The sequence below is a fragment of the Neovison vison genome, chromosome 11, assembly GCF_020171115.1.
Source record: "Neovison vison isolate M4711 chromosome 11, ASM_NN_V1, whole genome shotgun sequence".
NCBI classification, from domain to species: domain Eukaryota; kingdom Metazoa; phylum Chordata; class Mammalia; order Carnivora; family Mustelidae; genus Neogale; species Neogale vison.
In genome coordinates, this window is record NC_058101.1 from 205,575,921 (window position 1) to 205,645,967 (window position 70,047).

General features: G+C 45.1%; 6 protein-coding genes across 6 annotated transcripts; 3 read left to right on the top strand and 3 right to left on the bottom strand.

The window, feature by feature from the left end:
• The first annotated feature begins 8,682 nt into the window (after positions 1 to 8,682).
• Positions 8,683 to 11,549, top strand: LOC122890407 (putative protein FAM90A14P). The gene is made up of 4 exons (XM_044226013.1): positions 8,683 to 8,826; positions 9,213 to 9,412; positions 9,861 to 9,966; positions 10,611 to 11,549. Exons 1-4 carry the CDS (start codon positions 8,683 to 8,685, stop codon positions 11,547 to 11,549), a joined length of 1,389 nt encoding a protein of 462 aa, XP_044081948.1.
• A 7,627-nt stretch (positions 11,550 to 19,176) lies between these two features.
• On the bottom strand, positions 19,177 to 20,751 carry LOC122890408 (ubiquitin carboxyl-terminal hydrolase 17-like protein 6). Its single transcript, XM_044226014.1, has one exon. The coding sequence runs from the start codon at positions 20,749 to 20,751 to the stop codon at positions 19,177 to 19,179; it is 1,575 nt and encodes a 524-aa protein (XP_044081949.1).
• A 7,443-nt stretch (positions 20,752 to 28,194) lies between these two features.
• Positions 28,195 to 32,069, bottom strand: DEFB107B (defensin beta 107B). The gene is made up of 2 exons (XM_044224095.1): positions 32,000 to 32,069; positions 28,195 to 28,337 (listed from the first exon to the last, which is right to left on the bottom strand). Exons 1-2 carry the CDS (start codon positions 32,067 to 32,069, stop codon positions 28,195 to 28,197), a joined length of 213 nt encoding a protein of 70 aa, XP_044080030.1.
• Positions 32,070 to 41,064: 8,995 nt separating this feature from the next.
• On the bottom strand, positions 41,065 to 45,015 carry DEFB105B (defensin beta 105B). Its single transcript, XM_044224096.1, has 3 exons — positions 44,894 to 45,015; positions 44,508 to 44,549; positions 41,065 to 41,458 (listed from the first exon to the last, which is right to left on the bottom strand). The coding sequence occupies exons 1-3, from the start codon at positions 44,958 to 44,960 to the stop codon at positions 41,331 to 41,333; spliced, it is 237 nt and encodes a 78-aa protein (XP_044080031.1). The 5' UTR covers positions 44,961 to 45,015; the 3' UTR covers positions 41,065 to 41,330.
• Positions 45,016 to 49,445: 4,430 nt separating this feature from the next.
• Positions 49,446 to 52,191, top strand: DEFB106B (defensin beta 106B). Its single transcript, XM_044224097.1, has 2 exons — positions 49,446 to 49,494; positions 52,040 to 52,191. Exons 1-2 carry the CDS (start codon positions 49,446 to 49,448, stop codon positions 52,189 to 52,191), a joined length of 201 nt encoding a protein of 66 aa, XP_044080032.1.
• Positions 52,192 to 54,541: 2,350 nt separating this feature from the next.
• On the top strand, positions 54,542 to 55,470 carry DEFB104B (defensin beta 104B). Its single transcript, XM_044226016.1, has 2 exons — positions 54,542 to 54,607; positions 55,249 to 55,470. Exons 1-2 carry the CDS (start codon positions 54,542 to 54,544, stop codon positions 55,468 to 55,470), a joined length of 288 nt encoding a protein of 95 aa, XP_044081951.1.
• Positions 55,471 to 70,047: the final 14,577 nt, after the last annotated feature.

The window sequence follows — 70,047 nt, forward strand, 5'->3', positions numbered from 1 at the left end:
AAACCATTGTGAACACCTACAAATCCAACAGGAGTTCAAAGAGAAGAAGAGCAACAATTCTAGAAACAGAAAATCGACCACTTTCTGAAAGGTAGGACAGGTGGAGAAGTGAATCCAAAGTGACTGGAAGATAGACCACGGGGCGAGGGGCCAGCTCCTGGCAAGCAGCGGAGAAACGGCACACAAAATCAGGACTTTTAAAAGTCTGCTCCACTGAGGGACATCGCTCCAGAGGCTAAATCGGGCTGAAGCCCATGCGGGGTCAGTGTGGCCCCAGGTCCCGCAGGGTCACAGAAGGATCGGGGGTGTCTAAGTGTCGCAGAGCTCACAGGTATTAGAGTGGAGAAACTGCTCACTTGGATCTAAACTCCTTTTATACCCAAGGACACCTCCAGATTTAAAGTGAGGGAGTGGAAAACAATTTACCATGCTAATGAAGATCCAAAGAAAGCTGGGGTGGCAATCCTTATATCAGATCAATTAGATTTTAAGCCAAAGACTATAATAAGAGGTGAGGAAGGACACTATATCATACTCCAAGGGTCTGTCCAACAAGAAGATCTAACAATTTTAAATATCTATGCCCCTAACATGGGAGCAGCCAACTATATAAACCAATTAATAACAAAATCGAAGAAACACTTTGACAATAATACAATAATAGTAGGGGACTTTAACACTCCCCTCACTGAAATGGACAGATCATCCGAGCAAAGGATCAACCAGGAAATAAAGGCCTTAAATGACACACTGGACCAGATGGACATCACAGATATATTCAGAACATTCCGTCCCAAAGCAACAGAATACACATTCTTCTCTAGTGCACATGGAACATTCTCCAGAATAGATCATACCCTGGGTCATAGATCAGGTCTCAACTGGTATCAAAAGATTGGGATCATTCCCTGCATATTTTCAGACCACAATGCTCTAAAGCTAGAACTCAATCACAAGAGGAAATTTAGAAAGAACCCAAGACATGGAGACTAAACAGCATCCTTTTAAAGAAGGAATGGGTCAACCAGGAGATTAAAGAAGAAATGAAAAAGTTCCTGGAAAAAATGATAATGAAAATACAATGGTTCAAAATCTGTGGGACACAGCAAAGGCAGTCCTCAGAGGAAAATATATAGTGGTACAAGCCTTTCTCAAAATCAAGAAAGTTCTCAAATACACAACGTAACCCTACACCTAAAGGAGCTGGAGAAAGAACAACAAAGAAAGCCTAAACCCAGCAGGAGAAGAGAAATCATAAAGATCAGAGCAGAAATCAATGAAACAGAAACCAAAAAAATAATAGAAAAAATCAATGAAACTAAGAGCTGGTTCTTTGAAAGAATTAATTAATAAGATTGATAAACCCCTGGCCAGACTAATCAAAAAGAAAAGAGAAAAAAACCCAAATAAATAAAATCATGAATGAAAGGGGAGAGATCACAACCAACACCAAAGGAATACAAACAATTCTAAGAACACATTATGAGCAACTCTATGCCAACAAATTTGACAAACTGGAAGAAATGGATGCATTCCTAGAGACATAGAAACTACCACACATGAACCAGGAAGAAATACAAAATCTGAACAGGCCCATGACCAGTAAGGAGTTAAAATAATCTCCTCAATAATCTCCAAACAAACAAAAGCCCAGGGCCAAATGGCTTCCCAGGGAAATTCTACCAAACATTTAAAGAAGAATTTGGTAGCAACATGGACGGGACTGGAAGAGATTATGCTGAGTGAAATAAGTCAAGCAGAGAGAGTCAATTATCATATGGTTTCACTTATTTGTGGAGCATAACAAATAGCATGGAGGACAAGGGGCGTTAGAGAGTAGTAGGGAATTTGGGTAAATTGGAAGGGGAGGTGAACCATGAGAGACTATGGACTCTGAAAAACAGTCTGAGGGGTTTGAAGTGGCGGGGGGTGGGAGGTTGGGGTACCAGGTGGTGGGTATTAAAGAGGGCACGGCTTGCATGGAGCACTGGGTGTGGTGAAAAAATAATGAATAATGTTTTTCTGAAAATAAATAAATTGGAAAAAAAAAAGAAGAATTAATTCCTATTCTCCTGAAACTGTTCCAAGAAATAGAAATGGAAGGAAGACTTCCAAACTCATTTTATGAGGCCAGCATCACTTTGATCCCAAAACAAGACAAGGATCCCATCAAAAAAGAGAATTACAGACCAATATCTTGATGAACACAGATGTGAAATTCTCACCAAAATACTAGCCAATAGGATCCAACAGTCCATTAAAAGGATTATTCACCAGCACCATCTTCCTAGGAACATTGCCAAAGGCAAGGGAAACAAGGGCAAAAATGAACTATTGGGATTTCATCAAGATCAAAAGCTTTAGCACAGCAAGGGAACGGTTAACAAAATCAAAAGACAACTGACAGAATGGGAGAAGATATTTGCAAACGACATATCAGATAAAGGACTAGTGTCCAAAATCTATAAAGAACTTAGCAAACTCAACACCCAAAGAACAAATAATCCAATCAAGAAATGGGCAGAGGGGGCACCTGGGTGGCTCAGTGAGTTACAGCCTCTGCTTTCAGCTCAGGTCATGATCCCAGGGTCCTGGGATTGAGCCCTGCATTGGGGTCTCTGCTCAGAGGGGAGCCTGCTTTCTCCTCTCTCTGTCTCTGCCTGCCTCTCTGCCTACTTGTATGTCAAATAAGTAAATAAAATCTTTTTTTTTTAAGATTTTTATTTATTTATTTGACAGAAGAGATCACAAGTAGGCAGAGAGGCAGGCAGAGAGAGAGGGGGAAGCAGGCTCTCCGCTGAGCAGAGAGCCCGATGTGGGGCTCGATCCCAGGACCCTGAGATCATGACCTAAGCTGAAGGCAGAGGCTTAAACCACTGAGCCACCCAGGCGCCCAAGTAAATAAAATCTTTAAAAAAAAAAGAAATGGGGAGGGCATGAATAGACATTTCTGCAAAGAAGACATCCAGGTGGCCAACAGACACATGAAAAACTGCTCCACATCACTCGGCACAAGGGAAGTACAACTTGAAACCACAATGAGATACCAACTCACAACCCTCAGAATGGCTAATTTTAACCAGTCAGGAAATGACAGATGCTGGTGAGGATTCGGAGAAAAGGGAACTCTCCTACACTGTTGGTGGGAATGCGAGCTGGTGCAACCACTCTGGAAAACAGCATGGAGATTCCTCAAAAAGTTGAAAATATAGCTACCCTATGACCCAGCAATTGCACTACTGGGTATTTACCCTAAAGATACAAACACAGTGATCCGAAGGGGCACGTGCACCCAAATGTTTATAGCAGCAATGTCCACAATAGCCAAACTATGGGAAGAACCTAGATGTCCATCAACAGATGAATGGATAAAGAAGAGGTGGTATATTTATACAATGGAATACTATGCAGTCATCAATAGAAATAAAATCTTGCCATTTGCGACGATGTGGCTGGAACTAGAGGGTATCGTGCTTAGCGAAATAAGTCAATCAGAGAAAGACAACTATCATATGATCTCCCTGATATGAGGAAGTGGAGATGCTACGTGGGGGGTTTGGAGGGTAGGAAAAGAATAAATGAAACGAGATGGGATTGGGAGGGAAGCAAACCATGAGAGACTTTTAATCTCACAAAACAAACTGAGGGTTCCTGGGGGGAGGGGGGTCGGGAGAGGGGGGTGGGGTTATGGACATTGGGGAGGGTATGTGCTATGGTGAGTGCTGTGAAGTGTGTAAACCTGGCGATTCACAGACCTGTACCCCTGGGGCTAATAATACATTATATATTTATAAAAAAATTAAAAAATTAAGAAAAGAATCAAAAAGGATGAGATAAAAAGACTTAGAGCTACACAGGTCCACATGGGGACTGGCCAGCGCCCACGATTTGGGTCCCAACACAAAAGGCCAAAGAAGCCAGTTCCAAAAAGACATGGAGCAAAGGATGGCATTGCTCTGAATATCCAAGCACAGGCAAAACCCCAAGGACAGAAAGGAGAACTGGGAGGGCAACAGGTACAGTGAAGGGACCCTGGAAATATGTACTGGATCCAGAGTTTCAGTTGGGAAAGTGAGACGCTTGGACATGGAGGACACTGATGGGTCCACAACAGCGTTAATGTACTTGATGCCAGGAGAAAAGATGCCTCATAGGATCGGAACAGGAAATTCTAGTTGAGGAGAGGAATAGGCATCCAGGGGCATGTGGGTGGTCAGTCCCTTAAGCACTGGACTCTTGATTTCAGCTCAGGACATGATCAGGCCCTGATCTGGAGCTGCACTGGACCTGGAGCCTATCTAAGATTTTCTCTCTGCCTCTGTCCCTCCTCCCCCAACCCGTGCTTTCATTCTTCCTCTCTCTTTTTCTCTCTCTTTCTGGCTCTAAAAAAAAGAAAAGAAAAGAATACAAAAAGACGGGGTCCCTGATAAAAGGAACGAGACTGATACAAAGAGAAGGTTAAGCAAAGCTTTATTTTTACACCTGGCATCAGAAATCAGATTGACTGGTCAGGGCTGCCTCGGAAGAGAGCGACCCCGCCCTGATCTTACAAGCTAGTTTTAGAGGGCATAACCGCAGACCTCAAGGTATGTGGCTTCTATTGTTAGGGGTTTATTCCCAGAATCGATTCCCAGAATCAATACGGAACCCATACCAGGAACTCTGGGCTGTTTATTCCCGGAATGAAGTCCGTGGATGTAAACAACAATATGGCTACCTAGGCAATATGGAGTCGCTCTGGCTAAGCAGGCCCTAATAGTTAAACAGGTTGTAACATTAAATCGGCCCTAACAGAGAAAAAAAGAAACAGGCATACATTCAAAGCTTTGTTATTTGTACAAAATGTATGTATTCTGAAAAGCATATCCACACATACATATGGAATATAATGCATGAAAATGCTGGACAAGAAGGGATATTTCACTGGGTCCCGCCTACTGACAGGAAAGAGGATTGGATTGGTGGGTGTCAAGTGCCTGAAATGTCACGTGACGTTGGGTCAGTAGAAAAGTCAGGGAGGGAGGGAAGTGGCCATTTCTGACCATTCCTCGGGCACGCTGGACACAGGCTCCTCCAGCAGAGTCCCTCTGCAACCTTTTAAGCCTCTACTGAGAGACAGGAGGAGCACCGCTGCATTTCAGGTGGGTTTTGGGACAACTGGGTCCTCAGTTCAGCTGTCAGAGAAATGAGACAGGGAGGAAATTATGGAGGGATGTAGCTTACTTCATTGGGTTAAGCACTCTTTCATTGGAAAGCATTTTCTGAGAGGAAAGCCTGCTCAAAAGCAGTCCTCGTGACTCCCTGAGGTTGTAATTCTAAGGGAAATTTGCCCCACAGTCTGATGGGTGTGGGATCGTGGAAGTGCTGTGACAAAATCCTGTTCCATTTGGCTGTGGGCACTGAAAGCCTAAAGAAGGGACTTGTTCCCAAGATGTGGAAAGATCCTCAGTTCCAATGGATTAGAAGTTAGTTAAGAAAGGGACTCTGAGAAGAGAATATTAAAAAAGAGATTAGAGGGGTGCCTGGGGGCTCAGTTGTTAAGCTTCTGCCCTTGGCTCAGGTCATGATCCCAGGGCTCTGGGATCGAGCCTTGCATCAGGCTTTCTTCTTCTCCCTCTCTCTCTGCTTGTGTTCCCTCTCTCGCTGTGTCTCTCAAGAAGAGATTACAGAAACCCAGATGGGCAGCTTCCAATCTAGTAGAGGAGAAAGTAGGCTTTGTAAAATGACTTTGTAGTTGAAAATGGCTTCCTGGTGTGTCAAATGCGAAATACAGATTTTGAGAGGAAAGCATAGTTTCTTTCCCATTTTTAACTCTGGGTATGGCAATATGTCGTATTGCCATAGCATCTGGGTATGGCAATATGTCGTATTGCCATAGCATGGATTCTTGTGTGTTCATTGGGGCAGTGGCTGGTGCCACTGGGTATGAGTTGAGGCAGCTGGAGCATGAGAGGATATGGAAGGCATGGGAGTCTGGGTGGGGCAGGGTAAGGATGAAGAAGAGCATACAGGTGGGGCAGTGGCAGGGGTCCCATGAGACTGGGTGTGGCCAGGAGGAGGCTGGAGGAAGCTCTGGTAGGACTAGAAGGTGCCAGGCTGGGACTGGACCATGGCCTTAGAAAGGTCCATTCAAAATCCATTCTCTGTGCAAGACACACCAATCTTAGAGATGGGATCCGTGATCAAAGGAGCAAGACTGATACAAAGTGAAGGTTAAGCAGAGTTTTATTTTGCACCAAGTATCGAGAATCAAACCGACCGGACAGGGCCGTCTCTTAAGGAGACAGCGACCTCTTCCCAGCTTCACAGACTAACTTTGATAGAGCACAGGTGGCCAAGGAGATCGTAACACACACAGAAAGTTGCGTAGTCGTGTTAGGCCACACACAGGTGGCCAATTGAATTACAATTGACCCTATAGCAGCTCTTTGAACTGGTCTAGCATTCTGGTCAGAACTGGCGCTCAAGTTTGGTGACCAAAGGGCAGGGTTTACATTCTTTGGTAGTTAGGGAGGTTGAGTTTCAGTTGAGTGCCCCTTATTGATGTTCCGGGAACTCTGAGTCATTAATTTTTCTTTGGTAAACCACAAAATGGCCGCTCAACCAATATGGAGTCTCTTAGGCCAAGCGGGCCCCAACACTTAGAGTGGGAAACTGCCCAGAAGGCCAAAAGGGTTGGAAATGTAGGCCCTCCCCTTGGCTAGTGGTGGTGGTACTTGTTGGACTGTTTTGGAAGAAAGATGCTCTCTTGCATTCCAGTCAGGAAGGCCCAGGTGATAGGAATCCAGCCTTCTATCCTCCATTCTCTTTGAAGAATCCCTAGGACAGGGGCACCTACGTGGCTCATTTTCTTAAGTGGCTGACAATTCATTTCAGATCACATCTTGATCTCAGGGTTCTGGGATCTAGCCGCACACTGGGCTCCAGGCTCAGGGAGGATTCTTCTTAGAGATTCTCTTTCTCCCTCTCCCTCTTCCCTTAATCCCTTCCCACCTGGCCCCTTCTCTCTCTCTCTCTCTCTCATTCAAAACAAAACAAAACAAAACAAAATGAAGCAGTTGTGGCCTCCAGTGTGTAGTCTTAGAGAAAAGAACTATTCTGAAAAGATGATATGTGTATGACATGATATTACCGTGCCTGAAAATGCTCCACAAGAAGGCATTGTTGATTGGGTCTGCCCTATTAACAAGAAAGATGACCTCGGGGCTATAGGAAAGTCAGGGACGGAAGGAAGTGGCCCTTTCTGACCATTCCTTTGGCATGCCAGACACGCAGTCTCCTCCAGTGGAGTCTGTCCAGTACCTTCCTGAGCCTCTACTGAGAGACAGGAGGAGCACCATTGTATTTCAGGTGGGTTTTTGGACAACTGCGTCCTTATCTTAGCAGCTAGAGAAATAGGACAGTGAGGAAATTATGGGGTGATGTGCCTTTTCCCAATGCGCTAAAGACTGGTTCCATATTCTGGAATAGTCAGAATATGAAACCATATTCTGAGAAGAGAGACTGATCAAAGGCATGACTGCCACTGTTCTCGACTCCCTGAGGTTCCACTTCCAAAAAAACTGACCCCAATAGTCTGATTGGAGTGGGCTCATGGAGGTGTTGTGACGGAATCTTGGTCCATTTCACTGTGGGACTGGGAGCCTAAACAAGTCACAGGTTCAGGGCACCTGGCTGGCTGAGTTGGTTGTCTGACTTTGTCTCAGGTCATGATTCCAGGGTCCTGTAATGGAGCCCCTCATTTGACTGCCTGCTCAGCAGGTAGTCTCTTGTCCTTCTGCCCTTACCCCACCTTGAGCTTTCTCTCTCTCTCTGTCTTAATAAAAAAAATATTAAAAATGAAAAAGAAGTCCCTGTTTCACGTGAAGTTAAAAGCTATTCATTTCCCAAGGATTAGACGAGAGTTAAGAATGGGGCAGTGATGGGGCGCCTGGGTGGCTCAGTGGATTAAGCCCCTGCCTTCGGCTCAGGTCCTGATCTCAGGGTCCAGGGATGGAGCCCTGCATCGGGCCCTCTGCTCAGCAGGGAGCCTGCTTCCCCCTCTGTCTCTGCCTGCCTCTCTGCCTACTTGTGATCTCTCTGTCAAATAAAATAAATAAAATCTTTTAAAAAAAAAAAGAATGGGGCACTGAAAAGAAAACATGAAATCAAAGAGTTGAGACCCTTAGATGGGCTACTTCCCTCATTCCATCAAGAGAAGTGATGTTTTTCCAAGGGATCTTATAGTTGAAAATGGCTTTCTCTGGTGTCAGTGGGGAAATGGAGAGTTTGGAGAGGAAAGGATACCTGCTTTTCCATTTTCAACTCTGAGTTTCCCATAGAGTATTGTCATAGCTTTGATTCTTGTGTAAATCAGGGGCAGTCCTGTCCCTGGTTTTGCTTCCAGAGTGCATTGTGAGAGAATTCACAAGCACCTCTCTGGTAAGTCATTCAAGGCAACTTCACCTGCGTTTCCTAAGGGCACCATCCTAGGGGTGGGTAGGCAGGAGAGTATGGAGGGCAGGAAGGGATGAGAGGTCACAGGGTGACGACTATGTTTGATCTGGTGGTCCTGAGGCCCCCTCATACCTACTTGGAGAAGAAGGGATAGGAAAGAGGCTTGCAATGTGTGAATACGACTGTCCTTTTTTTTTGACTCAGGAAATCCAGACACCCATCCCCGAGGCAGGCCGGCCAACTGCCATGTCCCTCAAGGAAGTAGGACAGATGGCGGGCAGTCAGACCCAGCTTGAGCCCTACAGACAGTTGAAAGCCCAGAAAGGGAAGAGGCCACCGAGGGCACCCCTAGCACCCAGGGCTCCTGGGCCAGAGGAGGAGGATCCCAGGGTAAGCAGAGGCCGGCATGTGCTGTGAGCAGGGGGTCTGCCATGACTCTGGAGACAGGCTTGGCACACGGAGAGCTCTGTGTCCATAACTCAGTTGTCCTTTCCTGGGCCAACGCCACCTGCCCTGGAATCTCGTCCCCAGACATAGTGGAGCATTCAGACACAGCGAGGGTCTACTTCAGGAGTGTACGGGCTCCGGTCCAGGCTGGTGTTTGTCCACGTCTCCCCAGAGGGCTCTGTCAGTTCAGCCTGACTCTTGCAATCCCTCCTCCATGTCCCTCCTGGAGAGGCCGGGGAAGCATCCCATGGTCTTCGGAAGGCTGGCACCTCACAAGCCGAGGTGATGCCCCCGTCCAAAACCACTGATCCTTCTTTCTTCCTCCCCAGGTGAAGTGCAGGGACTGTGGAGCTTTTGGGCACAAGACATCCAGCAGCAGGTGCCCCATGAAGCACTGGGGCAGGGCCCTCGACCTCCAGGCCTTGGGCTCCAGGAAGCTGAAGGAGAACATAGAACCATGCAGTCAGCAGGACCAGCAGAACCCTGGGCCCTTGAAGCAGGCTGAGAGGGTGAAGGGAGAGGGACCAAGGTGAGGAGTGGTGCTTGCTACTGTCCCCAGACCCAGAGCTGTCCCCAATCCCATGTCTAAGGACATCAGCCCCTGGACACTGTGTGCTGTGCTGTCCTCACACACAGACAGGGGTCGGGAGCCCGACAAAGGAGCTCTCCATCCTCCAGGGTCCACACTTAGGCTACTGAGCTGCCCTTGCTGAATCGGCGAGCGTGTGTGAGTGGTGGGGTGGGTGCCCCTTACCAGGGGACATATGGGAACCTGGCTAATGCCAAGCAGACTTGCCAGAGCCCCCAAATGCTAGTAGTTCCTAGGCAAACCTGGAGTGCTCCCTGGAGGGCTCCCTGGAGTAGGGGGAAGAATGGCAGGGGAGGGAAAGGACGCTGCTGTCTGAGGCCTCAGGCTTGTATCCCAGTTTGAAGACATGAAACTGAGTTCCTTCCACTTCCCACGCTTTGTTGTGCAGGCAAACCCGGCAGAGGGAGGCCCTGCTCCAGAGATTCCCCAGGCGACTCCAAGGTGGGCAGAAGCAAACCTGGAAGGATTGCACAGAATCCTGCAGCTACGTGAGGGTGAGTGTCCCCTGCTTCCTGGCTCCTGTTCTGTCTGGTGGACCCTGATGGGCTTCGTTGCCTTCCTGGGTGACGATTGACCCAACTTCCGTTCTGAGCCGTGTGAGTTCAGGGGGCATCCTCCTCCCCCATTTTCCCTTGCTGTCCATCATGGTGCCTTATTCCTGGGATGTGTGTACACAGTGGGTGGGTGGGTGGGAGGGAACGCACTGGAGGACACTCTTCTCACACATAGAACCCTCGATGGAAGAGCAGGGAACTTTGCTTTGGGACACATTCTCCCACATTGCCCATCAAATCTCGGTAGCCTCTGAAGTGACTCCACAGCGGCAGGATTCCTGTGCTCTCCGGAGCGCAGTAGATGGTCCGCTGGAGGAACCGTAGATGTTTTTGCAGAAGCTTTCTCTGTTCCTCCCCGAGAGAAAAAGGGTATCCAGGAGATCCCGTCGAGTAGTTATTCCTGACCACCCCTGAGCTGTGGTCCTACCTCCTGTGTACACAGAACCCTTTCCTGTCTTCCACTGCTGAACTGAACATACTAAGGTCTTGGGGTTTTGTGAGTTTCTTGGTTTTCCTTCAGGGCAATGTTGTCTTGGTGGTGAGGAAAAACTAATGCGCATTTCCGCGTGTTCCTTTTCCCACAGCGCCCACACATGCCGATGCCCGTCTATACCACCAAGAGAGTGTCTGTCCTGGAGCCCCCCCTCCCATGGGAGCCACCTACCCAGCCCGCTGACATGAGAGTTGGGTGTCACTCAGCGGATCCTCTCAGAAGCCCTTCAGGGAGCGTCTTCCCCCCTGGTGCACGACATGAGGCACAGCGAGTGGTGACGCCCGACAGACCCCTGGCATGCCAACCCTATGCCAAGGAGGGTGGCCTGGTTGTCCATCTGTCAGGAAACAGGCCCCGAGGAGACTCCCTTGAAGTTCCCCAGGCTGTGTCCAAGGTAGATGGCGTGCACCATGTCCAGGCACCAGCCAAGTTTCCTGAGGAGAATGCACGTCCTAACGCAAGCCACGGTATGGTTCAGACTTTCCAAAACCACCTCAAGACAGCAGGCAAGAGAGGTGTCCAGATCTCTCTAGAGACGGGCCTGAACCCCCGAAAGAGAGCACGCTGGAGCCCCTTCCAGCACCACCACAAGAGCATACAGGAAAGCCATCTGGGGGCTTCGGAGAGTCTGTGTCCTCCTGCAAAGAGAAGTGCATGTGGACCCCCAGCGGCACCCCTACTGACTGGGAAGACACCTGCCCCAGTGCAAGTCATCGACCTGCAGCCTGCACACCCCCGACCTCTCCTGGAAACGGTCCAGGCATGCATCGAAACCCCACGTCCACTTTCCAAGCCCGCCCCTGGCAAGTCCCTGAGAATGGTCTTCACGAGATTGGACAAAGCCTGCTGGAGCTCCAGGTTCCTAGCACCTCCCTTGCTCCATCCCGCTGAGAAGTCAGCCCCTCCTGGTCAGGGCCCTCCTGTCATTCAGAAATCCGAGGGATTCTTTGGTCACGGTCACGTCCCTGTGAGTGTCCTCCATGAGGACCTGCAGGTGTCCTCGTCCTCTGAAGACAGTGAGAGAGAGTGAGACAGCGCATGGCCTCAGAGACTTGTCCTCCAGCCCAGGGGAACCCGAGGAGGTGTCTGTTGAATGGAGGACAAGTCACAGTCCTGGGCTGATGTGTGGAATCAGCACTTCCTCAGCTGCAGTGGATGGAAACGGTGGAGTCCTCATCATGCTGGGTGTCCTGCTTTTGGGGAGCATGCACGTGCAACCCGAACACACACTCATCATGTAAATAGATGTGACCTTTCAAAAGGTACTTACCCACTGGGATGTCAAGCTTGCTTTACTTAAAGACATTCTCTATGAAATTGAGTGAAATGATGCTGATAAATGGTAAATACAAATGTAAATTTAACCTAGGACCTAAACCTGTATTTGGTTTACAAATATCTGAATTGGGAGATTCTGGGTGAAGGCCCCACCTGCAAAGAGTGACTCAGTGTTTTCTCCGGAGATGAGATTTTCTTAACTCTGTGATGTGATTTTTGTGGAAATTGTCCTGGGGAATATTTTACCTGGTTTGCTTCTTTTTGTGATTAAATGTTATTCCAAAATTGTGTGTAGCTGATGTACCCTTAATAAATTTTCCCCAGCTATGACTTAATGTGCATGTTTTTTTTTTCCCTTAGCATTTCAGATCCTTTCTGTAACGATTTTAATTCCTCTAAGCTTGATTACCTAAGAGGAAAGTTATCGAGTTTTAATATACCTGTATGCAGGAATTCTACTTGAAGAAATGGACATTTTGTTGTCTTTCTGAGACATGAACATTTGGATGTACTGCCCTGCAGGTGACTTTGTAGGATCTAGGGCTTCTTAGACAGTGAGGATCGCAGGCACACCCTGCTCTCCTGCATGAATGGATGCCTAGACCACATAGTTTCCCTTGCTCCCTGTGTACGTGCCACATGCACTGCATGAGGCCTCAGTCCCACTTTAGTGTCTCATGGGATCAGGTGGTCAGTTTTCCTGTGTTCATATTCTGGAATCCCCCTTGCGGTAATGGATACTATTGCTGCCTTTCTGAAGCCTGGACATTGGGATTTACTGCCCTCCAGATGATTTCCCAAGGCAACAACATTTGACACTCTGGTAGGTGGTGGTCCAAATATCACACCAGTCCCAGGCTCTGTTTCCTCTCTCCCTCAGGAGAATCTCTGATGAGGAACAAGGGAAAAAACCCTCATATATGTAGAGAGATTTCTTTCTTGGGAAGAGCCACTGAGTGCTCCTGCCTCCCCACAGAGCACCTGTTTGGGGAATGCTCCCCCCCTCTCTGCAGATCTCTGCAGCTAGAATGCAGGGAACTACTGGTTGAGCACACAAGGTCATTGAACCTCAGAGGGAAGTACAGAAGCCATAGTGTGGGACACCCCAAACCCTCCACACCTGTTATCCACACCTGTGATGCAGTCTTTGTGCAACCCGGGCCAGAGTCTGGTTGCTTTAGCGTGAGGCTCCTGTCTCATGCCCTGTCTCATGGACTCTGACGAAAACATAGCATCATGGCTTTTGATTTCTGGCAACTCAAGGAGTATAGGAACAAAACAAATCATTTTCTACTTTCTGGAATCCTGTGGGGATCACAGACGTCAAAGATTAGAAGGGCCTGTGATCGATGGGACTCTGGGACTGAAACTATGGAGGTAGACTACATGTTCTTGGCTCTGCCAAGGCAGGGCATAGGGGCGAGGAGGTAGACAGCCTGGACCAGGGGCATGGATGCCGAGTTCTCTGGCTGGACAATGATGCCATTGGCAGTGATGCAAAAGCTCCGTTGAACAAGTCTGGCTGAGGGCTGTCCTCTTCTCTCTAATAGCCTCTGGTGACTTTCTGCTTCCCTTGTGTCAACCAACCAGACAAAACCCATCTTCTCAAATGTCAATCCAGTCTAGTCCAGATATAAAAACTAAGAAACAGTTAAATGTTCGACACACTGGTATGGAATTTGGAAATACGAGCAGGGTGCCCTCACGCGAAGTCATCCTGGAGTCATTTTGGTGGCAGGGATAGTAGGATTGTTATTAAGGCAATTGAAAGGCAGTGTATCCTTTTTTTGACATTAAATAGAATTTTTGCCTATACGACATCATGTGCATGGGTTTTATTTCTCAGCATTGAAGATGCTTTAAATATTTATTTTATTTCCTTACAGATTAATTATCTCAGAGGAGAATGATAGGACCTAGCAGTTCTTAGACATTCAGAATCTCAGGCATTATCGGTTCTCGTGCCTGAATACATAATAAATTGCATATTAAAATGCATATTAAAAATATTCCCATGAACACCCTGTATGTCTCACTGTGTAAGGCATGCAGCTTGCATTTCACTTTGGCCCATATTGGGATTAGTTATCGAGTTTTAATATACCTGTATGCTGGAATTCTACTTCAAGTAATGGACATTTTGTTGTCTTTCTGAGACATGAGCATTTGGATGTACTGCCCTGCAGGTGACTTTATAAAGCAAAAATGTTTGACAGTCTGGACAAGTGGTGGTCAAAATACGACCTTAGTCCCAAGTTATGGTTCTTTTCTCACCAGGTAATACCCGAAGCTCATAGAGGGAATTTCTTAAGAAGAACAAATGAGTGCTCCTTACTCCCTACAGAGCATCTGTTTGGGAATGCTTCCTTCTCTCTCTGGAGCTCCCTGTAGTTGGAGTTCCGGGGGTACTGGTTGAGCACACAAAGTCATTAAAAGTAAGAGAGAAGAACAGAAGCCATGCGGTGGGACACCCCCACACCCTCTGTAACTCCCATCCATGCATTCTTTGTATGGGAGGCTGCTCCCTTCTCCCCTAGGTTCCTGAAAGGTGTCTTGCTCACTGCCCCATTAGTGTCTTATGCCTTCTGACAAAAACACAGTAAAAGAGTTCTTTATGTAATATTGATTTTATATGTCATTTTGTCACTGTTTATTTTTTGTTTTATTTTTCTTGTTTTATGCCTATGTTTTACAAAGTTAACCTCACTGACATTTTATAATGTACTTATTCTGTATTTATAATGTATTTATTATTAACCATAATCAATTTTATAAGTTTCCTCAAAGGGACTGATATATACACAATGCCTAATATCTTCTGTAAGACACTATGAAAGATCAACGATTATGACAAAGATATTTTGAGTTTATGATGCTCATAGAAACTGTTAGACAATATTAATATCTTATTTAATATCATACACTAGACAAGGAAACATTAAGGGGAGCAAGAAATCTCATTGCACTCCTAATTTCTGTCCAACTCGGGGAGTCATATTTGGAATGATGAAATTGAATGTAGAAAACTCTTCTGCTTGAATTTTATGAAGACAAAATGATGCATTATATGATAACTGAAACTTTTGTTTTTTGAAACAAGGATGTTCTAGCATAGCTGGTCATTTTGTTATCCGGAGTAATCCACACATGTTAAAGAAACTAATCTCACATCAAAAACCTATGAAGTACTGAGACACCTGAGTGGCTCAGTGGGTTAAAACCTCTGCCTCAGCTCAGGTCATGATTCCAGGGTCCTGGGCTCGAGCCCCGCATCGGGCTCTCCGCTCAGTGGGGAGCTTGCTTCGCCTGCCACACCCCCCGCCCTCAACCTGCCTCTCTGCCTGCTTGTGATCTCTGTCTGTCAAATAAATAAATAAAATCTAAAAAAAAAAAAAACTTACGTAGTACTACATGCTGACTAACTGAACATATTTTATTTTTTTTAAATTAAAAAAATTTTTTTTATTTCTTTTCAGCATAACAGTATTCATTGTTTTTGCACCGCACCCAGTGCTCCATGAAATCTGTGCCCTCTCTAACACTCACCACCTGGTTCCCCCAACCTCCCACCCCCCACCTCTTCAAAACCCTCAGATTGTTTTTCAGAGTCCATAGTCTCTCATGGTTCACCTCCCCTTCCAATTTCCCTCAACTCACTTCTCCTCTCCATCTCCCCTTGTCCTCCATGCTATTTGTTATGCTCTACAAATAAGTGAAACCATGTGATAATTGACTCTCTCTGTTTGACTTATTTCACTCAGCATAATCTCTTCCAGTCCTGTCCATGTTGCTACAAAAGTTGGGTATTCATCCTTTCTGATGGAGGCATAATACTCCATAATGTATATGGGCCACATCTTCCTTATCCATTCGTCTGTTGAAGGATATCTTGGTTCTTTCCACAGTTTGGCGACCATAGCCATTGCTCCTATAAACATTGGGGTGCAGATGGCCCTTCTTTTCACGGCATCTGTATCTTTGGGGTAAATACCCAGGAGTGCAATGGCAGGGTCATAGGGAAGTTCTATTTTTAATTTCTTGAGGAATCTCCAGACTGTTTTCCAAAGTGGCTGCACCAACTTGCATTCCCACCACCAGTGGAAGAGGGTTCCCCTTTCTCCACATTCTCTTCAACACATGTTGTTTCCCGACTTGCTAATTTTGGCCATTCTAACTGGTGTAAGGTGGAATCTCAATGTGGTTTTAATTTGAATCTCTCTGATGGCTAGTGATGATGAACATTTTTTCATGTGTCTGATAGCCATTTGTATGTCTTCATTGGAGAAGTGTCTGTTCATATCGTCTGCCCATTTTTTTTATATGATTGTCTGTTCTGTGTGTATTGAGTTTCAGGAGTTCTTTATAGATCCTGGATATCACATTTTTTAAAAAAAGAAATTAACCTCTTGTCCTTTTCTTTAAATGTAAATGAAATATGTATTATTGGCTACAAAATTGATGGAGTAGGAAAAAATTCTGGAAAACCATTTGTCTTTTTTTTTAAGATTTTAAAGATTTTTAAAAAGATTTAAAGGCCTGGACAGTCAGCAGATGAATTCTCTGGTGGGGTGGGTGGAGGTCAATGCTCAGTCTCTGACCAGGGATCCTCTGGGCACTTGGTATGTTTGTCATGAGGACAGACTGAAGACTTTGTGTAACTTCCCATAACAGGGCCCTGAGGGCTTTCCTGGGAGTCTGACTATGCCAACCCAGGATGGAGTTCTATGTAGACCTCATTTCTGGTGACAAGATACAGAATTAGGATTCCGGGCTCTATTATGTATGGCAGGATGTGAGCTTGGCATTGATTTCACAATAGGGTACTTGGCTTGAACCTCGGGGCTGGGGGCAGCACCAAGGCAAGATCCCATGGTGGCATCTGGAGGTTTATCCTGTGATGCACCTGTGATCAGATCTGTGGTCAGATCCTGTGATCAGATTTGTGGTGAGCTTTACAATGAGCATACATCCTTGCCACAGTCCGTGAACATAGGCTGAGGGATTCCCCGACTTCCCTTCCCTGGCTTGTGTTTTGTCTGACAGGTGAAAACAAGGTCAGTACTTTTCAGAGGGAATAGTCCAGGGCACGTGTATCTCATGGCAGTTTGGAACCCAGGCAGAACAGTTGTGGAAACAGCTTCTAGGACAGCTTTCATCCTGTGAGGTTCATCTTATCCCCATGCTAGGTGCTGTAAGAGAAGATACCACACATGGAATATACGTTAGTGCTGCTAAGATATATCCCAGCTTCATGGTAATCAACCACATTAAAAGGCATGGAGCATAGAAACTTTAATTCAACAGTAAAATGATTATAACTGCTCATTTTAATGTGCAAAGAAACCCAACCTAGTGGCAATAAGGTTAAATAAATCGCATTATCAAGCTATCACCAGATGGGGGCAATCAGAAGGTTTAAATACAGTCTTTTTTTTTTTTTAATTTATTTTCAGCATAACAGTATTCATTATTTTTGCACCACACCCAGTGCTCCATGCAATCCGTGCCCTCTATAATACCCACCACCTGGTTCCCCCGACCTCCCACACCCCCGCCCCTTCAAAACCCTCCGATTATTTTTCAGAGTCCATAGTCTCTCATGGTTCACCTACCCTCCCCTACAGTCTTTTAGTTAAGTTAGAAGAAGCAACTTCATTGTCTTTTCTGGGAGTGAACAGAGCTAATGCTGTCCTCAGATAGTTTTATGGTTAGTGTGTGAGATGCACACTTTGTGAAAGGCATCTTTGTGAAATAATAGATATTGTTGCATGATGGCATCTCCCTTTTGGAGACATCTAAGTAAATCACTTCCATGTGGTCCTTCTAGCATCTTTTGGCTCAGACTCCAGTGATCGTACACAAGCAAAGAACTGAAGGAAAAGTGGTTCCTGAAGGGTACACATAAAGGCAGGAAGCTCATGGACAGAATGGAATTTTAAGAAATTCCTCACACTGTAAGAGCATAGGAGTGAAGACACTCAGGGTTAAGAAAGAGCAGTGAATGAGGAAAAGATTCACCCTCAGAGAGGAACCAAATTCTGCTAGGTCCTTCCAATGTTGCTGCTCTCTCACTTGGAGTGTCCCAGATCGTGTCTAGATGACAGCCTCGCTGTGCCGTTCTTCTTGACTGCATAAAAGTAAAGAAAACCAACTAAAACATGTTGATCTCAGGGTTGTGGGGTGGGGCCCTGTGTTTGACCCTCACTCACCATGGGGTCTGCTTGAGATCCTCTCCCTGTTCCCCTGTCCTTCTCCCCCACTCCCATGTGTGCTCTCTCTCTCTCAAACACATAAATAAGTCTTAAAACTTGTTCACTGAAGACACCAATTCTCCCACATCTACATGGATTACAATTTTTGGAGCCCAGTGTTATTGTGTTTTAGGTTGTGGGGAGTATTCAAGTCCTATGGACTTTGTTTGGGTGACCCTGTCTGTCATACGAGGTCATCCTCCAACTCCAGGTCAGGAGATTGTCACATAAGGTGATCGTAGCAAAGTATTCTGGACCAGGATGCTAAGCAATTCCCCGTGGGAGAAGGGTCCTTGCCAGCCATCTTTCCTGTCTCAATCTGATGGGAACCTAATTTAATCAGCATGATCCAATCAATCTGGATGCAGTTATCTCCTGAAAAATAAGCGTTTAATTGCCTTTTACCATTTCCAACCATCCGCCAAATGTTCATGTACATATGTGTTGACTTTTCACAGTATATATTTTGCGTATCTAAAGTCTCTGCACATTAATCAATTATTGTTTGCATTCTGCTCATTACCTTGCAACAACAATAACTTCCTGAAGTCTGTCTGCTGCCATGTGTAGCTGTAGTCATCCATTTCACGGTCGTTTGTCATTTCTTTGTGTAGATGTACTGGGGTTGCGTGGCGCATTTCATATATTTCCACACATATATGTACCTAGCCTCCGCCCATGCAAATGTGTAGGCATACATTCTCTCAATATAAAAAGAAAATAAGCAATGAGATGATGGGGCCATGACAGACAAGCATGGTCACACCAACTCCAGGCCCTCGGCACTTTTTCCACCATCATACCTGACTGCTCACACTTCAGTCTTCGAGGTGCTCCCGTGTCTTCCTAAGGCTGATGGAGCAGAGGGTTCAACCAGACGCAGTAATAAACCCAAACCTCTCTAATGATATCCTCATAACAAGCTAGGTTTAAGGCTCAGTATCCTCCCGTTCAAGCTGAAAGCCATATCCCATGAATACACCCAGATATGGTCTCTCCACATGTGCAGAACACACACACCTACACCACACAGCATACTTTCTTTACAGGACTGTGTTCAAGGTAGGTGACTGAGTGAATGAGTGTGTGTAAGTGTGTGTGGGGGGGAAGGGGGTATGTGTATCCAAGTTAGTATTGAGACCCCTGGACTTCTTCCCTATACCTCCGCCCTTTCCTGCTCTTCTTCTTAGGAGCCCTGGCTCTCCCTGCCAGACAAGGGACTTTGCCCATGTCCCCTGCCCTCTGATGAGCGATGTTCTTAGTTAAAGTATTGAGTGGGTTGATGTTTTGTTCAGGATCATTCTTTATCATCTCGTATTTGGACTGGTGAATTATGACTGCGTGCTCAGGAAGAGCAAATTCTACTTTCCTGACATTGAATTCAGCCTTAGATCGGCTGTGCTCTTGGAGGACTCTCCACTGGTCTAATGTGATTTGTGGCACTGGTGTCTCTTCCACATGATCCTCTAATTCAGGAGCTTTGATGCTGGAGTCTGCTTCCGGTTCCCTTTGGAACGAAACCAAGCCTGTGGGGTCAGCCTCAGGGGACGTGGCTCCCTCCCCTAGTGACTCCCTCACAAGTTCTCTTTCCAGGTCAGTCTTCCGGATGTAAAAGAGGACATAGGCATGTTGGCTCAGTGCACAAGTCACATCACAGGCGGTGACCTTAGCATCATCCATTTTATACCACTGGCCATTTCCAGTTTTTATGAAACAGAAGTAATGTCCACTGTGACAACTCCACCCAGCATGCACCAGCACGGCATAGAGGACGTAAACCAGCGGTCCTGCCCTCTGCTCACACAGGTAGGGTTGCAAGTCAAGGCACTCAGGATACTGTACTTCCTTAGCCATTTTGGTGCCTGTGAAATGTGAGAATCGTTTCAACACCAGGATAAGGACCTTCGAGGGAGTGTGCAAAGTCAATGTCTTGGAAGCAGGCACCTTCCCTAGGCAAGTACTGCAATGATAAGCATTTTCACCCTCCAACTTTTGGGGTTTCACCCACTGCTCCAAAGCTTGTTTCACAGTCTGAGCGGCCACAATGTCCAGGCTAATGTCCAGGTAAGGGTCCAAAGTGCTTGAGATGCCTTGGCAGTGAAGACACTGGATTTGAGACCTCCAGTATCCCCCAAAGATTTGACGGATGAGCGTGGTGTCCTCAGAGTGACGGTCTGAAGACTTGTCCTCAAGCAAGCATGCTTGCTGCATTGCACCCAGAGTGAACATCAGAAATTCATGGGCGTCTTCCTGCTTGTGTGTGTGGAAGGCAGCGAACAGTGCTGGCAGGGGACGGATCACATCTCCAGGATGGCCAAGGGCCCGCGTCACATGAGTCTGCAGAGCACACAGCATGCAGAATGTCCGCTTCCCACAGGTTTTCTTGTGCTGCTGGGACAACACAGAGCTGGCAAGGGGCGGTACGTATGTGAGACACTGCAGGACCGCGTTCACATAGCAGGTGTTCCCCAGGTTCTGAAGCCCAGCCCCGACCACAGAAGGTCCCTTCCAACTGACGAGTTTCTTTGTGGGAGCCAAACCATTAGTCAGGTAGCAGAGTCTGTGAGATGATGGTGATGGCTTCTCAGGCAGAAGGGGTCCCCCCTGGACTTCAGCACCACCTACATTTGACCGGCACGATTTGAGTTTTGGAAAGACCTTGAACTGAGAGTCTTCTTGGCGGTGGAGAGCAGCAGCTTCCATGTCCCCAGAAACAGTGCTCACGAGATCCCCCGTGTGGAGCCTCTGGTGCAGAAGGATGCTTCTCTCACTGAGCCACTCTCCGAATGACAAGTATGGCCCTCTCCTCAGCCTTTTAAGTCTCTCTCCACCACATGATTAGATTAGGTAAAAGATTATCCAATCACTTGGCTGGAATAAGGGATTTAGGGTGTGGTCACTCTCCTTAGGCAGAGAAATGCATCAGGCCAGCCCACCTCCTTCCCCTCCCTCCCGCAAAGGACAGATACACGTTTCAGCCCTTTCTCAACCTCCCTACCTTCCATCACAACCTTCTGGGCAGATTTTCTTGAGAGTTTCCAAGTTCAGAGGAAACCCTTTATGAATACATACTTTGCTTTCCCAGTAATATCAAGTGAGCTGAGAAGTGTGAGACATTAGTTTTCTAAGATAGGGAGCATCATTTTCCCAAAGGAGCTCAGGGATTGCACAGGAAGACAGTCCTCCCCACCAGCCAGAATATATGTAGAATCATCCTGTTTTTAGAATGTTTACTGGCAGATGCTTTGCCTCTAAATTCCATCACACTCTCTAATATGATTCACGCATTCAAGTATCATGGAGACCTTTATACATGTGTTAGTCTGTCTAGATGTGTTAGTCTGTCTAGATGTGGTCCAGAAAGTGTAACGATAGATCCCGTGGCTGGCCTCATGCTTCTTTGGAAAACGAGCTTTTTTTTCTTCCCTTAAGCTCCAACCCTATATGAGTATCTATCAAATATCCAGTGCTCATTTTACGAACTATTATGCTTTACCTCTGGGAATTACATAAGGGATAAAGCCACAGGAAAATCAATAAATATAGCTCAACCTGAAGGAATCTTGGTATCCAACCTTTTCTCTCTGGATTTACATAAGCATTCACACAGATACACACACACTAACAGACATAGATACATTTGTACACACACATACACAATTTGAAATGGATCTTGTGAAAGCATCCAGAAGCATCCATTCAGCAACCTACAAGACAGTGGCAAACACCTCCTGGATGACTTTCTGCTGTGTGGTCCACACCCACCTGAGGAAGTCCACACACCTGGCTTTGCAATCCACAGGGGAGGTCAGAAGAGGGAGTCTTGCATGGCGTTCTCCAATCAACAGGGGGCGACGCTGGTCAATAGAAGCTTTTCCGAGGCTCCCAAGGAGACTTGACATTGTGCAGGTGCTCAGGCTGGCTGGTCTGCATCGCCATGCCTTGCAGCTGCAGCCCAGGCATTTCCTAGGGCCCTAAGGGGGACAATGAATAATCACAGAAGGTCCTGGGACCTAGGATACCCTCCCTGTGACTCTAATGTTAGTACTCCTGGACCCTGAGCTCTGAGCTATGAGAGAATTTTGAGGTTGCTCAGGCAATCGGTAATATGTTTTCCAGGATTTTAGGATGGCAAGAGCCGTTCCAGGGCACCCAAGTGGCATTAGAAAGATTGTCCTAGCTCTAGTGAGCCAAGGAGGCTTGCCTGGTTCTTCCAGCTGTACAGGATATGGGTCTGATATCTGCAGGGAACATGTATATGTTTCCAGGCTCGGCCAACCTGGGGACACTATCCACATGGCTTCCCTGCCAGCATGGGTGTGTATGTGCCCCAGGAAGTGGACATGAACATGTCAAGAGGAACATGAGAAGAGATCAAGCAGTGGGGCAGGAGAACTGTAGCCTCAGTGTGTGAAGTTCTTTCCTAACCATCAGAAATGGTCTCCCCAATCCAGACACCCCTCATGTATGGGACCTGTACTCAATGGTTTGTAACAACGACCTGTGAACAATCCATAATAAGAAACCTAACAATCAAAGTAATAATCAACAGCAATGTAATGATCAGAGGATGATCACAACAACCTGAATGCTATTAAAACTACTAGGACTGTCACTATGACTACTACAAACCTAAGGAGGTGGGAGATTCAGGTACAGAGTCCTCAAATTCCTTGTCAAATGACAAGGTACCAGGACCATCTTCCTCAGTATCTCAGACTCTGAGCCCTAGGTTTTCACTGAGAAAACTATCCCATAAGGCCAAAACAGGCAGCCTATGATCTAGAAAGCTGAGCCAATAAGGTCAGGTCATGCATGAACTAAGGAACTTGCATACACTTCCCAGCAGTGGAGCCCTAAGGCATGGACGTGGTCTGCGGGTAGCCAGCCATACTGTACTCATCAGATTTCAGGTGTTGGCCAGCCCAGGTGCCATGCGAAGAAGGCAGGAGCCAGACCCACAACTGGTATCCACAAACCATGCCTGGGACTCCCACTAAACCCCAAGTATTTTCTTAGCCTTAGCATCCCCATTACCCTTCTGCCACCTCTTCCATCAGACCCCTGGGGGCAAGGTAGCCAAATCTGCATATGGAGGCTCTGGGCTGTTGGAGTGTGAGGTTGTCAACGAGACCAGCAGGGGGTGACAAAGGCCAGCATGGGAGCCTTACACTGCTTTTGGGAGGACCAGGAGAGTGCTCAAGTTGTTGGAGTAGGTGGGCCATCACCATCCTGTGCCTTCCAGAGCAATACCAGCCTTGTTTTGGAACAAGGAGGGAACTTTATCTTCTTTTATGATGTTCAGTTAGCCAGCATATAGTACATCATAAGTTTTTGTCATAGTGTTCAACAATTCATTATTTTGTGTGTAACACCCAGTGCTCATCCTAACACGTGCCCTCCTTAATGCCCATCATCCATTTACTCCACGCCTCCACTACCCTCTCCTCTGAAAACCTCACTTTGTTTTCTGGAGTCCAGAGTCTCTCATGGTTTGTCTCCGTCCCTGATTTCTTCCCAGCTTTTCCTCCCTTCCCTTGTGGTCCTCCACGCTATTCCTTATGTTCCACATAGGCATGAAACCATATATTTGACTCTCTCTGCTTGACTTATTTCACTCGGCCTAATCCACTCCAATTCCACCCACGTTGAAGCAAATGGCGGATAATCATCCTTTCTGACGGCTGAGTAAGGAGGGGTCTTTAAACATTTCTAGGGACTGTCCCTCTGTCTGCAGTGTGTGGTACTCAGAAACACCAGCACCACCTGCGGCATTCTTCTCCCTCCCATTTTGACTTGCTGCCACTGATAATATGACACTATTGTTACCTCTAGGTCTACTTACCGCATTTCAGCAAACCCTAAGGCTTTTGTTCCTCAAGACAAATGAATAAATATCCTGCTTCAAGTGTAATAATATTGCTTATGCCTCCTTGAATATACTTGGCCAGGAGTTTTAGAAACTGCTGTTCTCTTTAATACTTCCAGTCATTTCCTTGGTCAAATGTGGGGAGTCTGGTGCAGGCTGTGGTTGGGCATGTCTGGGCAGGATGGTTAAGACCGCTAGTCCCTGTTTCTATCCTGAATGGAGAAGGGCGTGTTTGATTCTGGAGTCAGCTGGGATCTCAGGAGGATTCCATCTGAGGAGACCAGGGTTGAAAGGGAACAGAGAGGGAGAGCCAAGGTTGGAATAAAGCCATTCAGACAGAGTCAAGCCCCAAAGATCAGCTGTATGGAGCCAGTTCACTTGGACTCAGTTACCCTTACCAGTAGGACCTTATCATCTCCCTCTTCCTGGGTCCGAGAGCCTTATTATGGCTCTATTGTGCCATTATCTGAGAGTCACTGACTCTTGGAAAACATAAGCAGAGGGGGTTTGGAGACAAACAATTTTGAGAAAAACGCCCCCCGTTTCTGTTACTCAGATCCTGTTCAGTTCCAGTGACAGTTCTAGACACCTGGAAAGACTCTGACTGCACTGTATCTAAGTCTGTCTTTACCAGTCATAGGATGTGGGGCACACACTGGGGAGTGATCATTCAGGGGTCAAGACATTACGGTTCTCTCAAACTTTGACTTTCCCATGCAGCCCCTTCTCACTGTGTTGGCAGTGGGGATTTTATCCTGTGTGTACGATTCTCTCAAGAGCTCAGATTCTCAAACTGACCAAGTCTTAAATAAATTTGTTTTGTTACCCGGGGAGACTTGGTTTGAAAAGAATAGAATGACAAAGGAAGATGACAGTGGTTCTCATGGGTGAAGTGTCCATACAGACAGGTGGAAAACGGCTTCATTTCAGTCCGCAGCTCACCAGGACCAGTGGGATGGCTCTGTTTGTATAAAGAGGATATTTCAATACCTCCTTGAGGGTATCTAGGGACAGAGGTATCCCATGAGACCAGAATGGTCTTGAAGGGAGGACAGAGAGTCCTTGTTATTTTGGAGGCTCCTGGAAGTGGGCAGTTTTGAGTGGAAAGAATCGTCAAATGGGAACATAAGCTACCTACATATTGATAATAGAATGGAACAACAACCTTTCTGTTCAGTTAAAGTGATTTAGATTAGGTTGACAAAGCACCTGGTCTGAACAGGGACAAAGTATTTTGTCTATGAACTTGTTCCAGACTCCACTAACTGCAGGTATACTCAGTCATCTTGTTTTGAGCTCCCATAGGCTTCCCATCAGGCTGTGGAACCTGCCACATTGTATGTTAGCTGGCTGGACATATATCTGTCTTCCGGCTAGAGTCTGAGCTTCTAGAGCACCTGGATGACTCAGTGGGTTTAGCATCTGCCTTCAGCTCAGGTCATGATCCTGGGGTCCTGGGATGGAACCCCCTGTCAGGCTCACTGCTCGTCAGGGAGTCGGCTTTTCCTTCCCTCTCTCTCCCTCCTCCCAACTCATACATGCTCCCTCTCCTGCTCTCTCTCTTAAATCAATCAATCAGTCTTTAAAGTCTGAGCTTCTGCTCCCTGAGTTGAGCATTTGTTCAGTTCCTCTCAGTATCTTCTTTTCAAAAAGTGCAGAACAGTGAAATACCACAGAGCCTAAAGGCAGGACTTCAGGATTTGAGTTCTGAAGCTCCATTCTGTCTTCTAGCTGGAACTTTGGGACACAGAACCTGGTCACATTTGAATCTCAGATGCTCTGGTCAATGATCTGTAGCTGCCAAACAGCACTATGGAGGAGATTTGGTTGGAAACGTGGTTTTAAAAATTCAGATTCTTAATGAAGTGTTCCCAATATGAAAGTGTTAGAGTAGGAGACAGACTGCTGACTTTCAAAAATATTCTAGGTGACTAGAATCAATTTGGTTCTGGAAACATTGACTTATATTATTTTTTAAAGATTTTGTTTATTTGAGAGAGAGAGAGAGAGCATATGAGTGGAGTAAGGGGCAGAGGGAGAAGCAGACTCCCCGCTGAGCAGGAGTCCAATGCAGAGTTTCCTCCCAAGACCCTGGGATCATGACCTGAGCTGAAGGCAGATGCTTAACCAACTGAGTCACCCAGGTGACCTGACTTAAATTATTTTTAAGCTCATTTCTAATTTTAATGTTTTAAGAACATCTGTAAATCTGAGTGTGACATTTCTGCTTCGTTTTTAGGGTTGAACAACACACATGGTGTGTGTATGTGAAATGTGGAACAAAGCCCAACCCCCAATTCCAGGTAAATGAGAACAATGTTAGTGAGGAGAAAGAAGGGAAGAAAAGTTATAGCACAATTTTCACATACTAGGGAGTAGTCTATGTGGAGTTATGCGATGAGGGAATTGTGTGATTTGTGAGGGAGAGTAAGGCTGAGCAAGCCATTATTAACTTGAGTGTCTAAGTAAATGGGGGCAATATTTACTAAGATCTAGAATAGTAAATGAAGGTCATTTTTGGAAACAAAGGAATAAATTACAGTAAACACAAGTCACTTTTAGGTGTCTATCAGAAGTCCAGTTAGGAAGACCAATGCCTTATAAAACTTCAGCAAAAAGTTAAAGTTGGAAATACAGTGTAGGATTTTTATCAGACAGGGCCCATGTAGGTCAACAGAAATTATACTGGGTATTTAGAAAGAAGGAATGGTGACCAAGACATGCCTAAGAGGTCACTGGCCTCCTTGTAAAGAGAAATTCTAGCAGCAAAAAGGTGGCAAAGGATGATGTTTCTGTAATTTGAGAATAAAAGAGAGATACATTATACATACTCCAGTTCATTTGGCCAAAAAAAGAAGGAAAGAATAAAGGGAGGAAAAACGGGAAGAGACCTAATTACATTTAGATTATTTTATCTGAGACTGTGGGTAAGAAACTTCTTGGGAAAGCCTAGGACCTGAGACCCTTGCAACGGCGAGCATCATCTGCTTGCTTCACTCTTACATGGTTTTAGAATAAAAAATTTGGCCCATTAACCATAAAGGTAAATAATAGCACCAGAACATTTTTTTGAAACACATTTTTATTTCTTATCGTACAAGCTTTTACAAATTGTCTTATCCTAGGAAATTGTGTTTTATTTTGTTCTCTCTTATTTACATCTCTACAGGAAGTGGGCTTAATTGAATAGGTAATGAAATTCTCCAGAGCAGACCAAAGGGACTGTGTTTCTTCTGTTCTGGAAGGGTGTGCTGTAAATCTAAGATGAAAATGGCCTGTGAAATATATCTTGCTCTACCTCAAAACTGGGCCTCTGAATTTTGGCAAGTCAGGGCAGAGGCAAACCTATGTGTCCTTACCTGAAAAGCAAGGATTGCAAGGTCACAGGAGGGATTTTGGAAAGTATGCAATTTTTCTGCAGCTGGTTTCCACTTCTTTCTCCACCCAACTGTTTACTGGAGCTGCTAAGAAGTGTTCCATCTTCAGACTTCTGCCCTTGGCCAGCACAACATTCTGTGGACATGCTAACAACATAAGACCCAAAAACCAGAAGTCTGAACATGGCTGCGACTAAGCCAGCAACAGTGAGATCTTCTTGGGCCTATATCTCCTTCTCTGTAATGAAGGTGTGGAGTTAAACTTATCTCTAGGGACCTTGTGCTCGGATAGTCCATGAATGACACATTCTCATTGCAAGTGGCCAGAATGAAGATGTTCTCAGTCTTGGGCCACCTTAAACTTTGACGGGGGCCAGCTTCATTGTGACACTTGATGTCCAGGATTGGACAGGGATTGGGGGCCATTCTAATTGTCTGTGAAGGAGCTGGAGAAGTCCATGCTGACAGTATGGCTAAGGCAGTGATGATTCGTGTCCAGCATATGGGCCATTTACTATGTGGTTGAATATCCTCTTACTTCAGACACCAGAGTCTGAACAGCAAAAAGGCCTAGGGTCACACTTCTGTCTGAAGCCAGGACTTCAGAACTTCTTTCAAGCACAGTCCCACCTTTCCATTGTACCTGTTTCATCTGTTCATTTGCTCACTCACTATGCCAGCAAGTGGGGATAGCCAAGGTAAACCCCACACAGTTTGTTTCCTTGGGGATCTCCTGGATTAGAGAAGACATTTCTCTGCAGCGTCAGAAGCTGGACTGACAGCTTCATTCAAATAATGTCAAGTTTGGAGGTCAAGAGAGAAAATCCAGACAGGTTTGCTGCATGGAGCTCACAGCCAGAGGACCTTTGCCTCTTACTTTTTGTAGCTGCTGCTTGGCTTTTACTTGTTCCCCTTTTTCTTGCAGCAAAATGGTGTCAATTCAGCTCGACAGCCCCCAATCTTAACTTCGAAGGAGAGACACTCGACTTCACAGCGCCCATTCCTTTTCTTACACTGTATCTGTCTGTATATTCCTCCATGGGCTAAGTGAAGAAAGCAGGGCTTCAGTTACCCAGTCACTGGTGACCAGAAAGCAACACAACATCACCCAGGCCAAATCTCCTCATTACCAAATCTCCTACAGACACAGAGTACACACCTAGAGATCAGAAAAAGCACATGCCACCTGAATAGTGGTGTGGGAGCTCAGATTCTCTGCTCCCACCAGATTCTCTGATGCAGTGTTCTTACTTGGTATTCAATTTCTTCTACCACAGTCATTTCTAGAATATCTAGAAGTAGAGAACTTCTTCCTGGGAGGGAGGCAGTGTACTTTTTAATTCCAATAAACAGTCCTTTCCAATTTGTGATTTTTTTCACATCTCCAAATTAATATTCTCAGATATATAACAAAAAGTAAAGACAATACTGTTGACAGAGTAGGCAGGTCAATGATAGCCTACATGGACTGCTGTGTGGTTGTTGAGTTTCACAAATTTAAGTGCGAAGATAAAAGAAATGTGGTACTGGTCCACTTTGTAAACATATCAATGGGATAGGCAACAGGTTTTCCTTCAGAACAAAGACTAAGCTGAAGAGATCAAAAATTTTTTTAGAAGAATGATTGAAAAAGGTTTTTGGCAATATGTGTTCTTGGGACAAATAATAGAAAAAACAGGAATCAGTTCTCAAAAGGAAATGATTACTCTCAAAAGGAAATTATTCTCGGAAAGTACAGCTTTGGGGTGGGGGAGAAGAATACATATGGTTGTCATATACCTGAGAAACTGCTGTGCTGAAGAGACACTGACCTTGTTCATGCCCCAGTTAGGACTCAGACCAATGAAAAGGAATCACATAACCTTAGATTTCTGCTCAAAGTAAGGGGAATTTTTTAATAGCTCAAAGTTGAACTTGGGTCACTGAATAGGTCACTGAACTTCATCAGGCAACTGGGCAATTGATTGATGTGTAATACCTATAAAGTGTTTAAATATTGGGGCAGATACCAAGAATGAGAGTGATGATAAAAAACAATGACAAGCAAACAAAAGTAACAGCAAACTTTCTCAGGGCACAGAGGATGTGCCTGGCTTTGTTTAAGCAGTACATAAGCAGAGGGATTGTTAAAATTTCCCCAATCAGTAATTTTCTTTTCAGATAGTGGATAACACATGGAGACTCAGCAAAATGTATCAGTCCCTGGTCCTGTTTCTCTGCATGGCCCCATGGATAAGTTTGGATGAATGAAACAGGAATGGAATGATGTAGCTACTTCTATGCAATCTTTTAAATCATGCCCTTTAATTACTTTTCAGCCCTTTCTTTTAGAGCATCTTTAGAATCAGATAAAATAGTCACATGTTTAGGATGCAAAGTTAACCTTCCTCCTCAAATCAAAGTTGACTCGATGGAGAAGGACATTCTTTCTACCCACAATAGTCAACTTACTTGTCTTTGGACTTTTCCTTAAGAGAAAAATAAATTGTGTTTTTTTTTTTCATTGACTCTCTTTTTAAGCGTCTTTGTTAAAATAAGTTTGCTTTTACTCTAATTAATGTAACAAGTGTCTTCATCTTTCAAATGATTTTATTATTATTACCATTTATAGAAAGGAAATTGAAGCACAAGAGTTGACAGAACTTAAAAGGATGGCAACTGAGATCCAACCTCACATGTTTTGGCATAATAGTCAGTGTTCATTACCTCTTGTATTGGTCATTAAACTCACTTCCAGCTCTGAGATTTTCTGTGGTTATTGTGATCATGGTGGTCCTAATCTGAGCCCACACTGTGCTTATTATTAGGATTCAAATGTGCCTGAGTGAGTTTGGGAACAGGAGTCCTTAGCAAATCAGAGACCTGATGAATGGGGATGGAGAAGATGGCTTAAAATGTATTTCTCCACTGGAATCCATTGTCTGACCTCCAAGAAAAGAGACTGGGGCAGAAGCTAAGACACTGATTTGATAAATGAGCCTTTGAAACACAAGGACTTTTGTTTGTGTCTGCTTTCAAAAGTGCAATATGAATGTCACCTCTCAGAAAGCCCCGCCTGATCCCACAGTTGGAACCAAGCTTCGATCTCCATGGCTTCTCTTTATAGTCTGCATCTTTTATGGTGTTTATGGGAACTGTTGTGTGCATCTTCCCATCTCTTCCACTCACTTACATACACATTTGAAATGTATCAAATGCATATTTACTATTCTGGGCAACCTATTTTTTTAACCAATACAGAAATAATAAAATCATAAACTTCAAGCAAATTAAGGGTAAAGACCATGCTCTGATTATATTTTTGACCTTCCACTTTACCTACTTTTGCTATCATGCCCAAACAATTTCTCATTAAGTGGTAGGAACACACTTCATATCTATTGGCTTGGTAGGCCTACTGAAGCCTGATTGTATAGAAATAAGTGTGGAAATTCAGGAACCATGAAGAAGTAAAGTGCTTCATGATACATGGGGAACCCCCATTAGAAACAGCTTCATAACAGAAAGAATGAAGCATAGTTGAGAAGAGATGAATATAAAAGTTTCTTAGGGGGACACCTGGATGTTTCCATAGGTTGGATATCTGACTCTAGATTTTGGTTCGGGTCATAATCTCAGGTTCACAGGATGAAGCCCCACATTGGGCTCTGCACTCTTTGGGGAGTCTGCTTGGGATTCTCTTTCTCTCTCCTTCTGCCCCTCCCCCAGCTCTTTCTCTCTAAAATAAATAAATAAATCTTTAAAAAAATTTTCTTAGGGATAAAGTGTTGGCTGTACTGAGCAAAAAGAGACCATTTCAAAGCCCTCAAAGATCGAAAAGCAAACTAACCAAGTCGCTAGTTGTTTAAATGATAAAAATTTCCATAAGTTATGCTCCACAAATAAGTGAAACCATATGATAATTGACTCTCTCTGCTTGACTTATTTCACTCAGCATAATCTCTTCCAGTCCCGTCCATGTTACTACAAAAGTTGGGCGTTAGAGAGGAGTAGAGAATTTGGGTAAATTGGAAGGGGAGCTGAACCATGAGAGACTACGGACTCTGAAAAACAATCTGAGGGGTTTGAAGTGGCGGGGGGGTGGGAGGTTGGGGTACCAGGTGGTGGGTATTATAGAGGGCACGGCTTGCATGGAGCACTGGGTGTGGTGAAAAAATAATGAATAATGTTTTTCTGAAAATAAATAAATTGAAAAAAAATTTCCGTAAGTATGGGAGAACTAGAAAGAAATTCTGAATAATCAAAGATTAGGAGATTTGGACCAGCTAGTAAGACATACAAAAATAGACCAAGAACCTCTTATCATGAGTTTAGTCTCATTCAGGCTACAAAAGCTATAATTCTTTAAATTAACAAGTGTATTTGGAATTTGCCTCTGAAACGTTCTCTCATTTTGAGCAATCACTTTGGCATATGCTGAAGCTGTGTTGAAGAATACAGAAGGAAAGAGATCTGAATGTAAAGAGAAGTCTAAACCCTAGGTAGAACATTTAGGGAAATTAACCAGATATTCTTCTGGGTGGAGCTAGTCTGGCTCCGTGTGGTCCCACTGTTTTGGGTCTCAGCTCCAGGAAAGATTTCCAGTAACTGCCTGTCCTGGGACCATTTTAGAACACAGGGATGAGTCATGCACTTTTCTAAAACCTGAGCTTTCTTCTCAAAAGACAAATTGTCATCCTTACATCTATTAGGATTTCCTTCTTACCTGAGAAAATGTGAACAAGGAGAATGAGAGCAGCAGAAATTAAGGAAAAGATTCTCATGGCTCCAGACATCAGTGGAGAAAGGGTACAGTTGCTGGAATCCAGCACTCTTATAAAGGGAAGTTGATTGAAACAAGTTCTATGGCTCTGAAAGGGCTGGAAGTCAACTTGGGGTTTAGTGTTCATTAAGAAGAAACTATTATTCATCCTCCACTGAGTAATGTGTGGGTTGCTGGATCAGATATTATCCCAATGATGTTTATGGGGGAGTAGGGCAGACAACTTGTTCTCCTGATTTTATTCCTCGATTCTATGTCTCTGCCTCCATGTCTGCTTTTCTCTGAAGCCCCATTTTGGGTACCTCCATTTCCAGAAGGTCTATAACTCCCATTCCTCTTCTTCTCTAAGATGATATGTGCAAGCTGGTCTCTTCTAAGACTCACTTGGCAGTTGTTAATGGGTTCCTGGTATAATGGCTTTTCAAAAATTATAATATACAAAAATTTTTTACCTGTCCAATGTGACTACAAACAAGCTCCACAGAAGAAAATGACTCTCCTTCATCCTTTTCCTTCCATTCATTACTTGTGATACTGCTTTGCAGTAGTAGATGTTCAAAATACACAGGTTCTTTGACTTATTAATTGATAATTGTCTAGTTAGAGGAACTTAGGAAACAATTGATATGGAAATTGTTATTAAAAGCTCAAAGTTTTTATATTTGTAAGATATAAATATTAAGGATAATGGCATTATGACTAAAAGTGACCATATCTCATATGTTACGGGAATAGCTTTCATTCAAATATGGATTGGGGAACTATTTATGTTTATTTATGTTACTAAGAAATTTGAATTTTATTCTAAAATCAAAGTGAAGTTATTGAAGGATTTTAAGTAGGGGGTTATTTGAAAGATTAAAACTCAAATAAGGAGTTCCATTTCAAATAAAGCAAAGCAAAGTGAGCTCCTAACAGGTGGACCCTCCCACTGGTAATGAGTAAAACTTTGGGGGAAGAAATTACCTGAAGAATATGAAAGCTGAAACAAATAAAAGAACATTTTATTTTTCAAAGATTCTATTTATTTATTTAACAGAGATCACAAGTAGGCAGAGAGGCAGGCAGAGAAAGAGGGGGAAGCAAGCTCCTAGCTGAGCAGAGAGCCCGATGTGGGGCTTGGTCCCAGGACCCTGAGATCATGACCTGAGCTGAAAGCAGAGGTTTTAACCCACTGAGCCACCCAGGCACCCCACAAGAATATTTTAGAAAAAAGTCAAAACTTGGAAAAATGAAACAGCACAGAGTATGTTCTCTCTGGTTGCAATGTGGCATGGAAACCTTAACTCAAAACAAACAAACAAACAAAAATAGCTATCCTCTTTCTAAACTAAGAACACAAGGTCAGAGCCAAGGGAGACTGCACCTGTTGAAAATGATGACCCAGAGAAGGGAGCTTAGGTTCTATGTGTAAACTCTGCCCATGACTTTAGCTAACCCTTGAGCCATGCTTGCACCTAGTTAAGGTAAAACAAAATGACAAACACACAAACACCACTGAGATTTGAACTGCTACCCTACAGACAAGGTAATATTTGCAAGTTGAGTTTAATAAAGTCGCTTTCCTGTTAGAACAAAAACATCAGGGCACCTGGGTGACTCAGTCAGTTAAACATCTGCCTTCAGCTCAGGTCATGATCCTGAGGCCTTCGGATCAAGTCTCACATGGGGCTCCCTGCTCAGCAGGCAGTCTGCTTCTCTGACTCCCTCTGCTCCTTCCCTCTGCTTGTTCTCTCTCTCCCTCTCTCTCTCTTTCAAACAAATAAGTAAAATCTCTCTCTTTTTAAAAATTTTATCTATTTATTTGTCAGAGAGAGAGAGGGAGAGAGCGAGCACAGGCAGACAGAGAGGCAGGCAGAGGCAGAGGGAGAAGCAGGCTCCCTGCAGAGCAAGGAGCCTGATGCGGGACTTGATCCCAGGACGCTGGGATCGTGACCTGAGCCGAAGGCAGCTGCTTAACCAACTGAGCCACCCAGGCGTCCCTAAATAAAATCTCTTTTATTAAAAGAAAAAAAGATTTTTAAAAAAGAGAGATTTTATTTATTTATTTGACAGAGAGAAACACAGAGAGAAAGGGAACATAGCAGAGAGAGTGGGAGAGGGAGAAGCAGGCTTCCCGCTGAGCAGGGAGCCCAATGCGGGGCTCGATCCCGGGACCCCAGGATCATGACCTGAGCTGAAGGCAGATGCTTAATGACTGAACCACCCAGGCACTCCTAAAATCTTTTTTTTAAAAAAAAAACAACTTTTACAACATCAACATTCTTCTGAGGATGCAGCAACATCATGTTTCCTCTTCAACATTCAGAGTGGCCAGGACATCAATGGTGTTGAAGTAATCAGACAAGGACTTTAATATACCTATTTCAATCAATTTTAAACATGCAAGATCTCATTAAAGAACAGAAAATATAGGGGCACCTGGGTGGCTCAGTGGGTTAAGCCTCTGCCTTCAGCTCAGGTCATGATCTCGGGGTTCTGGGATCGAGTCCCGCATCGGGCTCTCTGCTCGGCAGGGAGCCTGCTTCCTCCTCTCTCTCTCTCTGCCTGCCTCTCTGCCTACTTGTGATCTCTCTCTGTCAAATAAATAAAATCTTAAAAAAAAAAAAAAGGTAGGGGGGGGCGAGGAGAAACCAAACCAAGAACTTCTAATGTCTAATGTTAGCACTTTGGGAAAATAATAATAAAAAGAAAACAGAAAATATAAAGATACTTTGATACTAAAAAATATAATATCTGAAAAAAATTAACTGAATAGATTTGATAACATAGGAAATGTGACAGGATCATGAGTCACTGAATCAATAAAAATTATGAGATCTGTAGATCAGAGAGAAAAAAGATTGAGAAATACAGGCCTTTGAGGGCCCGATGGATAATATCAAATACAGGTAATTGAAGTCTCAGAATAAGGAGAGAAACATAATGGGGTAAAAGTAGTTCAAGGAAATAAAGACTGAAAACTCCTAAATTTGGTGAAAGACAAATTGACCAAACCAGGAAGTCTGCAAATTGCAAAGGATATAAATACCATGCTTAGACACATTATGGTCAAACTTCTGAAACCCAGAAAAGGGAGAAAATCGTGAAAGCATCCAGAGAAGAATAACAGGGAAACAATGATTGAGTTATCATTGGCTTCTGCTCAGAAACAAAAGAGGTCAGGAGACCGTTGATGCATCTTGCAGCGCAGAAGGAAAACAGGCACAACACTGTGGGCTCCAAACTCCATCTGCAGGAAAAAGTCCTTTATAAAAGGGTAACAGGGTGATTGGCATTAAAGAGGGCAGGTGTGGTGATGCATACTGGGTGTTAATATGCAACTAATGAATCGGTGAACACTCCATCAAAAACTAATGATATAGGCTGGTTGAACATAATAAAAGAAGAAAAAGGGAAGATAGACTAAACATTTTTTCAGGGCAAAGAAAATGACAAGAATTTTTTCTCTAGCAGAGATTCCCTGCAGGAATACTGCAAAAGGAAATTCTGTAAAAAACAAAAACAAAAACAAAAAACAAAGAAAACAAAGGGAAATGTTGAAAGAAAATTTGATTTTCAAGAAGAATGAAACACATCAGAAATGATAAATACCAGAGTGAGTATTTAAAAAGTACCTTGTCTTTTAATGTATTTGAAATGTATGTGATGTCTTAATGCAAAAACTGTAACATTGCCTTGTGGGTTATAATGTATGTGGTTGTGATACATACAGAAAATACAGTAAAAAGGACTATTATGAGAATGGGGGGAAATACATCTACCTATACAATTACAAGGCTTCCAAACTTTAAATAAGGTAGATTAATATCAACTCTAATTAGATTAAAAAAAAGTTAAGGATCTCTATTTATATCCCCATTGAAGGCACTAATCATAATAAACACATTACAATGGTAGTTTTGACACAAATATCCAATAATCTGAAGAAGACAAGAGATAGAGAACAAAGGAAAAACTCAAGGAGAACAAACACACCAGAAATAGTGAATTGATAGACCAACATCTAACTAATCTATCATTATTTATGTAAAAATATCAAGGGACTGAACATTCTCCTTAAAAGGTAGAGATAATCAGATAAATTAAGCAGGAAGACAAAAACATGTGTTATCTATAAAGGAACTAACTCTGTAAACATTTTTTTTTCTTTTGAAGTAATTATAGACTCATAATAAGTTGCAACAATGGAACAGAGAGGTCTTGTGAACCCATTACCCAGCCTACTCCAAGGGGAACATTGCCCATGATTGTGAATTGTCAAAGCTAGGAAATAAATTGGCCGAGTAAAATCCGACCCCAGATTATAAGGAAAGCACTGTAAATATAAAGAGGCACAGAAAGATTGAAAGTAAATGAATGGAAAAACATAAACTATGAAAATATCAAAAGTAAGGAGACTGGAGTGGCAATATTCATTTCAGATTAAAAAAAGAATATTATCAAATAGAAAGTGGGATGTTGGGTAACATGTTTACACATTAACTGATGGAATTAAAGGATGAAACAGGTCTACACTCAAAGTAGAAGATTTTGATTTCACTCTTCTCAGCAAAGGGTAGAACCAAAAGTAGTAAACATGTTTGACTTACTTAAACAGCCCTATCACCACGTTGACTGACTTATTTACATATTTACATATTTACAGTCAACATAGCATAAAGCAACAGCAAAACACACATACACATTTTTTCAAGTACATACAATACATTCATCCAAATGGATCACACGCTAGCCCATAAAACATTTATATTTTTGTGGAATTTTTGATTTCTCCCTTCAGTGTGTCAGGTCTCTCTTTTCATGTATTTTGTGGTTCTGGTGAGGTTTATACACACTTAACACGGTCACGCCTCCTTGAGGGGTTGATGCGCCTATCACTGTACAATGTTCTCTTGTCTCTAGCTCTGTGTTCTCTCATTCTGCTTTTGACCTCTTCATTTCCTTGAATCTAAAGTGTATCTCTGGCACACAGCATATAGTTGGATCTTTTTAAAAAAAAAAAAAACTCCAGTCTGCGAGGCTCTAATGGGAGTGTTAAATCCATTTGTGCTTAATGCCATAATTGATGAGGTAGGATTTACATCTGCCATTTGCTATTAGTTTTCTTATTTATTTATCTAGAAAGACAGAGTTTGGGGTGGGGAGAGAGGCAGAGAGGGAGAGAGAGAATCCCAAGCAAGCTCCACGTCAAGCGTGGAGCCCGATGTGGGGCTCGATCTCATGACCCTGAGATCATGACCACTGCTGAAATCAAGAGTCAGATGCTGAACCGACTAAGCCACCTAACTGCCCCCTGCCGTTTGTTTTCTAAATGTTCTTTCTTTTTTTTTTTTTTAATATTTTTTATTTATTTATTTGACAGAGAGAGATTACAAGTAGGCAGAGAGGCAGGCAGAGAGAGAGAGGAGTAAGCAGGCTCCCTGCTGAGCAGAGAGCCCGATGCGGGACTCGATCCCAGGACCCTGAGACCATGACCTGAGCCGAAGGCAGCGGCTTAACCCACTGAGCCACCCAGGCGCCCCTAAATGTTATTTCTTTCCCTCCCACTCCTGCCTTACTGTCTCCTTTTGTGTTAAATAGCTGTTTTTTTTGAGGAACCATTTGAATTCCTTTGTCATTTATGGTGCTATGTATGTTTGAGTTCTATTATAAATGACTTGGGGGGTTGCAGTCCGTTTTAAACAATCTAGTTTGGATGAATACTAACTCCATTCCAATGGTGAACAAAACGTTACACCGTATAGCTTGGTTTTTCTCCTCTTTCTTTTCTGCTGTTAGGAAGAAGTTGGAGTTTTGGAAGTACAAGAGACATTCTGGCTGGCCTTGAAGGAGAAAGCTGCCGGTTTATGGAAAGAGCCACAGGGCAGGGAACGCAGGGCAGCCTCTTCGAGCTCAGGACAGCCCCCAGCTCCCAGCCTGCAGGGACACAGCTGCCCACCACAGGCCTACAATGGCAAGTGACAGAACTTTTCTGACGGCCCTGGGGGAGGGGGTTGGAACAAGGGGATCTCTTGCCTCAGATTAGATCAAAGTCCCAGATGAATCCATGCTGCTAGTCCCAGGGTAGGGGAAACCCTGAGTTGGGGTCCAGCTCCACCATGCCTAGACTTGGGACCGACAGAAGTGTGAGAGAATGTATGGCGTTTTAAGCAGTTAATTTTGTGGTACTTTGTGACACAGTGACAGAAACAAGTGCAAAAGTATTCCAAGGTAGATCTCCCTTTGGGGAACACACTGGTATGTTCTTTTGAGACTCCTGTGTGGCCCACAGCATTGCACAATTTCCTAAATGGTTGATGTTCTTTCTGGACCGTCTTAGGACTCTCCCTCCGCCTCTCACCTCCCAGGGCTGTATCCTAAAACCACCTCCTGCGGAGTCCCTTTGTTTCAGCAGGCCACAGTATTTGGAAATGTTCCCTGTAGGATGGTTTCAGCCCCGTGACCTTGTGTAGCATTCTCTTGGTCTGTGGGAGTCAGGCCTCTTTTGCTCTGCCTCATATGGTGAGCAGAGCCACTCCAAGGCTGGCCTTTCCGTCCTGCCACTGTGAAAGGCTGCAGCCACAAGATCTTCGCCGCCAAGTATTTTCAGGTATGAGCACCACAGGGCAGTGTGTTTGGTTTTCCAAGTACCTCTTGAAATGAAGCCCATTTCATAAGGATTGATGTGAAAGGGTTATTTTCCTCACCTGTCCCCCTTGAGAGCCAGGGTCAGGTCCCAATCATAGCACACCAACCCGTTCTCCAAAGAAATCTGTCCCCTGCCTTCTCTTGCTTTCTCTTATTTTCTCAAGGCACAGGCACAAGACTAAGTGTTTCAGAGCACATCCTGTGGTCAAACTTCTTTGCTGTTCCTGCCTCTGGGGTCCAGTACTTCAGTGGGGAATGTGGGAGAAAATGATACTCAAGGTTTTGTCCTCTGCCCTTTGGTACTTCAGCCCAAATGGATCAGTCTTGCTCTACAGGTTCTGCTGTTCCCTTTCAGTTATGGGGAGGGAGTTCTGAAACAGAACCCCAGATGAAGAAGGGATAATACACAGTTAGCATAGTCACACCAGAGCCACAGTTTCAAAATGAAGGAGGACAAGTCATGCTACACAGGAGCAGTAGGTAGACTAGAGCGGAGATACTTCAGGGAAAAACCAGCCGTATCAGTGTCCTTTCTTTCTGACCATTTCCCTCTGACCCTTCCACCATGTAGAAGAGTTTCCCTTCAGAACACCCAGTGGGCTGATATCAGAGATCTCCATGAGTTACTGTGGAAATAAAACAGTTAATCTGAAGAGGCCATGGGCAGCCACTTGCACCCTGAAAGTGCTGAATTAATAAGCAATTTGTATGAGTTTAGACTTTATTATTTTATAGGGAGGATTGAGGGTCTCGGGAAGAAGGGGTTGTGGACGAAAATTTCCTAAAAAGAAGCCAACTGAAGAAGAGAGGAGAGAGCAAGAGAAAGAGGAAGGGTAATTCGTGAGTCGGCGATCATCTATGGGATTCTGTACAAGGTTACGAGAAAGGGAATATCAGGGTGTAGCCACTGGTCCACCTCTCTGCATGACTCTGAGACATGCACTTGAATCCTTCCATAAAGGAGACATCAGTTGGATTCCAGGGTGTTTTCAATTTGGGAAATCACAGAATGGGGTGTTTGGAATGAGCAGTAAGTATTTGGTCTCATGGTCCTCTGTAAACCCTCAACAGCACTCTCACTGTGGAGAACTGAGCAGGAGTACCCCACCCCCCTGCAGTGATAACTGCAGATTCTTTTGTTGTTCCACTGTCCACTTCTCTGAGTTAATCCCTGTGAAAATGAGGGAAACACTCTGGGGTTGGCAAAGGGGATGACTCAGATCCCTTTTGGAAGATAACTGATCCCATCTAAATCAGTCTGACAGTAGAGCCGATGGAAAAGCCCAATCAGTCAGGCTCCAGGCATGAAAACAGCTCCCACACAGGGTGGTTTGATAGAGATGATTTAACATGGAGAGGATGTGATAAAGTGTTGGAAGAGCTGAGCATGCAAAGGGGAGCAATGGGGCAGCCCCAGGGTTAGCCCTAGCTGGAAGCCCCCACTGCCCAGTGGCTGGGGGGAAAGCAGGAGACCATGGTGTGACCCAGAAGCTAGGACTGGCTACAGGGGTTGTGTCTGCAGCAGCAGGACAGAGGGAGAAGCCAGGACCCAGAAGCAGGGACTTTGTTATTGGAGATGGAGCTACTGCCGGAGCAGAGGGTTGGGGAGAGAACCTGGGGCTCTACCTTCTTCCCATCTATCCTCCCACCACACACTGACATTGATAGAAGCCAGCTGGATGCCAGCAGGCGTGGAGAATGTAGTTTGCAGAGAGTAGTGCCAGTTACACAGAGCCGAGCAGGGAAAGGACAGGGAGTGTGTCTGAGCGTGAAACAAGAGATGATACAACGCTAACTCAGATGTGAAGCTAAATAACGTCAACCTGCCATGTGAAAACTGAGTGATCAGATTTGAGGAGCTGCTCATAAGATGAATAATTTTGACCTTTATTGTGTGAAGCTACAAATTTTATATCATAAGGCAGAAGTTATACAGTCAACCATTCTTGCACAGACCATGTTGAGCATTTTAAATTAATCTCTGACATTTTCACTTACTGGCAAGAAGAGAAGTACAAAGTTGGTGCCCTGGACATTAACTGAGTAGGTACAAGTTGCTTAAAAAATACACCATAAGTACTAGAATCAATGACTGACAGTGTTTTGGATAGAATATGGATAATTTCTTGTATGCTATAGAATTGTAATTCTATTAACACAGATGCAGATCCCGTTTCTGTTTATCTTTTTGGTTAAAATTATTACATATAGATGGGAACAAAAGAACGGGATAGGGGTGATCACACCTTTTCTTGGCTCGCAGGCTATGACCTTGAAGAAATGAAAGTTTCTCTGACTCTAAAATACAAATAGAGATAGTATTCTTCAAATACAAATGGAGATAATAAAATCATAAGGTGACCTTGAGCCATATGAAGGAAGTGTAGGGGAAAGATTTGAAAGCTATAAGGGAGTCTACCATTACCTAGTTGTCGTATCTGAGTAGGCTACTAGCCACACACTCAGATCTTGATTTTTTAAGGATTATCTTAAAATACAAGCAAAGAAACAAAACAAAGGGAGAGAGACATGAGAATGATTCTGAGGCTCACTCACAGTGTGATGTGGGTAAGGCTCGCAACTTCCCTTCTCTTCCCTTGAATACCAAGTCCCCCTTGGAAGGCCAGAAGAGTGCTGACCTGCTTCAGGTGATCTTCGGTCGGCAACAGAAGAAGTTCAACCTGCATTGTCCAATAACCTTCTCGTCCTCGGTACACATCCTCCTGCATTTTCCCCGGCCCAGCCAGCACCGCTCACAAGGAGCAAACTCACCTAGGCTGACAAAGAACAGCTGAGACATCTTTCCAGGGACTGCCCAGAGGTGGGGAGAAAGTCAAAAGCCATCAAAAAAAGGTGAGGGTTTGTATGACTTTAAAGAGTGTTTCTAAAGAACCAGCCCTGATTTTTCCAAGAGCTCTGCTTTATTCGGGATGGGCTTAATGTTCGGCAAGAGTTAATGTTGAAGCAAGAGATAGGCAAGAGTTAATGTTGAAGCAAGAGATAGGCACCATCTCTGTTCTCCATGCCTTGCATGGGTCAAAAGTACTGTAGAACCATAAAAATACATTCCTGATATACTTCTGCGAAGATTACAGGTTGAAGGTGGAAAGGCCACCTTGTGGTTTAGAAAGGTCCTCAAAGGTAAGGTTAAAGTTAGGTAAAGGTAGAGGTAGAGGTAGAAGGTAGAGGTAAAGTCAGTGCTGGTTTGAGTCTGGTAATGGTGGTGTGTCCTCAGTAAACTGCCTGGTCTTAGCTTTCTCATTTGTCATATCAACATTTTAGAAATACTTGTCTACACTGTAAATTTCTCTAGTGGTCAAATGGAGTAGTTTATGTGAGAACATTCTGCCAAACACTATATCTTCCATTAGCTACTTTTGTTGCTGTTACTTTAAACAGAAGGTTTTTTATAGGACCGACCACAAAAAATTTTCCGGGGTAAATTTCATGGACCAGGTAGGTAGGGCCTTTGCCAGCCAAGAATCTGTTTGCTGATCTGGTTCTCCAGGGGCAACATTTGTGTTGTGACCCCTTATTCTCTTTCTGATTAACCACCCTCTTCTCAAGAACCTCAGAATTATGTGGAAGCTTACAGGTTGGTCTCCTCCTGCAACCATTCACTGAGCTCCTTGACAGCCCATTTGCCCATCCCCAGTGACTATTTCAGCCTTTATGCTCCCCGTCTCACCATCTGCTCCTCCCTCTCACATCACTGCTCAGTAATGAGCCCAGAGTTGGTCCCTTCCTTGGATGCATTCCATCTCCTGAAGTTGCCCACCTAACTTCTGAACACTAACCCGGACACTCTTTGTGTTCCTGCTGATTGCTGTTTGCATTGTGCAGAAGCTTGTTGGGGCAGTGGGGGCAGCCGTGGCTGCCAGTTGCTTCTGTGAAGTCACCATTAGAGGTAATCTTTGCTCTGGTAAGCCCAGGTCCTCATCACCTGCCTCTTCTGCTTGATGTCATGCACTCATCACATGTTGTGTTAAGAGTCCTGATCCTGGGGGCGCCTGGGTGGCTCAGTGGGTTGAGCCGCTGCCTTCGGCTCAGGTCATGATCTCAGGGTCCTGGGATCGAGTCCCGCATCGGGCTCTCTGTTCAGCAGGGAGCCTGCTTCCTCTTCTCTCTCTCTCTCTCTCTCTGCCTGCCTCTCTGCCTACTTGTGATCTCTCTGTCAAATAAATAAAATAAAATATTAAAAAAAAAAAAGAGTCCTGATCCTGAAACAAAGTCCCTGATGGCTTGTATTCCAACCTGCTTTGATGAGAGGTGAGGACAGATGCAAGATAACATTCTACTGAAGATGCCTTTCTGCTAGCAGCATTTTACACCAAACTGCCTGATAACATTTATAAAAAAGAACCAATGCTTACTACCCACCCATGCCCCATGACAGTCTAGCCCTACAGTACAATTCAGTGGCTCTGAGGCATCTCTGCTCAATCAGCATATGCAGCCTTGGAACCAGATAGGATATGAATTATGTTGTAATTCTAATCTGACCTACTCTTGGGCATGCCAGGGATTATCTCTAGATGCCCATTTGCTGCTGAATTAGAACATGCATTCTCACACCCATCACCCTGAGGACCCTCTCTGGATGCGTTTATATTCAGGGTTTCTATGCAATGGACAGGGTGATTCTTTGTGATGGAATCTGATCTTTGCAGGCCGTGGACGGTCTGATAGTTCAGTGCTACAGTTTCGTTGAGAATTTTGTATGCCACCTCTGCTTAAAGGTATTGGTGGGGGACGCCTGGGTGGCTCAGTCATTGGGTGTCTGCCTTCGGCTTGGATCATGATCTCAGCGTCCTGGGATCGGGTCCCGCATTGGGCTCCCTGCTCAGTAGGGAGCCTGCCTCTCCCTCTGCCCCCCCCTGCTTGTGTGCATTCTCTCTCTCTGTCTCTCTCTCAAATAAATAAATAAATAAATAAATAAAATCTTTATTAAAAAACGGTATTGGTGGGCACTGTTCTACCTGAGTGAGACTCAGAGAATTAAAACTTTGTGACCCTGGCATCCTGAGTTGGAAGCCTAGCTTACCACTTATCATCATGTCACCTAGGCAAAATGATTGAACGTCGCCTCTATGTCTCAGCTTCCCCATCTTCTATAAGGTGGCGGTTACAATAGTACCCACATCATAGGGATGTTTGGAGATTAAATGACATAATTTACATAAGGTTAACAGACTGTCTGGCACATAGTCAGTGCTCAATGACTAGTAATCACCTGAGGTTTTTTTTTTTTTTTTCTCACTCGACAATTCTGTCTAAACACTTTTAAATTCTGTTTGCAATTACCCAGGGGTATTTCTTTCAGTTCTGCTTATAATATGCTTTCTTCCTGCAGGAGATGAGTGCACAAACAGAGATTGGGGGTTCTCCACTCTTCACAGCTCTTCTGTGATGGTGACGAGATTTCACTTTATTTGATCCTTCCTAGATTAGTACCATAGTTTGGAACACATTTTGCTGGGTTTGGGAGCAGAGCCTATAGGAGACAGATGAGGATGTTCTCTAAGCAGTCAGTGCTCCTTGGCTGGTACAAGCGTATCCTCTAATCTTGCTTTTATGAACACCATGAGCTAACGACACTAGCCACCAGGTCCAAATCCCTATGGCCAAAATTCCATTGCAGTAACAGAGATTTCTCTGTGAGATGAAAATCCAAGTAAGAGAAGACAGACACAGACATCTGGGATTTCAGGCAACTCTATTCTCACTATTATTTCCATCACTCCTTGTCGCCGGAAGTCAGAGGGAGCTGACAGGCCAGAGGACCTAAAAGTAGAAATTATGCACAAGGGATTCAACTTACCTCCTGGAAGTGGCTCAGAATACTCCAGTCCTGCCTGGCACCCTAAATTCAAAACAACACATTTTGGATATTAAAATCAGTGCAGGAAATAATGTTGTATAAAACAGTATTTCCAGCTCCACACATCTGCTGTCAAAGGACAGCATTTTACAGAGACCGTATCTTTGCGCTACTTCTAAAGATCAGCCCTCCCAGTAACTAGTAAGAAGTTTTAAAAAGGCGGGGGAGGGTAATGGTTTGCTTAGAAAATGCCGCTGCAGAGTCAAGAAGATCCCATGAGATGCTCAGAGGGGAGCCGACCATTCCTCTCAATTTTATGATGGTCTATGGAAGAGCCTTAGGCTTTATGATCTGTGCCCTTCACCATCCCATCCTTTTGCCATTACCTGATAGAAATTGAGCCAAAATGAAAAAGGCAAAGACGAAAGAAGACATCTTTCTGCTTAGGGTCATCTCTGAGGGATGGCTCTTCAGAGCAGAGGTTTGGGGCCTCTCTGAGAAGACAGGAGGCTCATTTATATTTGTAAGTAATGGGGAATGCTCTTGGTCAGTGAAGTGAATCAATAAAGAAAGCACATTTATATGCTCCATTTCCCAGGATCAAGGATGGCTATGATGGACAATAACCCTTGGTCTCCATAAAGCCTTGTATTCTGGGAGCTCCGGCCAGGGTAGTGCAAGGAACTTGAGGTCAGGGGCTGGAAAACCAGGGGCCACCCCAATCCTCCTGACCCAGCAAGTAGAAGCCTGCTACTCCCTTTCTCTCTAAGAATTTACCCTTCTCTTCCATTGAATAAGGAGCCACTACAGTTGCTGAGAGACAACGAGTTCTCCAGCCAGCTTCTCAGGATTGGCGTCAAGCTCTGGTGATTATGGGGATGTGTTTGGAACACAGGGAAGGCTTGGAAGGAGGCCTGGTACCCTCTAAGAGCCCAAGAAGCAGGCTCTGTTCCTTCCCAGGCTCTCATTTGTACTACCTGTCAATGTCCCCAGGAGCAAGGGGATGGGTGTCATTTCGCCAAGTGAGCTTTGAATCCCTGATCCTGTAACAATGTCGCCTAGCAGCCTGAAGGCATAATTACTATATCCTTTTCACTCATCAAGAACGTGGGCATCAAAATCAACACTTATATCACCAAATAAGTTCTGTCCTATTGCTTGTGCTTACGGAAGGCTCTGTTCTTCACTTTGGGAAGGCGATAGGAGCACTGAACCGGAGAGACTACAGTCAGGTCAGTTTAGCAAGCACGTGACCCGGGCAGGTTGCTTACTTGGTTAAACCTGTTTCTAAGTCTTAATATGGGGATGTAATAAAGATACATCATAGGATATTTAAATGGACTCATTGAACTGAACATCAAGGGGCTATCAGATCCCAGGCTTGGACTGAGTCCAGACGTACCTAGCAATGGGATGGAGGTATCTCAGGGCTAACAGTGGTGTAGGAGGGGAATCTTGGCAGGAGGAGGCCTCTCCTCAGCCCCCAATTCAATACCAATTGCTTCCGGGCACAGACACTGAGATATCCTTGGAGAGCTGGTCACCATGGGTGACCATGGGTGGGAGTGGCAGACTCACGGAGGAAACACACCTGGCTTGACTCTCTCTTCAGTGAGGCACGGTGGTCCTGCAGCAGGTGCCCTGGGAGGGCAACCCAGCAGACGCTGGACCATACAGAGATATGCAGTGTCAATGAGCAGATCCCCGGGCACCAGTGAGGGTCTGTAAGTGTCCTGCAAGTACCCTTGTGCTGAGGAACTGTGATATTAAATAGCAAAGAAAAATATCTATGACAATAAAGAAGATGTGGTGTATATATATACAATGGAATACTATGCAGCCATCAAAAGAAATGAAATCTTGCCATTTGTGACGACATGGATAGAACTAGAGGGTATTATGCTTAGCGAAATAAGTCAACCAGAGAAAGATAACTGTCATATGTTCTCCCTGATATGAGGAAGTGGTGATGCAACATGGGTGGTTTGGGGGGTAGGAAAAGAATAAATGAAACAAGATGGGATTGGGAGGGAGACAAACCATCAGAGACTCTTAATCTTACAAAACAAACTGAGGATTACTGGGGGGAGGAGGGTCGGAAGAGGGTGGTGGGGTTATGGACATTGGGGAGGGTATGTGCTATGGTGAGTGCTGTGAAGTGTGTAAACCTGGCGATTCACAGACCTGTACCCCTGAGGCTAATAATACATTATATGTTCACAAAAAAAATTATAAAAGAAAAAAGAAAATCGTAAGAGAAAAAAAAAATCTATGACAGAGGAACTAAGTGCCTTTAATGGCACCTTTTTCCTGTTTCCTGAACATGGGGACTTGTATTTGTATGATGTGCTTGGGCCAGCATGTTATATAGCTGGTCCTGGCCTGAAGTGAATGTCTAAATAAGAAGACTCTTGCAGTTCTCAAATTAAAGTGTTGGTTCTTGTCATAGGGATCTCAAGACCTCCTTGCTACATCAGTGGGCCAGTGAGGTGGTCCCTCTGTATAGTGGTCCCTATCGTGCTCACGTCTGTAGCTCAAAGCGCCCTGCTCCAAGCTCAAATTCTTCCATACCTGAGTACTTCAAGTATGATGCAACTAAAAACATTTGTTTAGCCATTTAAAGCCCACCAGCTTTGTGTGCCCCCCCAAAGTGCCCAACACCTGCTAACATAGACAAGACAAAGGCCATAGCATTAAGACTCCAAATTGTCAGTGTCCCCCTGAGAGTTGTGATCCCAGGACTCCCCACCTTGCTGCTGAGACGTATCATCTAGACATGTGAGCCTTTCTCTGGTGCCCCTCTCCTCTGGGAGTTCCCTTCCCCTTTCAGGGGATGCATCATGCTGCCATCTCTGGCAGGGCATTCCCCCATGCAACCCTGTCCAGGTGCCACCTGATGCCACCTCTCTTCCTTGAGCAGCCCCCACACCCTGGAACTCATCACACTCCAGACCTTAGAATTCACCCACTCCGAAATGTCTGTCCTCTCCACAGTGAGGTGTGAACAGGCTGGCTCTTAGCCCTTAGGAGAGGGGGCTGGCTCTTTGGAGTGCTCAGACAAGATTGCATATGCCATGGCTGAACAGCTGTGTCCTCCTGACATTCATGTGGAAACCTTATCCCCACAGTGATGGGATTTGGAGGTGAGCCTTTGGAATGTGATTAGGTTAAGAGCCCTCATGAATGGGATAATTGCCTAATAAAAGGAATGCCAGAGAGCTCCCTGTCCCCATCCTCCAAGGGAGGACACAGCGAGAAGTCATCTATAGCTCAGAAGAGGGTCCTCACCAGCACCTGGTCATGCTGGCGCCCAGTCTTATATCCCCAGCCTCCAGAACTATGAGAAATGAATATTTGTTGATTATAAACCACTGCATCTGTGGTATTTGTGATGGCAGCTCAAAGGGACTGAGACATCATCTGAGTTTAGAGGAGAAGCCATGTGAAATCCTACCACCACATGGAGTTCTCATCACCTTAGTAACGTTCGATTGTGTCAAAGGGTCCAACTAGGATTCTTTTAAGTTTGGAACCTTCACTTCCTGATGAAACAGACCAGCCTTAAGAAGCAGAGATAAATGACCTAATGGGGTAATAAAGAAGACCGATGAGGCTGTGGGTATCACTTTAAGATGTTTGGAAGTTTGTCTTTTCTTATGGATTTAAATTATTTTAATTGAAAAAATAAAATAACTTTAATTGTGGATTGGAAGGGAATAGAGAAAAGTTAAAAATGTGTCCCTTTCCTCAGAGTTATTTATGTATTCGATCATTTGTTGAGATCAGTGTGGCACAAGGAAGGAAATGGATGGTCTTGTCCAGATCTCATACAAAAACCGTGTTTTCAATAACACAACAAGCATCTATTGCTTTTCGAGAGTTTATGAGTATTTTAACAAATGCTTCTAGGGTATTTCAAATTTTAGTAGCAATACTAATGCGGAGTGATCATGAGGGAGGCTCGTCTCCCCAATGTTGCATTAAAGAGAGGTATTCCACCAGAGGGAAGAATTAAAGTGGATAATTCAGGACGTTCTCTCCATCTACTTAGTTGATTTACTGCAGATTAGGAAAAAAAAGAGGTAATAAAATTAGTGGGAGTCTGTGACATTCAGAGTATATAGCTATTTTATACACACACACACACACATATAGTCATAATCAAATATCGCATAAGCTCAGAACTGTCTGGGGAGCTGTTTGAGGATAAAATAAGATAATGTGTGAAACACTAAGTGTGTAGCACTTATTTTTAAGATTTATTTATTTATCTGAGAGAGAATGAGGGAGAGAGAGATGGAGGGTAGAGGGAGAGGAAAGAGAAAGAATCACAAGCAAGCTCCCCACTGAGTGCAGGGCCTGACACAGGGCTGGATCCCGGGACCCTGAGATCATGGCCTGAGCCCAAATCAAGAACCACTCAACCAGCTCAATTAAAAAATAATAATAAAAACACAACCTTCAGTAGGACAACTTACCAAATGTACACAGCTCCTGCATATCAGAGCTATAATTCAGACCCCATTGACTGCGTTATGATGTTATATACTTACTCTCCTTTTACATATGAGTGAACCGAAGCTATGAAGGAGCGTAGGCAGGACTAGAAACCCAAACTGCCAGGTAGCAGACCTTTGGTTCCCACTGGTGCCTCTATCTATCTGTCCTTGATCACCAATGCATCCTCTGCTCTGTTTTTGCTTCTTCCCCATTGTCCTTCTTGGGAACTTTCCAGAATCAGAAAAACAATGAGCCCAGACTGCCACCCACTGAGATGTGTGGGCTCTCCTCAGGGGAGCATGGACAGGCCCTCGTTTCTGACATGCCTCATCGATCAAGATGTTCTTTGGTTTAGAGAAACATATAAATGTGGGTGTTTTGCTGTTTTTTAAATTTTTATCATGGACACTGTGCTGATCTTTCAAGATCCTGCGAGTCATGAGGACGTTCCTCTTTGTCTTTGCTCTTCTCTTCCTTCTGGCCCCAGGTAAAATCAATGTCTTTGCAGGAAAGGTTATAGAGGTGGTGGCCTAGAGACAGGGTCTGTCTCAGTGAGCACCTGGTGTGCTCAGCCTGGTGAATCTGCCTGGGGAACGTTTGCTACAGGAGGTGCTCTCCCCTAATACCTTTTCTGTAAATCCCTTTCGTTTTTCATTATTGTCTAGGATGGGCTATCACAGGTTTGAAGGAAGAAAGATATGCCAGGAAAGATGCCCTTTGGTCCCCAGGGCCAAGCTCATTAACAAAAACAAAAATTGGGGGGAAAATATAAAAACAAGTATAGGCGTCAGTGGATCTTAAAAAAAAAAAAATTGTGGGGCACCTGGGTGGCTCAGTGGGTTAAAGCCTCTGCTTTCAGCTCAGGTCAGCAGGGAGCCTGCTTCCCCCTCTCTCTCTGCCTGCCTCGCTGCCTACTTGTGATCTCTGTCTGTCAAGTAAATAAAATCTTTAAAAAAAATAATTGTGATAGAGATGGGACAGGTAAGGAAAAGAGCCAGAAAAAGGAGTACTGGACAAGGAAAGGGATGGAGGTGAGACGCTGTGGTCGTGCCAGTCATGGCCCAGGTCAAACAGTCCCCTGAAACTGTCACTCCTTCGCCACACTCCATGAGACTGGGTCCTGTGAAAAATGCCTCAGACCAAAGTGCAAGGACTTTTCCAATGCCAAGTCCTTTAAGGAAACGCTGTCCTATTTTTTTTTTTTTTAAGTAGGCCAATGCGGGGCTTGAACTCAAGACCCTGAGACCCAGACCTGAGGTGAGATCAAGAGTCAATTGCTTGACTGACTGAACCACTAGGCACCCCAGCTCTGTCCTCCTTCTAATGTAGTGATGTTCAGAGCAACTCCTTCAGCCTGGAAGGCCTGTTTTACATATATTTTTCAGATACAGAAACTGGGCCTCAGCTGGGCGAGGCCGCCTCACGGAGTCCTACGGATAAGCGGGAATGAAGTGAGGACCTGAGAGTCCGTATCAGGTCTCTCATCACACTCTTCTGCTCCTAGGAGCCATCAATGGCTCCCGTCAGATTAAAGCCCAAGACCAGACTCATCCCAGTTTCCAGAGAGCTGAAGAAAGGGCTTTTTTAGAACCTACAATGAGTCCAAGTTGGCGCCAGATGCCACTGATGTCCCGTTAGGCGGCTCGGAATTCTCACACCTGCTGCATATGTGGCTGGTCTTTTTTGCAATAAGACTGTGAGAGTAGATTCTGTGCCAGATATATAGGGATCCAAGACCCACGGTGATCTGTTCACTCCACTGGCCTCGAGGTACACATTGGACAGTGACCAAGACCCCCTTTTCAGACCAGTCAGACTTCTTATATACTTAGTCGACACAATATGGGAACATGTAATATGAAATTATTTAATAAAATCAAATGGAGCTGACCTCTTACTGTGTCAAACGCACACACACAGAGTTCCCCTGACCTCTAGATGGGTGCCTGTAATGATCCATTGGAAGGCTTGTACACACAGGTGCTCCCTCCCCTCGCGGAGGCTTTCTGGTTTTGGACCAATGCTGTCAGCTGGATGTAGTACAAGAGTGAGGTCCAGCACCTCCAGCCTGGGATGACCTTACAACACTAGGAGGGCAGCTAGGGGCCCCTGCAGTGGGAGACACAGTTCCCCGAGCTTTGAAACATTGGAGTACGTGTACTTACGAATTCAGTGCTGATGCTGGAAATGATTAAGCACATGCTGGTACCGTTCCGCCCGGTTTTAGTTTTACACGTACAGGGATCAGCCACCTCTGTATGTTGGCCTCAGTTTCAATTTGTGGACGTCTGACGCTGTCCTTACGTATCATTATGCATGTATGTACGTACATACCTTAGGTTAAACTCTAAAGTATTATTTCTGATAAGATGCGCGTCTCTCTTTCACCTGAAGTGGGCTTGTCTTCTGATTGCTGCTGCTAAAGTGCTATGGCCAGCGCTGGTATTCTGTGCAGGATAGACTCGAGGAGTCTTGGAGAGCCGCTCCCAGCATCCGCCCTTGCCTGCTCTTGAACACATTTTGCAAAATGTGGAAAAGAAATTGGATTGAGCCATTCTAAGCAATCTTTTTCCTGCCACCCACAACAGTGAATGTTTCCCTTTCTATACATTTATCCTTGTTGACTCTGGTCTTGCACCATCTCCGCAGCCTCAGACCTGCCCTGCTCTCACCAGGGAGCACTTTGACAGTGAGCTGGGGAGTCACTCACCCTGGAGGGGTTTACAGGAACAAGGTGATCATGACCCCAATAGTTTCTGGTAAAAGAACAAAAGCTTCTGCTTCTCAAAGCCCCCATACAGCCTAACCCCAAATGCCAGAACACGAATCTGTTCTTCCTGGTCTTTAATCCACCTATGACAAAAAACAGAAAAATCAAAGAGAAAATAGTTCCCTACTATCTCATCTACTGGCAATGGGAGACACTATGTCAGCTTGTAAAGAAGTCTTTACTAACTCGTTACTTGACCATACCTGGTAACTGGACATATCTGAGAAGAGAATTAATCCAGGTGGCTCTTTCCTTTATATAGCCAGGAATTCATTTTTTGATGAGAAATGCTTCAAGTTTCATGGGAGATGTGTGAATTCTTGTCTGAAAAATGAAGAAATTGTCGCTCTCTGCCAGAAGTCTCTGAAATGCTGCCTGACACGCCAACCATGCTTGAAGAGTAAAGATGATTGAACCTGAAGACTCTGGCTTTCCAGAGCCGCAAAAATGACCTAGTTTTGTCTTCTCTTCAGTGAGGGGACATCTCAATAAAAATAAATGATCGTCTTCTATCAACCTGTCAATTGTTTCACTTAGAACAGGGACCTGTGACTAGCTAACTTTGGTGGTGCCTGCCTACCGGCTTCTTTTCCTATAATTTTTTGGTAAAGGAATTTTCCCAAAACCATCTGATATTTCTTTTTAAAGGGGTCTGGTAAAAACTCTAAGTCAACAGACCTCTAGCTTTCCCTAAGGTGTCAGCCCCAACCACTTGTTGAGATAGATGATAGATAAGTGGATGGTAGAGAAAGGGACATATATTTGTATGGGTATTTATATTAATGACAGGTAGATAGCAGATAGATTTACTTATTGAGGACTCTCATGTGTCATACACACATCTAAATTAATGGTCTTGACCCCATGGCTTTAATTGGAGACAGTTAAATACTCCCTATAGATTCATCCCCTATCCGTAAGTCTGGAATCAAATTTACTGATGGGCAGAGGGACTGTAGGTAGCTATAGTAGTTCTGATGACCTGGGTCCTGGTCCCAGATTGACTGTCTATGATTTGTCAAATTACTCCCTGACTCTAAGCATTCATATTACCTGCTTCAATTAAGAATTCCTGGTCATGTTCCCAAGGCCTAAGATCCAGCCCTGGTTCCCTGCTGGATCAGAAATCTTGCCTTATTTCCCTCTTGATTCTTCAAGGTCAATGTATTGAATCCTGTTGGAATCAACAATCTTTTTAAAAAATGTTTATTGTGTTTGTTAATCACCATACAGTATGTTATTAGGTTCAATGTAGTGTTCCAAGATTCATTGTTAACAATCCTTTTAAATGACATTTTTCTGTTTTGAAGTATTTATAGAGTCATGTACAGTTGTAAAACACAATATAGATACATCTCTACCTTTTAATACTGTTTTCCCAATAGCACAACCAGAGAATAATATGACCACCACATACTCACATGATACAAAGCAAATGCCTCACCACAAAGACCCCCGCCATGTTGTCCATTCAGAGCCACACCCTCTTCCCTCCTGCCTCCACCTCCACCTTAACTCCTGGTAGGGCTGATCTGTCCCCCACTTTACAACTTGTCCCTTCAGGAATGGAATCCCTTCAAATAAATGGAATCATGCAGACGTAGCTTCTGGCTTTTTTACTCGCTGTAGTTCTCTGGAGACTCTGCAAGGTTGTGTATCTCAGGGCGTCTTCCTCTTTGTGGTTGTGTGGTGGCCCACAGTGTGGGGGTAGCACAGTTTAACCATTCGCCTGTCGGAGGACAGCGGGCTCTTTCCCAGGTTGGTGCTATTACACGTAAAGTTGCTGTCAACATTTATGTTTTTTAGTTTTTAAAAAAACTTTATTTATTTATTAGAGAGAGAGAGTGAGAGAGCAAACAAGGGAACGAGCACGGGGAGAGGCAGAGGGAGAGGGAGAAACAGACTCTCTGCTCAGTCAGAGCCTAAGGCCTATGTTTAACTCACTGAGCCCCCCAGGTGCCCCAACATGAACGTTTGTAGGTTCTTCTTCCTTCCTCTGAGATAAGTGTCCTGACATGCACTGCCAGGTCCTATGGTTGCGAGTTTAGTTTTTCTGAGAGAACTCCAACGGGCTTCTTGAGCAGCTGCACTCTTTCAAGCTCCCACCAGGAAGGTAAGTGCGGCCTGGCTTGTTCTCACTGTGGCTGACATCTGCTACAAAGAACTGTCACTATTTTTTTTTTTTAATTTTTTGCCATTCAGGTAAGTGTGTATCACAGCTTGTGTGTGATTTTAATGTGAATTTCTCTAAAATCTAATGATGTCTCCCACCGTATACTGTGCTAGGTTTTGTACCTGTAGCAGTTGAAACCAAATTCCCAAACCTCTGCAAAGACCCCCAACCCGGTGCAGCCTGGACCCCTGTCCCCAGAGTTCTCTTGAGACCCCTCCCTGAACCTGAACCTGAACCTGGCACCTGCTGAGAGCAGGAGGCACCTGTCTGTAGAACCATCTCAAACACAGCTCTCGGCAGGGGGGCTCTTTGGATCCCCGTCTGGTCTCCCTCCACCAGGACCATGTCCAGCATCTTCTGGTCTTGCTGTGAAATGCTGCCTGCTGAGCTTGTGAGGAGGCTGTAGCTCTGACGGCTACTGTGAGCTGCAGAGATCACTCCCCTGGACTGTGAGTCGCTAAACTCATATCTCCCACTTACTGCTCTAGGCCAGGGGCCAAGAGAGCAGGGGTGTATCTCTTCTCCTCCATTCCGTTCTGCTCCCCCCTGCTCACGTCGCGTCTGCTTCATTCTCATTCACTCTGTCTAACCATGCACTCAACAGGCATTGGTTATTCAGCACAGGTCGGGCCCTGGGTCCTGGGTGAGCCTGTACTGGTGAGTGGAACGTAACACTATCTTCGACCTGAGGAGCTTAGAATTCAGTCGGGAAGACCAAGTTATTAAAAACGTATGAAACTACAACTTGGGAAAAATGTCATGAAAGAACAACAACAACAACAAAATTGTGTAGTGCAGACAACAGTTCCAGATGCTTCCAGGGAGAGATTCCCCGGCGTCATGACACTGAGGTCAGGGAGGTCATTTCTGGACAGAGGAGAGGAGTGTTTTAGGGCAAGTGAAGGCATCCAGAGCCAAGCATTGGGCCCTGCAGGGAGGCCCTGCCTCCTGGGTGGGCTGAGGCCCAGGGTCCTGCCCCAGGTAGAAGGGGCCCCGGCGTCAGGGCACGGCAGCTTTGAAGCCCATGGTAAGGGGTTGACTTGGATTCAACCAAAAAGTATTAACAAACTGTTGAAAGGATTTTGAGAGGCGGTGTGATGAACGCCAACTAACTTTTTTTGGGTTTTTGCTTTGTTATTATTATTTTTTTTATCTTGTTTTGTTTTAGTCGTGCTGGAAGAGAATCAGATGGTGGAGTCCACCAGTGAGGAACACAGAGGGAGGGGGTGGTTGGGAAAACCACCCGCGGGGGCCTGTTTCCCCAGTTCCCCCCCAGGCATTCTCTATCACTGTTTCAGCCACTCTCCCCCAAAACCACTGCGAAAGTCCTGCCTCCCCGTCCTCGGGGCACAATTAATCACACTGACTTGTTCTGTTATTTAGTGAGAAGTGAGTTTGACATATACAAGATCTGCGGTTACGGGACGGCCCGCTGCCGGAGCAGGTGTAAAGCTGAGGAATTCCAAATCGGAGCGTGCCCCGATGCCTACCCATGCTGTTTGAAAAAGCCAACCCTCTGAGTCCGTGGCGGCCCGAAGCCCAGTGCTGCTGGTCCCCAGAGCCGCTGATGGAGGGACCTGGAAGCCTTCCCGTCCCGAGGCCTCGCAGCTCGAATCCGCCCAGCGGCAGCCACTAGCCCGATTACCGACACTTCCATGAGCGTCGTCGCTCCGTGCAGGGCCCATGTAGGCGCCCCGAGAGGACGTTCTGTGGTGGGGAGAAGGGAGGACAGCAATGTGGGTTACGTGAGAGTCTCGACACCTTCACAGCCGAACCAAAAAATACGTCTCAGCGGCCACAAGCCTAAGGGAACGTATTTTTATTTTTTTGGCATGAATGGTATCAAATAATCTTGATAGCATTAGTTTTCTGATCAGAAATTTTGCTCTGCAGTCATATATGTCTTTTGTTCATCAAAATAGGGCAATAAATCAATATTGAGTGCGTTTCCTTTGGCATACGCCGTAATTCAAAGCACAGATTTCCTGGGAGCAAAACAAAAGAGATGCCATGCGACGACCCATGTGGCTCCGTAGAGGGTCACCTCCTGCAGATCAGCTCGGTGCAGACTCACGGTCCTGAGATCTGGTGAAGAAACCTGCTGTTCCTGTCCAAACTTTCTTTCGGGGTGACCCAATGATTTATGGGGAAAAGCTTTTCTCTCTATAAAAGTAGCCCAGCTAATAAATGACAAAAAATGACAATGGAAGGAGAATATCACTATTTTCCCAACCCTCAGACATAATGATTGAGCCCATGAACGTCAACAGCCCCACTCAAACAAACAAGGACAACCCCCTGAGGTCACGGCCTGCCTCCGGGTGGACGGACACAAAGTCACCCGGGAGCTGTTACGCTGCCGCCTTTTTAGCCAGATGGTAAATTGGACCTTCACGTAACGGTCACCCAGCCTCAACGTATGGCTAATCTCGTTTCACTCCTTGATGAACTCCCCCTCCCGGATTATTTCCGAGAAGACTCAACATGCCATGTCACCTCTCTGAAAATACTTTGGAATATATAATTCAGAGAAAATAACTCTTAAAAATATGCACGCACACACACGCACACACACACACATTTGTGTACATATAAAACCACAGTGCTAGGACCATACTTAGAAAAAAAATAAAAACAAATCCCTTACTATAATCAAATAGTCGATCAGTGTTCAAATGATCTTGGTTGTTTCAAAAATGTTTTTTTTCAAAACTGGTTTCTCAGACTCAGGATCCCAGAAGTCCACCCATGCGCCGTGTTTGATGGCCGGCCTCCGAGGTCTCTTCTGTGGGTGGCATCCTATACCTGCCGTCTCCCCCGTAAACTACTGCATTGAAAATCCAGTGCAGATGTGAGCCTTTGATTTCAGCCATGACCAGGGGAGGGGGGGAGCCTGGGAAGCAGCCCCCCGAGGAGACAGCAGCCCAGATACCGGGATATTGAACGTGTTTTAGGACAACCTAACGTCGATTTTAAGTTGTCCTAAGTTGGTGTCGCCCTTTGTGATTCTCACATTGTGTATTATACAAGGTGCTTTCATGTGCCTAATCTGTTTTGATCCCCACAACATGCTTGTGAGACAAGAGGCGTCACCCTGGCCTTTTTCAGGTGTGGAAACAAAGGTGCAGAGAGGTGAGTGCCTTTCCCAGTAGGTCAGGATACTAGGCAGGACCAGGCATCTTCCCCACACCTCGGGTTCAAATCTGAGACAGCAAGCCATGGTGAGCTCGAATCCCAGCCCCTCGGGATGGTTTCTACCTTGATCCCAATCCTTAGAAATAAATACAAGCACAATTATGAGCACAGCTTTGGGGCTAGAATATGAAAGTAACATGGCTTACAGGTGAGGGTATAAGAACATCTTTATTTGAAGTTAGGGTCTCAGCAACTTCCCACGCCCTGCTTGACCATGTAATTTCTTCCAGCCTCCAGCTGTCAGCCTCTGGAGGCTTCTGTGATTAGCAAACCTTATCAGGGACCCATTGTCTCCCACCTCTACCAGGATCCCAAAGGCCCTTTTTGAACTGAAGATTTCCAAAAGCCTGAAAATCAAGAATGCGAATGGTCTTATGCTAGCACCTCTGTGCTCCACAATATTGAATTTTCCTCCAGACCTGGAGGAGAGGCTGCAGCATGATGACCCCGGAACCCTGGGCACACATGTTAGTAGCTCCAAACCTCTACTTCACCGTTGCTTCCCGGATGCCCAAGCCCCTGCTGGGGCCACTGCTACCTTCTTCGTCTGTTTCCAGCTCCCTCCAGGTAGAATATAATTATTTTCACTTACACAAGTGATCTTAGACATTTTCTTTGGACCAAAATGTGCCTACAAATGAGACACATGTGACAAGGGCCACCTTTTCCAAACACCTGTGAGGCCATATTGAATTTTTGGTGGTTATAACACTCTTGAACCAAAGCCCACCTTTCTCTGGTTGTGTCCAAGACAGACTGCCTGGGGTATGTGTGCCCGAGATAATGCAGCGACATAAAACTCATTCCTGCTAAGAAGAAGAAGATGAGGAGTCCCTGGGTGGCGCAAGGTCTGCCTTCGGTTCAGGTCATGATCCTGGGGTCCCGGGATTGAGTCCCGCGGCGGGTCGTCCTTCTCCCTGTGCCTGCCACTCTGCATAATTGTGCGTTCTCGCTCTCTGTCAAATAAATAAATAAAATCTTTAAAAAAAAAAAGAAGAAGAAGGGGAAGTGGAGGGAAGAGAAGAAGAAAAGCCTTTTGCTCGTTTAGTACCAAAAGAGAAAACTCGGCCTCAATAATAGATATTTTTTAGGCATAAGTGAATTGGACCCGATGGCAGCAATACCCGGGTGTCCAAGGAAAAGACAAGAAGGGAAAGGAGGGAGAAACATGAAGCAGAGTCAGATGAATTAAGTTCACAAGAGATGAAAGAGAAGTGTGGGGGAGGGAGGGCGCGCCAAGAAACGGGGGAGACACGGGTCGGGCAGAGAGAGCAGAAATGAAACCTGGAGTGACTTGGAAACTCCGGGAAGTGACAGTTGTGCGAGCCAGGTCATCCCTGACATGTCTGATGTCTTCCTGCATGATATTTTACCCCACAATACATGCATCCAGAAGACAACACTGAAGCCTTAGAGCGGCCAAACATGTGATATCACAGCAGTGGGCGGGGGGGGGGCGTCGGACCAGATGTGGAGGGAATTGGTGCTTTTTTGGTTAATGGCGTTGACGTCGGCCCCTCTCTTTCTCTCTTTCCTCTTCCTACTCCTCTTCTCTGGCTCAGACATTTCTTACTCACCAAACCCACCCAGGGCTTTCAGTCACGAGATTTACGTCCTGGGGAGAGTGGCTCAGATGTTTGTTCCGCTAGCTAGTAGTGGGAGAATAATGTGTCCACGTGGGTCCTCTGTGACCCAGAGATTATTCCAGAATGCCTCTCTTGCCCTGCTGCAGGCCCCCTCCCTGCAGCGTGGGGCTATAAAGGGAGCCCAGCTCTCTGCCCACCAGCACCTTCCCAGTGGGCAGTCTCCTCGGTGACATGAAGCCATTTTTCTCTGCGTTCGTCAGCCTTCTCCTTGTGGCCCTGATGTTTCCAGGTAAACCAGAAACGTGACCCGGGCCTGGGGCCAGGGTGTCTCCACAATGGCCCGTGTCCAGGCTGGACATCTGGGCTGGGCAGTGAGGTACTAAGCCCCCTGAGTGCATTTCCTGGCAGGGTTTTGGGGCAGGGGTCTCTGGGCTGGGTGTGTAAGGGACACTTTGAATATGCTGATGGCCCTGGCTCCCCAGGAGACAGGTCCCAACCCTGACTACACTTTCTTATCCTGTTAATGTTCACCTACTCCTTGTAAAGAGGGACAGCCTGTATCACAAAGGACTTTGAATGTCAAGGAGTCTCAGCTTCCGTGAAGCACTCAGGCTCCACTGCCCACCCTTCTTGGTCATCACTCACCTCCCTCTGTCTCTCCCTCCCTCCCTTCCTCCTCCTCTCTTTCTGTGTGTGTCACACACACACACACTCAACACACAAATAACATTTGCCCTCCTTCCACCCCACCCCACCCCATTCTCCAGTTCCTCTTTTTCTTTACAGCTGCATGAGGTATAATTATTACATAAGAAATGGTTGTATTTAATGTGTACAGTCTGACGAGTTTGGACGTTTGCAAACAACCATGGTCCCGTCGCCACAGCCAAGGGCATAGCCACATGCAACACCTCCCAAAGTTTCCTCGTGTCGCTTTGTGGTGGTGTTCTGTGTGTGGGTGGTAGGAACACTTAGCAAAAGAACTAGCCTCTTCCCAAACCTTGACGTGCACGACACCGCACAGTTACGGGTAGGCTCCGTGCTTGAGAGCACGTCTCTAGAATGCAGCGTGTTGCAGCACCGAAACTTTATACCCACTGAGCAGCCACCTCTGTAGCCTCTGCGCCCCCCCCACCCCTCCACGTTCACTCGCCCCCTGCAGCGATGCACCACAGCCTCAGGGGTCTGCTCATGAGAGAGCTCTAAAAATACCCTGCTGTGTATTTACTGTGAGACAGGACGATCCAGAGCCGGAAATGCTTACCACCAAGACACCGAGGACCTGCGAGAACTGAGAGAATCCGGGGAAGAGTCTCCCGGACAAGAGAAATTCGGGTCTCCCTTGCCACACCACCAAGAAAAACGCTATCTCTTACCACGCACTCCCCCTTTTCCAGGTAAGTGGGAAAAAAAAAAAAAAAGGTGTGACCAGTCCCTCCACTCTGGAAGTGTTTGGTGAATGAACAGATGGGGGAGGTGTCTGGACAGGTGGGGGAGGGCTGAGCAGCGGCTGAGTTAAGGACGGGCTGTTTATGAAGACAGTAGGTAGACGGCTGGAGCTGCCCGCCTGTCAGAAGGGTCATGGGGGCTGACATCCCCCGCCGACAGACAACTGAGGGTCCCGTGAGACCCAGGAGTGTGAGGGACAATGAGGCAGAAGTATTGAAGGACTTCTGCAACCCCTGACTTCAAGCCCGCCCCGGAGAGAGAGAGGAGATGATACCGAGCAAGACAACCTCCTCCTGCCATGTGGGAGTCCCGCTCCCTAGAATTTGCTGAATACTTGCTGTGTGTTGGGTGAGCAATGGGCACCCTGGAATGCCCCAGAGAAAGGTGCAGAAGATGGGCCACAGGGATGACAAAGCCAAGGAGACCTCAGCCGCGTCTCAGGTTGGTCCTGAGCACCCATGTGGAGCCAGCTGCCAGTCCGTAAGAACTTAGGGGAGACAGTCATTTCCAAGACGTTTTCTTAATCCCAGACTCATTCCTGACCTTGAAACAGGGAGCAAGAGGCTGGATGCTCAGTGGGCAAGAGCAGGGAACACACACGAGGGCGCTGGCAAAGGGAAGCCCGTAATTCAGATCCTGCCACATTATCCCTCCCATTGTCCTCTCCTCACTCCGATCCCTTTGGAGGTGGCCCTTGGTTCCCAGGGACTCGCTACTCTGCTTCTCCTCCCAAGGAAAGGGAAAAAGAAAACACCATGATCACAACAATATAAACGATACAGGGCACGTGTCAATTATTCTAACAGCAAATCTATGAGACGGCATTATCATTCCCATTTGATTCACGAGGGAGTGGAGATTTAAAATAACTCCTTCGATTCAGGACACAAACTGAGGGTTACAGAAAGGGGGTGGGGAGGACGGGGTCATCGGGTGATGGGCATGAAGGAGGCATGAAGGGCACGTGATGTGATGAACACTGGGTGTTGTACGCAAGTAATGAATCATTGAACACTGCATCTGAAACTAATGATGTATTATATGTTGGCTAATTGAACATGGTGATATAAAAATAAATACAATACAATAAAATACAACAACTTGTCCGAGATTGTGCAACTGGTGAATGGTAGTCAAGAGTGGAGCCTTCGAGAATGTAAGTCAAACTTCCCAGTGTTATCCTCCAATAAATGTCCCAGTGTACTTCTTTTTTTAAAAAAAGATTTTATTTATTTATTTGACAGAGAGATCACAAGTAGGCAGAGAGGCAGGCAGAGAGAGAGGGGGAAGAAGGTTCCCTGCTGAGCAGAGAGCCCGATGTGGGGCTCGATCCCAGGACCCTGAGATCATGACCTGAGCCGAAGGCAGAGGCTTAACCCACTGAGCCACCCAGGCACTCCCCAGTGTACTTCTTTTAAAAACATACCCATTTCCCTTTTCACTCCAATACCCTGTAATCATTTCCTGCCTCAGTTTCTCAGGGTGCATCACTCACTCCTGAATTTTTACTTGCCTTCCCACTTGTGAGACTGGGTGTGCAGCCTCCTTGTGTGTCCTCAAGCCCAGTGCCACACCCAGAATGCAATACTGACCCCCTCCACCTCATTCCCCAACTCAGAGAAGAAGCAATTAAAGAGAGAGAATGTCCTACAAAATGACTATTTCTGCAATACAATTTTTTAAAAAGATTTAATTAATTTATTTGACAGACAGAGATGACAAGCAGGCAGAGAGGCAGGCAGAGAGATGGGGGGCGGGAAGCAGGCACCCCGCTGAGCAGAAAGCCCGATGCAGGACTTGATCCCAGGACCCTGGGATCATGACCTGAGCCGAAGGCAGAGGCTTTGACCCACTGAACCACTCAGGTGCCCTGCAATACAATTTTCTTAAACATTTTTATTTTTCTACTGGTTTTCTACTTCCTACTTGATTTGAGTGTACTGGAAAAGTATTTATTAAGAAGAAAATTCTCTCTCTTAATTGTTCCTTCTCCTGAATTGAGGAAAAACTCTAATTACCTCCTCTACTGGCAAAATACTTTGATCTGTGTTTAGAAACACAGTATCCCAAAAGAATAACATCCTAAAATACTTAGACAGTTGTAAAAGGCTGTGTCAGTCTGGCATCACGCTGTCCTATCCACATTTCTCACGGTTACCCGTCATTGCTGCGGCTTACCTGGAGAACTTACTGTGTGTCTCCTGCTGTATGGGGCTAGGGGGGAGTTCGTCTTCTCTGCCTCCCAAACCTACAGGTGGGAGTTGCTCAGGTGAGCTCCGCGACCTGCAGGTGCACAGAGGAGATGGGTGCTTCTTTGGAATAGGCCTGTTGTTTGCTTGGTATGGGGTCTCAGTTATGCTAGACGAATAAATTCTGGAGATCCACTCTACAAATGCGTACCTCTGGTTGACACTTTGGGTTGTGTATTCAAAAATATGTTGAGAGGTTAGATCTTGTGTTAAGTGCTCTTACCACAAGGAAAACAAAAATAAAGCAATAGAAACAAAGGGACAGAAGGAAATTTTGTAGGTGGTAGATAAGTTTACTACCCTGACGGTGGTGATGGTATCATGGGGTTATGAGATTGTCCAAACTCATCAAGCGGTTCTCAGTCAATCTGTGCAGGCTTTGTGTATCTACGTGTATATATAGGGAAGGATGACTACTGGCTAAAAATGAAGTGGTAAGAAAATAATTTTAATTAATCAGTAGATTCATCGATCTAGGCACAGATTTGCGATGCACACCAGTGAAACAGATTAGGGCAGGAAGAGGATACCGTTTCTTCACATTTAATCCGGCTGAAGGTCACATCTCAGGTCTGTGACGGAGATTACGATGACCAAAGCAGCCTCAGCTTGAGTCTATCAGAAGGCTTCCCCAGCCTTGGTCCTTCCATGTTTTATCAACTGTCTTCATAATATATAATTTAAGATAAGAATTCTTGATTAATAATCTCAGTGCTTGAATTGTGGAGTGAGGTACCAATGTCACACTGCTCAGATAAACTGGCACATCTCTGAGACATCAAATAACCTTCCAGGTGCTCCCTTAGAATGAGGGGAAAAAAGAAATCTTTTGACTCTTTACAATATGCCCTCAGCTCCCTGTCATCTCCCTTACAGGGATGGCTCAGCCCCAGCCCTCCTGGGAGGACCATCCCACTCATGCCAGTGTTAGGTAGTGCTGTGTCCTCCACTCACAGAGCCCGGATGGGTCCCCTTACACAGCATCCCAAACTGGCTTATGAGGAACTTTAATATTTTAGCATACCTATTACTGTTTCTTTTCCCAACTGCCTCAGAATTGGCAGCTGTTTTTTGGGGGGGAGAATAAAGGTGACGTTTTAAGCCAGAGTCAAAGATCTGATTTTTCTGCTCTCAGGATGGCCGCAGGGAAATATGAATGCTCACTTATAACCTCCTTATTGCCATCCTCCACCATATCCCTCTGGGTTAAAATAACCCCCGTCCGATTCTTGAGATGGTCTTAAGACGCTAATGTCGGATATTTCTTTATACAGAACCTGAACCGAATTTCAAAGTTGTCGACTGCAAGAAAAGTGAAGGCTATTGTCAAGAATTTTGTAACTATATGGAAACACAAGTTGGCTACTGCTTTAAAAAGAAATACGCCTGCTGTTTGCATCAGAACTGAGGTTGTCGACAGAGAAGCCAAATCTTGGTCCACCTGCCTAATCTCTAGGGGCCATAGCACCGACCCAGACACAGGTGTCTTTGGAGAAGAGGCTGAGCATGAATTTGTGGGGTGCTATCATTTGATCAGGACAGTCTAGACATTTTGTAGTAGCAAAACAACAGACAACCAGCTCTGTCTGGCCATAGAGAAAATGACTTAGCCTGAGACAGATTAAAGCTTCAAAAATCACACAGCCTTTAATGTAATAAACTTTCACAGGAAAACATCCAAGTATTTCCTTCTGTGCTTGAAAAATATTTTTGAGTACCTATTTCCTTCCTTCCCTAGGCACTGAGAAATGTAACAAATTGAAAACATAAATATGTAGTCGGGGGGGGGGACAAACACCCAGGGAAATAAAAACAATAAAATGCCACACATTTTATAATGCACATATATCCAAGGCAGTAAGTGGAACAGAGAAATACAAGAGATGTAAGAAAGGATTCCTGAGGAAATGTGAGCAGGGTTTTGGAGGATGAATAGGAGTGTGTGCATTGAAAGAAAGAGATGAGATTTGTAGGCAAAGGATACGATTTGCAGAAAGGCACGGAGGAGACATGAAAGAATGGGTTTTCCGAGCAAATGGTGAGTTCAGTGTCCCTGCAAAAGTGGGAGATTAACTCCAAGTGTCAAATGAGGAGGATGTAGGAAAATGGTGTGAAGTTGCAAAGAAAACACATATTGTGCTAAATGGTTCAGGCTGCTAAGCAAAAGGAGCTTATCAGGTACTCCAGGGGAGTGACATCGTCATATTTTCAATGTAAAATGTTCCTTCTAATGACAGGACTAGGGGTGGATTGGAAATGGGTGAGACCAGAGGCAGGAACACAGGTAAGAGCCAACAGTAATGGGGCAAGTCCAGGGATAGCCATCTGGTGACTAAGGTGGAGATCATGGCTAATAAGGGAGAAGCACTGGGGTTGGCGGACAGCAAAGACGTGGAGGTCACAGTTTTGGTGATGAAGAAGAAGGAAGGACATGGGGCAGAAAAGAACTGTGTTAACAGATGCAACACACACGTGACGAGGACAAGCGGAAGGGACTAGATTGGTTCTGGACACATTGCACTGTAAGGGCTGGGGTATTCACGATGTCCAGTGGAGACTTGAAGGGACTGACAAGGATTCCAGGAGAGATGGGGAGACAAGAAATCAGAGTGGAAAACTTGCAACCTCTAGTGTCCAGGCAGCTTTCAGGGCCACAGAGGGACCACGCTGAGCGATGCTAATGGTTCGGGGAGGCACAGAACAAGGGGAGCCACTGCGGGACACCGTAGGGTTCTGCGAAGGCAAGGGAACAGCATGAAGCAGCATTCACCCAGGAGATGAGCAGGGGAGGGGTGGTGGAATGGAGGGAGGGTAGTCCAGGAAGGGAAGGCTTCTGTGTTGAGGGTAGAGGAGGGGATAAGGCAGAAGCAGAAAACTCATTTGAAGGGCTCTTGCAGCAATCCAGGTGAGAGAGGAGAGTGGCCGGGCCATAGAGGTGATAAGTCGTCACATTCTGCATAAGGTGAGGTAGGAACCAACACTAGATTTGGGGTATGAAAGCAAGAGGGGAGGCAGGGGCGACAGCTGCTCCTAACAGAAAGCCCCAGATCCATAGCATGGCCTCCTAAATCCAGTGTACTCCGGTGATCCCTCTCCTCTGACGCTGAGTCCTGGGCACAGTGGCTTTTCATTTCTCAAGTGCCACATGATCTCTCCCGTCACCCTTCGAATCCTCCTGCATACGGCCACGGTCCCTTCATCTGATCTACTGAACTTCCGAGGGAGGTTAAAGCACTAGACTCTGGAATAGCCCCCCAAGACCGGGTAGACCCCACCATTGCCCTCACTGTCCTTATCAGGACCACAGGGAGGTAATGGCAGGACTGTCACATGTCTAACGCCCGGACGGTGAACGGCCCACCATGAGCAGAGAGAGCCCACCAGACCCTTCACTGCCATGCTGCCATGCTCGGCACGTCTTATACGTCATACCTGCTCGAAATTATTGTGAGTGAGTGTAAGAATGAAGACGGAGAGTCACTGGGGCAGAGGGCACTCGGGGAGAGGTCTCAAGCCCTGTCCTGTCCTGCAGTCTTCACGGGAGTCTGCTGTGTCTCACAGTCCTCGTGAGTGGTCCTGGCTTGGCTCATCTGACAAGGAACTGTTTTCCATCCAGAGAAGTTAGATGCCATATTTACACATCCTACCACTTCCAAGTCTCCGTGCCAGGCTTTGTCTTCGTGTTTCTAATCAGGTCCTGGGGAGGACTGCAGTAGGGATGCCTTTTCTGTGACTAGAATGGAAATCCTGCAGGACTGTAGGAACTGTCTGAGGATGGTAGGAGCAAGTACCCCAGACCGAGTCACTCTTTGTAATAAGGGTCAACTAGGTGGGCCTTCCTTCCACCATCTACCCAAAAGCTAATAATCCTATGAAATTTCTTATTTTACTCAGATCTTGAAGGACAGGGAGGATGTCCAGCAACATTTGTTTTTCTAAAAGTAACCCACCAACCAAAGTCAATCAGGATAAGCAGACCGCAGGCCCTCCTGTGATTTCATGGAATATCGTAGGCTGGAAGACGACAGGAGACAGGCCTCCACATACAAGAACACTTGTGGGAAACATAAATGAAGATAGAGAATACTTGACTCCTCATCAGCAAGACAGCAGCGCTGAAGGAGGTGGGCGTTGGGGGTCGGGACCATGACGGCTCTGCCAGGTGAGAGGACCCTAACCTCGGTAGAGCAGGGTGCCCACCCTCCGGCAACTGTGGGAAGAGGGGCTCACTGGCCTCTCGTTGGAGTGGAGCTTCTTCAGTGCAGAACAGGAAATGGAGCCCCAGACAGTGAGAGTGCCCTCTGGTCTGCCCCTTTTCTCAAAAGAGGGATCATCCAATCTCTCCTTTGGTAGTGCCTTCCATTTTTCACCATATAGGGATTTTTCATGTTCATATATTAGATTTCCATTTATTTTTAAATACTCATGTTTTTGCAAGTAATCCTCTCTCTCAAATTATGCCTTTCTCATAGGATCCTGTTGTCATCTTATTGATCAAACTGTATCTTCTCAAATCTCAGCAAGAATACATACACATTAACTCTAAAAAAAAAATCCTCTGCATTTTCTCCATCAAAAGGGCACCGATTCCAGTCCCGTTTAGTCTCTCCTACTTTGTTAAAATGCTCATTCTTCTTAAACTTAGTCATTTCACACCATCTGCTAACCCCTGCTCTCCCAACAGACCAGCAATAGAGGTCTCCTTGGTGAAGTAAGAAGGGTGGGATGTTCCATGGACAGAACCCCTCTGCTGTTTATCTTAGAATTTTGTGTTAAGCATCCCTAATCAAAAGCAGCTTCAGGGCTATCTTTATAGATCCATAGTCAAGAAATAGTTTTACTATTCTTAAAAATATTACTGTTTTTAAATTTTAAAAATTTAAATTTAAAAAATTTAAAAATATTTTACTTTTCTTAAAAATAATTTTACTATTACCATACTCAATAATTTACTATGAGACATGTGTATGTGGTGATTATTTTCAGACTCAAGGTAATTATTCATAAACTGTTCATAACTCATGTTACAAACTTTTGAGCCCATCATTCTCTCTACATCTTTCTTTAGCTTTCATGAGTTGCAAATTCTCTCTACTCATCACATGGAAAAACATTTTTTTCCTTTCCTTTCTTTTTTTGGTATCTATATGAGATGGTGGATATTAACTGAACCTGTGGTAATCATTTTGTGGTAGATTCATGCAGGTCAAATCATTATGCTGGCCACCTTAAACTTATACCGTGCTGTATGTCAATTATATCCCAATAAAACTGGAAAAAAGAGAAAAAAAAGATAATCATTTCTGATGTTAATTATATATCAAAAAACCAAGAAAATAAAGGAGATGCTATATTCTAAAAAAAATAAATCTTCTGTGCTTTTGTTACGTGTGGGTATCTATCTAGGTTATTATCAAGCTTCTTCAGCTCATAAAGAAAAAAACTAGGTGCATAGATAGACCTCTCTCCAGAATGCTGCCTTTCCAGGCTCCTTTCTGGATGAATGTGTTCCATATTTAATCCACACACAGACATACTCATGCAAGGGTGATACTTAAGGGGTAGTGAAGTCATGGTGAAAACCAGTACTTACATATAAAACCAGGAGTATCGCCAATTTACATAACTTCTCTGATAAGTAGGGTATTTTTTATTATGTATGCAAGAGAGGAAATACTTGTGCTCATTAGCTATTATTCTCCTCAGAAATGATGGATCTTTAGTGGGTGCAAAGTTACGGTTATGCAAGATGAGTAAGTTCTAGTGATACAACATTGTGTCTGTGGTTGAAATACTGAATCACACACTTAAACATTTTTTAACAGGGTAAGTCTCATATTAAGGGTTCTTACCTCACTTTTAAAAAAAGGATGGGTAATTGTCCTCAGGAGATAACAAAAATATTTGGAGAAACTTTTTGAAATAAATCTAAATGTTCAAACTAGAATAATTAGCAAACTATGGTATATCTACTTAAAGGGATATTATATATCCCTTAGGTATAATAAACAGAAAAACAAATAAAAACCACAAAAATGCATAAGATAAAGATTTCAAGATAACTTTTTCTTACAAAGTACAAGATACAAATTTTCATATTTCTGATGTAAAATTAAAAGTATGTCCAAGAGCAAAAAAAAAATGGATTTTACACTCCAATGTTTAGATTATTGACAATTTTAAGTTATTTTATCTTTGAAAATACCCTGTCAAGTTATTGCATAACTCTCGGGATGCCTGGGTGGCTCAGTCAGTTAAGCATCTGTCTTTTAAAAATGTCATTGCGTGACTCTTAAATTTTAAATATACATTTAAAAAGATAAAATAAATGTGCTTAAGGATATATATGTATGTATGTATAAATAAACAAAGATGTGCTTTGATTGTAGGCAAAGACATTGCACCAGGAAAGTCTTATCTAACATAAGAAAGAACTTCTGGGTATTAAGACTATGAAACATTAAAGCACATTCCGCAGAGAGATTCTGGAACCAACTTTGGGATGCATAAGAATCAGATAACAACTGATGTTTTTCTACCACCTACGGTCCTGCTTAGAGACAAGAGAATGAGCACTGTGGGCTCTCCAGGCAAGTTCTAAGTCAGCAGCTCTGTTGATTACACTCGTGTTGTTCTTTTCATAGAAGCCTGCCTCGTGCAGGACCCTGAGGAAGGCAAGGCTTTATGGACACCTGCTGTACCCCTGGTGGGAATTGCTAGCCCTTGAGCTAGCAATTGCTTTAGGTCATTACAGCCGCGCCTGGCTGCCTCCATCTGTGCTCTCCACGCCCACCTTGCACACACAGTGTCCTGCCTCCCACTGCACCCCAGACCTTCTGTGAGCTTTGATCCCTGTGACCCATCCATCCCCCGGAGCACCCCTTCATCAGGGAATCTATTTTCTCCTCAAAGCCCTAGGTCTGCTGGGGTGGGTGCTGGGTGGGCAGGCTCCGTCAACCAAATCAAATGACTTGGCATCCTATGACTTTAATAACAGCCACGCTGAATTTTTTCTACCTGTCCACACATGTGGTGGTCACCATAGCCTGCAGGCTTGGACTGACTCAGATTATCTCTTGGGTCAGAGGAAATGACCTTACTGGACCCAGGGAGTCCCCTCGTCATTAAGAACAAAAATTAAAATTAGTATGTCCAAATAAAGGGAAACTGAGACCATTAACACAGCGCTTGCCTCTTTCCTGATAGACCCCAAAAATTCCCAAGTGTCAGATGACTAGCATTAGCTTTACCTATGCGGACAGCGGGGGCCAGGATCAGCCCTGGTTGCAGGGAAAGGACATCGAGCCCAGTTAGGAGGCAGAGGGGTCTGATTAACTGTCTCTGTGGGTCTAAGTGCATCAGTGGATGCTGTGGTTAAGCATGGGCTTTTGGGAGAGCAGGAAAGCATCAGTCTGTTCTCTCCTGCCTACTTCCTACGGGTCCCTTCTGTGATTTGCCTCCACTCTGCTCAGAGAATTCATGGCTACCCCCTACCTCTCTCTCCAAGGCCCTTGCAATGGGCCAGTTGTTGTTCCTGTTTCACTGTAGGACGAATTAAGGGCAGAGAGCTAAGTGATCCAACCCAAATCAGGTAGGGTATCAGATGACATAACCAGGA

What these genes read in the sequence shown, in the direction of transcription:
- DEFB107B (XM_044224095.1), bottom strand. Translation starts at nt 32,069, where the DNA reads ATGTCTGGAGCCATGAGAATCTTTTCCTTAATTTCTGCTGCTCTCATT. An exon ending in CCTTGTTCACATTTTCTCAG is followed by an intron (nt 28,338 to 31,999) that starts GTAAGAAGGAAA and finishes TTCTTCACTTAG; the next exon opens with CCCATGGAGGAATATACAGA.
- DEFB104B (XM_044226016.1), top strand. Translation starts at nt 54,542, where the DNA reads ATGCACTCAACAGGCATTGGTTATTCAGCACAGGTCGGGCCCTGGGTC. An exon ending in TCCTGGGTGAGCCTGTACTG is followed by an intron (nt 54,608 to 55,248) that starts GTGAGTGGAACG and finishes TCACTGTTTCAG; the next exon opens with CCACTCTCCCCCAAAACCAC.
- DEFB105B (XM_044224096.1), bottom strand. Translation starts at nt 44,960, where the DNA reads ATGACCCTAAGCAGAAAGATGTCTTCTTTCGTCTTTGCCTTTTTCATT. An exon ending in TTTGGCTCAATTTCTATCAG is followed by an intron (nt 44,550 to 44,893) that starts GTAATGGCAAAA and finishes TTTTGAATTTAG; the next exon opens with GGTGCCAGGCAGGACTGGAG. An exon ending in TTCTGAGCCACTTCCAGGAG is followed by an intron (nt 41,459 to 44,507) that starts GTAAGTTGAATC and finishes TTGTCAGCCTAG; the next exon opens with GTGAGTTTGCTCCTTGTGAG.
- LOC122890407 (XM_044226013.1), top strand. Translation starts at nt 8,683, where the DNA reads ATGTCCCTCAAGGAAGTAGGACAGATGGCGGGCAGTCAGACCCAGCTT. An exon ending in CAGAGGAGGAGGATCCCAGG is followed by an intron (nt 8,827 to 9,212) that starts GTAAGCAGAGGC and finishes CTTCCTCCCCAG; the next exon opens with GTGAAGTGCAGGGACTGTGG. An exon ending in AATCCTGCAGCTACGTGAGG is followed by an intron (nt 9,967 to 10,610) that starts GTGAGTGTCCCC and finishes CTTTTCCCACAG; the next exon opens with CGCCCACACATGCCGATGCC.
- LOC122890408 (XM_044226014.1), bottom strand. Translation starts at nt 20,751, where the DNA reads ATGGAAGCTGCTGCTCTCCACCGCCAAGAAGACTCTCAGTTCAAGGTC.
- DEFB106B (XM_044224097.1), top strand. Translation starts at nt 49,446, where the DNA reads ATGAGGACGTTCCTCTTTGTCTTTGCTCTTCTCTTCCTTCTGGCCCCA. An exon ending in TCTCTTCCTTCTGGCCCCAG is followed by an intron (nt 49,495 to 52,039) that starts GTAAAATCAATG and finishes TCCTTTATATAG; the next exon opens with CCAGGAATTCATTTTTTGAT.